The sequence below is a fragment of the Schistocerca gregaria genome, chromosome X (assembly GCF_023897955.1).
Source record: "Schistocerca gregaria isolate iqSchGreg1 chromosome X, iqSchGreg1.2, whole genome shotgun sequence".
NCBI classification, from domain to species: Eukaryota; Metazoa; Arthropoda; class Insecta; order Orthoptera; family Acrididae; genus Schistocerca; species Schistocerca gregaria.
The window spans coordinates 711,311,604-711,383,692 of record NC_064931.1 but is presented as its reverse complement, the minus strand read 5'-3'; positions in this window follow the sequence as shown (position 1 = coordinate 711,383,692).

Genomic DNA, 72,089 nt, shown 5'->3' with positions numbered 1-72,089 from the left:
GATCACCAGAGGTGTATGGCCAGTGTAGGAGATCGCTCCCCACACCATGATGCCGGGTGTTGGTCCTGTGTGCCTCGGTCGTATGCAGTCCGGATTGTGGCGCTCACCTGCACGGCGCATACGACCATCATTGGCACCAAGGCAGAAGCGACTGTCATCGCTGAAGACGACACGTCTCCATTCGTCCCTCCATTCACGCCTGTCGCGACACCACTGGAGGAGGGCTGCACGATGTTGGGGCGTGAGCGGAAGTCAGCCTAATGGTGTGCGGGACCGTAGCCCAGCTTCATGGAGACGGTTGCGAATGGTCCTCGCCGATACCCCAGGAGCAACAGTGTCCCTAATTTGCTGGGAAGTGGCGGTGCGGTCCCCTACGGCACTGCGTAGGATCCTACGGTCTTTGCGTGCATCCATGCGTCGCTGCGGTCCGGTCCCAGGTCGACGGGCACGTGCACCTTCCGCCGACCACTGACGACAACATCGATGTACTGTGGAGACCTCACGCCCCACGTGTTGAGCAATTCGGCGGTACGTCCACCCGGCCTCCCACATGCCCACTATACGCCCTCGCTCAAAGTCCGTCAACTGCACATACGGTTCACGTCCACGCTGTCGCGGCATGCTACCAGTGTTAAAGACTGCGATGGAGCTCCGTATGCTACGGCAAACTGGCTGACACTGACGGCGGCGGTGCACAAATGTTGCGCAGCTAGCGCCATTCGACTGCCAACACCGCGGTTCCTGGTGTGTCCGCTGTGCCGTGCGTGTGATCATTGCTTGTACAGCCTTCTCGCAGTGTCCGGAGCAAGTGTGGTGGGTCTGACACACCGGTGTCAATGTGTTCTTTTTTCCATTTCCAGGAGTGTATGTCTTATCTCGTCACAAAATTCACTTACAAATTCCGAAATTTCTACACGCCCATCGGAATAATTAGGCCGTCACTTTACCACTCTTTTGAAGTAAGAAATACTGCTAGATCCGGCAACTTATCACTTCCTTCGGAACTACTACTGCACACGTCCGATCTCTTTCATAGCTAGGCTTCGACTCTTCTCTAGAATACTCTGAAGTCTTCTCTACCAGCAGAAAAGGCGCGCGAAGAATATTGCTTTACCATTGGTTAGTTTACTTAACAGCCAATAGCAAAACAACATTCTCCCACGTCAGTCCGCGCTTTTCATCCATAACCAATCGCAAAATAGCGAACCTCACGACTGCACTTTTTACCGACGTAATTATCTAATATGCTGAAGTTTTGATAATGCATGAAGTTATTTACTATTGTTATTTATACCTGCATTAATTTTCCCTTTACCATAAACTTACTTTACAAATCTATTCTAAAAAAATTCCCATTGTCCTCATCCATACTTCTTCGAAATTTTCCCACACTAAATCCTACTACATAACCCGTTAAACAATTATCTTCATATTAATCTTAAACCACACTTACGCATCATTCATACTGCTAAAACACATTTATAACATTTTACATACACAAAAAGACATAATTACACTTCATGAAAATACCACAACAGTTTTTGAAAAACATTCCATTACTTTAGCGCACTCTAGTGGGTACAATCGAAACTAAAATGAAGATCCCCCTATCAAATATTGCCCTCTATCGGTTGATACATAAACTACGTGCGCGTCCAGTCTCGCGTCACCACCTCTCACTATCCAGCTCTGATACACATCTCCTACTTAACCGCTTCCAAGGAAGGATCGTTATACGGCGCTACGCCTCACTGCCAATTTCGATTTTTACCTAAGTACCTGTACCTTCTTTTGTGCGGATTCTACAACTGTTTACGAGTGCTTTCAATCCTTGCAGGTTGTTGCGAATTATTTAACAGCTTTTCAGGGTGAAGTGGACGGAAAGTCGCCAAGGCTATAAAAACACTCGTGATGATCACAAACACCATGTGACAAAGGATAGGATCTCAGACTTTTAATGAAACCCTACAGTTTTCGAAACTACAGCGCAAATCTATGATCTCCCAGCTCTGTCCAGCTTGTCACACAATCTTCGCAGTTTTTGGTTCATACGGCCCACTCGTCTGAGTACAAGAGGTAAGCGATCAGTTCTGCGAAGAACGTTGTATATTGTAAGTTTCGTTGAAATTGCGTGAGCAAGAGTTCTGCACCTCTTACTCATCAAAACTGTTTTTTAATTTCGTTTTCTAGTCTGTACAGCCCTCACTGTTCCATAAACGACATAGGGATTCTGCAAGATCCACCTCTATCACCCGTGTGTGTTGCTTACGCTGCCGCAGTGTATGCAAGTACCTAGATGAACCTGCTAAACTTTACTTTATGATGTAATGACAATTTAAAATGTCGTTTGTGGTACATGTCAATGGCGTCTCGATGACTGCCGCTAGTTAAACCACAGTAGAATACTATGTCATCAAATTCACGTGTGAAACTATAGGACTTCATTACGGAATTCAGTTGGTTGACACTCCTCAGCAATCACGAATGCTGTTATGATTCCATGACAAACTCAAAAATACAAATACGGATTGGCTTACGTAGGAGGCAGTAGTAATTGCTATGTATGAAAGTAGAAACATATTTTGAGGAGTAAACTCAAAGATAAGACGATAAAACGTGAACAATGAACGTCTACACCACTCACTACAAAGAGTTCACGACACAACGAAGTGGTGCATATCTGAAAAAAGTAATAATTTTAGTATGATGTTGGAATGCATAATAACGATAAAAACATTATTAATACCGGAACACGCGCAATAATACTACAGAACAACAGTTTAATAACAGTCAACACAGGTCACTGTCAATAAACCGGTACGAAATCCCACCACCAAACCTGCAACTGTTTTGCTGAAATAATTCAGACCTAAAAAAATATTTTCGCCTAATCTACATGTGGCTAGCGTCCCTTCTGCTCTTCAGTATGACAGATGACTTGATTTCACAGAAGATATAGAATCGTTATAATATGTATGTAGGTATTCACAACATAAACAATTTCTCTCCTTCGACACCTGAAATGCCGTGTCTCAGCATAGTTTGCTTAATTTTTCATAAGGAGAGCTAAGAATTTATAAATTAATACGAATTATTGAAATATATGGAGCAGTCTAATTTCAAATGACAGTCAGAATAGAACTAGCGACATGAAATGTTTACCGAATGTTTGTGGCTGCCGACTATGGAGTCACGTTAGTGAATTTCAGTTTTCATAATGTAATTTCATGTGACATGATAAAGTAAATGAAGTTTTCAAAGCAAACTAAAATTTCCAAACTTTTTACGGCAGCTGATGGAAACAGTAACGATTTCCTTTTACAGTTTACGCTCGAGGAAGTATGATTCCAATGCTGCAGCTAAATAGTATTAAAAAGCATCTGACTGCGAGAAAATATGGCGTCTTTGTGAAATATCGAATGGAATTCTATTTATTCCTTTTGTTATGAAAAAAACTTACTCAACGTGAGTCCATTGATTAATAGATCTGTAATGTTGCGGAATAGTAAAGAGTTGGAAACGTGGAATATTGTCAAAGTTTCATTGCCTGTGTTTCGTTCTGAAATAACAACCATACATCAAATACCTGTGGGATGGAACGGGAATAGTGGAACCTAACATAAATAGATAACCAGTGATAAGATTGGAATCAGTATTAAGTGTAAATAGATTATTAGCGGATAAGAAAAGTTAGACAGATTTGATTGAGTTGTTGTAAGATACGTGTAGAGTATAATGAAGTATGGTGCGCACAATGAGTAAGTCCAGAATCATAAAATTCGGGACGAATTTCCTTAAAGGAGGGGGATGTATAGTGTCGCGGAATAGTAAAGAGTTGGAAACGTGGAATATTGTCATAGTTTCATTCCCTATGCCGAGAGCCAGAGGCAGTAGGTTAAGCAAGAGCTAAGGGGATTGCACATATATCAGAATGTGTCGTCACGCACGGCAATGGCCTGGTTACACACAACAGACGACAGAGAATTGCTTAGCACACTGGTTTGTGTTAGACGGACACTTTCGTAGAGTGCAATACAGAGGTATAGAGTCAGCTGTATTGCATTTCACAACTTCGCGTAAGTGTGTCGTAACAACACGTAACTCTGTCGCAAGAGCACCTGATGGTTGAGTACGACAGATAAATCAGCAATATAAGTGGAACGAATGCGTTCATTACAAACGAGCATGACTGTAAACAGCAAGAAACGCCCACTGTGGCCCTGTTTACTTGTTTAAATCACTGTTTTCTAACTCGCTTTGTACACTGCCAAACATTTCTTTTTTCTGCCACGACTTCGACACATTCTAAACTGTCATTAAGACGCTCTGATCCACGACCTCTCAAAGAAAACTAGACTTCGCACTATGTAAATCATATTCTTACCTCGGATAACCTAACACTGAATTATTTTTAAATAAAACACACTTACTGCATAAGGAAACTAGAAGTGTTTGGCAGCGTTGTGGAGAGTTTCCGAACTACCGTGCGAAAGTCTTTCATGACCTCTACATTTATGTTCATATGTCGCCGTGACAGAACAGATGATCGCTCGGCGTTCCATTTATAGTTATTCGTAATTTTACACTCATTTACGCGCTCGCTGTTTAGCTGTTAGCAACACCCGGAAGTTGTCTCCCACCTACAAAACTTCTCCCCCAACTCAAACAGGATGTCTCACTCAATCATTATATGGTAACCGATGCGCGGATGTGATGGAAAAGACACCTTGGATGTACTGTAATATTAAGCAACAGACTTCATAGTTCGAAGAATTTTATACTAAGTTCAGCACCGGCCATAGATGTGACAGCATGGCCCCCAATTTCAGTATCACTTTGTGAGTGTGATTGCAAATATGGGTGGATTACTGTGCAGTACGTGCATTCGCTGTTAATTCTCAAACCCATACATGATCAAAGTACATCAGACAGCGCTCTACATATTTCTAACACTTCGAGCATAGTGATTAATTTACAATCCATCTCTGAGCGTATGGGAGTCACAGAGCATTCTCCCCATCTTCGGGTAAAAGACCAACTCCACACAGTCATTGACCAGCACACCCTGCAGCACCATTAGAGAATTAATCTCCAAGAGATTAGAAGAAAAGCGCTACACTCCATGTCTCGTGAATGAATATAGCTCTCCAAGTCCCAACCCATCCAAGTGAGCGACATTTCTCGGGATGTTACCATGTCGAGGACCTTAGCACTGCTTATCGATGTATAGTAACAGATTTCAAAGTGCCGTAATGCAGTAGCATACAGTTAAGAAGAACAAGAAAAGACTTATTTTTATATGTGATGGAGTTCGATACGAATTGAGTTAGATACATTTTTACGTGAATCAGCGAAGATATCAAGTCGAAATTATTGTTCTAGAGTCTAGGATCTGTACTTGGAAGGTATTGGTAAGGTAGAGAACATAAACACACACACACTCCTAAGACTATAACGTTCTGCAATTAAAACTGGCTATAATGTTAGATCGAAAGCCTTTCCCTCTTATCAAACATACAACTTTCTTCACAGTTTCTCTACGCTGAACTATGTTATCGAATGATGAAATATTTGCTGTGCGTCTTACGAGCGCAATATAGCTTTGCGGAGATGTATAGCGCCCACTGTTCACAGCCGATCATGGTTCAGAAATTATACGACGCGTGCATAAGGTCTAAATAAAATGAAAGTTACTAACGGGGGATACATCCTACAAGGAAAAAGATAAATACATACCAGCAGCGTCCGACATGTGAAAATTACAAGTCATTCCGTCACTAACTCTGTAAACAGCGCATCAGTCAGGCAATGCGTACACAGGGATTGCAGCGCATCAGAAGCTCTTACCGCTAAATTAGTTATGACCCTGAAGTCTCGATTTTACACCCAAGATGCGACAGGGGTGATTGCATAGATGAAAGCTCCTTTAGAGGAGTGTGTCAAGTTTCTTCACACATGAGGTGGAAGTCCTCTGATGACCAACAGGTTTACCGTTTACGATCGCAAGTAGACAGTGCTTTAAAACACATACGCAACACGTAGCTGTATATGAGTCGAACGCAGGCTATGTCACGTGACTGATGCATCCAGAATGACTCGGACCTCAATAGACATAGAGTATAATACAGCCACAATGGGAAAAAAAATTGACTCTCGCCCTTATTCCCTTCGTTTCGATGTCCACGTATTCCGGGATTCCTCCTGTTGCAGCATACTTGTTCCAACATACAAATTGTTCGGTGCGAACCAGAAGATCGCAACGTACTTCCTGAAGTTCACCACATTAGGCTCTATATTCGGTCGATATATACCTATTCCGTGGTCACTTTTCGCAATCCTATCTATTTGAGGTTAGATCTATACATGCGATCATGACAACATCTCGTTCTGTGTTCTAATATTGATTTTAAGTGCAGCGCAGATGCCACCACTTAGCCCATATGCATTGATCGGGACATCCCGACATCAGAGACATATGTAATTAAATACAGCAACCAAAGGGATATGAAAAAATTCGTTCCTATATAAAATAAACAGGATAATTTCAAAAATAGGTGTATTAAAGTGACTTAAATCTGTAAAAAAGGAGAAGAGGGAAAGATAACTGACAACCTGCACGTGTTACTTCATGCATGCTATTACGCTGATAATTTTCCCATGTGAATGAGAGAGCATCCAATGTATCGAATGAGAGCTCATGACTTCTCCTACTCTTCCAGTTATGAGTCAATTCAAAAGGTTGCCTTTTTGGAATAACTGAAACCAGGATTCTAACTTTCTAATTTATCTTTTATCACACCCACAATAAATCCTTTAAATTTCTTCTTTCGTTTACTCATTTGTCCCACAGTCTTCGCAGGGTCGGCGTGGTTACAATGGATTTGGCAAGGTTAATTCGAAGGGGTGGCCGATTGCCCTGCCTGCCACCACCCCATAGCCCCGGGATGTAACCATTGTACTCCAACTGTCTGCATCTAGTGTAAATCATAGAATAGTACCGAGCGAGGTGGCGCAGTGGTTAGCACACTGACCTCGCATTCGGGAGGACGACTGTTCAATCCCGTCTCGGGCCATCCTGATTTAGGTTTTCCATGATTTCCCTACATCGCTACAGGCAAATGCTGGGATGGTTCCTTTGAATGGGCACGGCCGATTTTCTTCCCCATCCTTTCCTCACCCGAGCTTGCGCTCCGTCTCTAATGACCTCTTTGTCGACGGGACTGTAAACACTAATCTCCTCCTCCTCATAGAATAGTGCTAGCTGTGTAACTGAGGCATAACGTGGGGACCAGCCCAATATTCACCTTGGGGGATATGGCAAACCGCCTAAACACCAAATCCAGTCTGTGCGGATTCTACCTGGGGCCGGTGCGCTTTCCAACTCCAGGAAGCAACGCATTACCGCTCTCAGCTAACCTGGCTGGTTAAAAATCTCTTACATTTGTAACTTCCTAATTCAGTATCATTTATTTTACTACATGTTGTTCAGAGCAATTGAACCAAATATCAACATATCTTTCTGTGGTTATTCTTCCAAAAATTGAGAATTGATGAGAATATGGTTTTAGTTCAAGTTTGTACACTGTTTCTCTGGAAGTACCGTTATTCTGAAGCAAGGTTCATAGCAACTTCAGAAACTCAGACCGTGCATAACAATTCCGATTTTTCAAAAAGTGGTTTGTGTGGGGACATTGCTGTTTTTGAGCTACGTCCTTATAATTAATTGGTTGCATCCAGATTTCCAGACGTGTTCTTCTGGAGCAACGTAGAGCGTACTCAGAGATACCCAAAGAAACAAAACAAAGTCAAAAATATTTAAAATTTTTGGTCTAATTTCCCTGAGGCATTCAGGAAGTTTTTTTTGTCCAGGCGACTTTCCATCTACATCACCCTGATCAGCTGCTAAATCATTTGCAACTACGTTCAAGGATTGGAAGTACTCGTAGAAAGATGTGGAGTTCACACAGTACAAGTACAGAAATTTACCTGAAAATCGAAATAGACGATGGAGAGAATTTTAGTCTTTAATGAACGTCTATATCGAAACCGAAGGCATAAGTGAAATGAAATTGGAGTATTTATCGCAAGAGACAACGTACTCGTATCCACTAACATACAAATTGAAGCCACATGCCAGATTGTTCTGGCAAGACTAAGTATCCAGTGTGGGCATAATATGATAACTGGATCTGTAGGCGCCCCTGTGGTCCCAGTCGCCTACGGTAGACCTCTCCAGTTGTCAGGATGGTAGGAAATGGCTGTAGAAGCGTCAGAAACGCCAAAGAAACACTATTAATTCATGACACCTTTATTCCTCCCGAGTACATTGTGGGTTGGTGATATCAACGACCTTCCCTGAGTCCTCGCTGACTCGTAGCGATGACACCAGGTCCGGAACGCACAGTCTTGCTAGCACAGCGCCGTGTGCTGTGACGTAACGGAAGAATGTCCTCTGGGCGGCGGACAGCAAGCTGCTGCGCGTAGGTGGCTCCGGGTTGGAGTCCCGGCGGTGTCAGCACGAGAAGGGTTCTCGTAGTGCGGAGTGTACCCTATCCCACCCCGTCTTCTTCTCTGCTCCTCCTGGTGGCTCGTACGTGGTGGACGGGTGGAACGGGCTGCAGTCCTCCAGCGTCGTCGGCTCACCCAGTTGTGACAGTGGATGCACAGGGCCTAGACCCCGCAAGATCTCGAGGATGGCTCACTGATGTGGTCAGCATTGGGGGCAGTGAGACTGCCGCGATGTCTGCTAATCCTGGGTTGATGATTGACAGCGGCAGCAGAGAGGACCAGAGCTGATACTGTCCCCTTAAGTCTGCTGCTGGATGGGCCGCCCTTACTGCAACACCTCCTTAATAAAGATTAACATGTCGATAACCGAGCTGAGCGCTACGCAGCGACACAGTTCACATCTAACTGCAAGTGTAACTGCGAGTGCCTTGTTGCTATCAAAGCTGGCGTATTTAAAGGAAGCACGAGCGACGTCCTGACGTCATGCTCGTTTGTAATGAACGCATTCGTTCCACTTATATTGCTGATTTATCTGTCGTACTCAACCATCAGGTGCTCTTGCGACAGAGTTACGTGTTGTTACGACACACTTACGCGAAGTTGTGAAATGCAATACAGCTGACTCTATACCTCTGTATTGCACTCTACGAAAGTGTCCGTCTAACACAAACCAGTGTGCTAAGCAATTCTCTGTCGTCTGTTGTGTGTAACCAGGCCATTGCCGTGCGTGACGACACATTCTGATATATGTGCAATCCCCTTAGCTCTTGCTTAACCTACTGCCTCTGGCTCTCGGCATAGGGAATGAAACTATGACAATATTCCACGTTTCCAACTCTTTACTATTCCGCGACACTATACATCCCCCTCCTTTAAGGAAATTCGTCCCGAATTTTATGATTCTGGACTTACTCATTGTGCGCACCATACTTCATTATACTCTACACGTATCTTACAACAACTCAATCAAATCTGTCTAACTTTTCTTATCCGCTAATAATCTATTTACACTTAATACTGATTCCAATCTTATCACTGGTTATCTATTTATGTTAGGTTCCACTATTCCCGTTCCATCCCACAGGTATTTGATGTATGGTTGTTATTTCAGAACGAAACACAGGCAATGAAACTTTGACAATATTCCACGTTTCCAACTCTTTACTATTCCGCAACATTACAGATCTATTAATCAATGGACTCACGTTGAGTAAGTTTTTTTCATAACAAAAGGAATAAATAGAATTCCATTCGATATTTCACAAAGACGCCATATTTTCTCGCAGTCAGATGCTTTTTAATACTATTTAGCTGCAGCATTGGAATCATACTTCCTCGAGCGTAAACTGTAAAAGGAAATCGTTACTGTTTCCATCAGCTGCCGTAAAAAGTTTGGAAATTTTAGTTTGCTTTGAAAACTTCATTTACTTTATCATGTCACATGAAATTACATTATGAAAACTGAAATTCACTAACGTGACTCCATAGTCGGCAGCCACAAACATTCGGTAAACATTTCATGTCGCTAGTTCTATTCTGACTGTCATTTGAAATTAGACTGCTCCATATATTTCAATAATTCGTATTAATTTATAAATTCTTAGCTCTCCTTATGAAAAATTAAGCAAACTATGCTGAGACACGGCATTTCAGGTGTCGAAGGAGAGAAATTGTTTATGTTGTGAATACCTACATACATATTATAACGATTCTATATCTTCTGTGAAATCAAGTCATCTGTCATACTGAAGAGCAGAAGGGACGCTAGCCACATGTAGATTAGGCGAAAATATTTTTTTAGGTCTGAATTATTTCAGCAAAACAGTTGCAGGTTTGGTGGTGGGATTTCGTACCGGTTTATTGACAGTGACCTGTGTTGACTGTTATTAAACTGTTGTTCTGTAGTATTATTGCGCGTGTTCCGGTATTAATAATGTTTTTATCGTTATTATGCATTCCAACATCATACTAAAATTATTACTTTTTTCAGATATGCACCACTTCGTTGTGTCGTGAACTCTTTGTAGTGAGTGGTGTAGACGTTCATTGTTCACGTTTTATCGTCTTATCTTTGAGTTTACTCCTCAAAATATGTTTCTACTTTCATACATAGCAATTACTACTGCCTCCTACGTAAGCCAATCCGTATTTGTATTTTTGAGTTTGTCATGGAATCATAACAGCATTCGTGATTGCTGAGGAGTGTCAACCAACTGAATTCCGTAATGAAGTCCTATAGTTTCACACGTGAATTTGATGACATAGTATTCTACTGTGGTTTAACTAGCGGCAGTCATCGAGACGCCATTGACATGTACCACAAACGACATTTTAAATTGTCATTACATCATAAAGTAAAGTTTAGCAGGTTCATCTAGGTACTTGCATACACTGCGGCAGCGTAAGCAACACACACGGGTGATAGAGGTGGATCTTGCAGAATCCCTATGTCGTTTATGGAACAGTGAGGGCTGTACAGACTAGAAAACGAAATTAAAAAACAGTTTTGATGAGTAAGAGGTGCAGAACTCTTGCTCACGCAATTTCAACGAAACTTACAATATACAACGTTCTTCGCAGAACTGATCGCTTACCTCTTGTACTCAGACGAGTGGGCCGTATGAACCAAAAACTGCGAAGATTGTGTGACAAGCTGGACAGAGCTGGGAGATCATAGATTTGCGCTGTAGTTTCGAAAACTGTAGGGTTTCATTAAAAGTCTGAGATCCTATCCTTTGTCACATGGTGTTTGTGATCATCACGAGTGTTTTTATAGCCTTGGCGACTTTCCGTCCACTTCACCCTGAAAAGCTGTTAAATAATTCGCAACAACCTGCAAGGATTGAAAGCACTCGTAAACAGTTGTAGAATCCGCACAAAAGAAGGTACAGGTACTTAGGTAAAAATCGAAATTGGCAGTGAGGCGTAGCGCCGTATAACGATCCTTCCTTGGAAGCGGTTAAGTAGGAGATGTGTATCAGAGCTGGATAGTGAGAGGTGGTGACGCGAGACTGGACGCGCACGTAGTTTATGTATCAACCGATAGAGGGCAATATTTGATAGGGGGATCTTCATTTTAGTTTCGATTGTACCCACTAGAGTGCGCTAAAGTAATGGAATGTTTTTCAAAAACTGTTGTGGTATTTTCATGAAGTGTAATTATGTCTTTTTGTGTATGTAAAATGTTATAAATGTGTTTTAGCAGTATGAATGATGCGTAAGTGTGGTTTAAGATTAATATGAAGATAATTGTTTAACGGGTTATGTAGTAGGATTTAGTGTGGGAAAATTTCGAAGAAGTATGGATGAGGACAATGGGAATTTTTTTAGAATAGATTTGTAAAGTAAGTTTATGGTAAAGGGAAAATTAATGCAGGTATAAATAACAATAGTAAATAACTTCATGCATTATCAAAACTTCAGCATATTAGATAATTACGTCGGTAAAAAGTGCAGTCGTGAGGTTCGCTATTTTGCGATTGGTTATGGATGAAAAGCGCGGACTGACGTGGGAGAATGTTGTTTTGCTATTGGCTGTTAAGTAAACTAACCAATGGTAAAGCAATATTCTTCGCGCGCCTTTTCTGCTGGTAGAGAAGACTTCAGAGTATTCTAGAGAAGAGTCGAAGCCTAGCTATGAAAGAGATCGGACGTGTGCAGTAGTAGTTCCGAAGGAAGTGATAAGTTGCCGGATCTAGCAGTATTTCTTACTTCAAAAGAGTGGTAAAGTGACGGCCTAATTATTCCGATGGGCGTGTAGAAATTTCGGAATTTGTAAGTGAATTTTGTGACGAGATAAGACATACACTCCTGGAAATGGAAAAAAGAACACATTGACACCGGTGTGTCAGACCCACCACACTTGCTCCGGACACTGCGAGAAGGCTGTACAAGCAATGATCACACGCACGGCACAGCGGACACACCAGGAACCGCGGTGTTGGCAGTCGAATGGCGCTAGCTGCGCAACATTTGTGCACCGCCGCCGTCAGTGTCAGCCAGTTTGCCGTAGCATACGGAGCTCCATCGCAGTCTTTAACACTGGTAGCATGCCGCGACAGCGTGGACGTGAACCGTATGTGCAGTTGACGGACTTTGAGCGAGGGCGTATAGTGGGCATGTGGGAGGCCGGGTGGACGTACCGCCGAATTGCTCAACACGTGGGGCGTGAGGTCTCCACAGTACATCGATGTTGTCGTCAGTGGTCGGCGGAAGGTGCACGTGCCCGTCGACCTGGGACCGGACCGCAGCGACGCATGGATGCACGCAAAGACCGTAGGATCCTACGCAGTGCCGTAGGGGACCGCACCGCCACTTCCCAGCAAATTAGGGACACTGTTGCTCCTGGGGTATCGGCGAGGACCATTCGCAACCGTCTCCATGAAGCTGGGCTACGGTCCCGCACACCATTAGGCTGACTTCCGCTCACGCCCCAACATCGTGCAGCCCTCCTCCAGTGGTGTCGCGACAGGCGTGAATGGAGGGACGAATGGAGACGTGTCGTCTTCAGCGATGACAGTCGCTTCTGCCTTGGTGCCAATGATGGTCGTATGCGCCGTGCAGGTGAGCGCCACAATCCGGACTGCATACGACCGAGGCACACAGGACCAACACCCGGCATCATGGTGTGGGGAGCGATCTCCTACACTGGCCATACACCTCTGGTGATCGTCGAGGGGACACTGAATAGTGCACGGTACATCCAAACCGTCATCGAACCCATCGTTCTACCATTCCTAGACCGGCAAGGTAATTTGCGGTTCCAACAGGACAATGCACGTCCGCATGTATCCTGTGCCACCCAACGTGCCCTAGAAGGTGTAAGTCAACTACCCTGGCCAGCAAGATCTCCGGATCTGTCCCCCATTGAGCATGTTTGGGATTGAATGGAGCGTCGTCTGACGCGGTCTGCACGTCCAGCACGAACGCTGGTCTAACTGAGACGCCAGGTGGAAATGGCATGGCAAGCCATTCCACAGGACTACGTCCAGCATCTCTACGATCGTCTCCATGGGAGAATAGCAGCCTGCATTGCTGCGAAATGTGGATATACACTGTACTAGTGCCGACATTGTGCATGCTCTGTTGCCTGTGTATGTGACTGTGGTTCTGTCAGTGTGATCATGTGATGTATCTGACCCCAGGAATGTGTCAATAAAGTTTCCTTTTCCTGGGACAATGAATTCACGGTGTTCTTATTTCAATTTCCAGGAGTGTATATTTCGCGTGGTCTACTGAGCAGGTCGGTGGCTAAAAACTGTGACTGCATTAGGTACCGACAGACTTAATATTTGGCGAGCATTATCAATCAAAAACAATCAGTATTTTTGTAGCTATTACTTTTGCCAACATGACTGAAAGGGATTATAAGAGACTGTGTTAAGAATAGCACGGGCTTGGCAGTGATACTTGTTCACCTAAGTTTCAGAATATAGTAACTGATGAAAACTTTCCAGCCTTTCATTTCGTGTTTCTCCCAAAACATAGATTAGTGACTTTAATTGCAGCCTGGTTCACCTGGAAGTACAGTAGGTTTCACTCGCCTCTCCTACTGATGATTTGCTGAGACAATGTTCACAAATAGGTGAAGGTCCGTCTTAAAGGGACGGAAAGAACTGCGTCGCCGCAACAGGGGTAAGAATTTTTATGAACAATGCAAGTGTATATCGCAAGCGCATGGGAAATGGAAGTACTGTATTAATCGCACGTGACAACAATCGCATCTGAGATAGAAACTGACGATGCATACCAGATTGTTTGCGCTGGACTCAGCGTCAAGTGTGCGCACAGTCTTATAACTGATCTATGTATTAACCACCAGACTCAGGCCCAGATGAAACCAAAAGCTTTTAATACAAACTCATCTGACTTAAATCTATGTTCCATATTCATACTGTCGACATTGGAGGAGATTTTAATCATTCGGATATCGACAGAAGTTATTAAACATTTGTAAGTGTTGGTCTTTGGTAAGGCAGCTCGCTAAACATTGCTAAATCTCTTTTCTAAATAATATCTATTTTTGATATTTCGGAATCCCACTCCTGATGGAAATGTATTCGATCTAATGGCATTAAATGGATCAGACCTATCTGAAAATGGTAGCAGTGATTATAAGGTGGTTGTATAAGAGCAGGCCGTGAAGAGAAGAGCTTTGGGGGTAACGTAACTAAATTGTTTATTATTTCAGGAGTAATCGCTATAACTGTTAAAACATTTATACTGTTATGAGACAAGACTTTCAGAGCGTTATCGAAAAATGATTGCGGTTGCCTATGGTACTATAATTGTACAAAGGTGTCTTCGTCCGAAGCAAATCGATGGCCGCGAGTGTTTTCTTCAGTCCTCCAAAAGCATGGAAATCTCGAATGGAGAGATCTGGATCGTATGGAGGGTGCGTAATTACTTCCAGTGAAACTCCTGCAGCGTATTCAGACCATGCTTAGGAATAAGTGGACGAGCATTTTGTTGCCAAGTTTATTTCGACTACGCTGCAGGAGTTTCTTGGTAATCTCGTGCACATCTCCCACACAGTTCCTAACTTTTCCTTGTGATTATCATATTTTTGGAGTCATGACGAAACATATTCTTCGGCGTTGTTCTGCTCTCGTCTGGGAACAAACTTCTTTCCTTATGCAGATTTGTGCACATGTTTATTACGAGGCAAGTGGTAAACGAAAAAGGCAGTTGATGATAGGAGATTGTAGGCGGGCAGACTGCCGTGCCAGGAAATATGAAGACCATGAAACACTTGAGAGTTTCGATGATAACGATGACAGCGACTGCGAATCTGGAATTGTTGCATTGGCCACGACGTTAGTTAATGAATCTCTAAGAGAAGCTGAATGTGGGCACTTAGCATACACGGGGGCGATATTAATTCTTGTTATCTATATGGCGTAGCATCAAAGTGATCTTGCCTTATTTTCCACTTTGTTCAGGTGTTATGATACACTTTTTTGGATTTCGGCGTTCACATGCCACCTCAGCGGCAGTAGAGAGGAATTTAGTGATTTCTGATATCCTTGTTACGAAACGAAATTCGTCCATAGCTAGTTGACAACTTCGTAACTAACCATTTGAAATCGACATTCCAAGCTAGCTTGAGAAAAAGGAGTCAACAATGATGCAACAAACGCTTGCCAGTCCGAAACTGGTTTTCATAAACAGCACGAAGTTGAAACGCCACACAGGATTTTACCGAATGTGCAGAACTGTCAAACGTTTAATGTCCAGAATCCGTGGGAAAAATGGGCAGACACTTTTTAAATGTCGTGTGACGAGGGCCTACCGTCGGGTAGACCGTTCGCCGGCTGCAAGTCTTTCGATTTGACGTCTCTTCGGCGACTTGCGCGTCAATGGGGATGAAATGATGATGATTAGGACAACACCTAGTCCCTGAGCGGAGAAAATGTTCGACCATCCGAGAATCGAACCCGGGCCCTTAGGAATGAGTTCTGTCGCGCTGACTACGCAGTTATCGTGGGGCGGACATGAGCAGAAACTGAAATGGAGAAATTGTATTTGATAGCACTCCAAGGAAAGGAATCTCGCATGAGTTATCACTTGAACACAACTGGTTCAGTAAACATGGTCGCAAAGAAATGAAGTGTACTTAATTACATCCGCATCACGTGTTACGGATGGCCGCGTCTTGTAAATCTAGAAAGATCAGTGCTAGTGTTATACTGGATTATAATATTTTGGAGTCTGTTAATGACAAAGACTGATGAATTTTTGTGACTAATACTTGTGGCTTTGACAGTGTTACGCAGTTATTGTTCATCGCATATACGTATGTTTGGTTTCAGAAGACAGTTCGAACCACATCGTCAGATACTATCACGCTTCTAAACCTTTTTCTGGGAATGGGATCATGTAAAAAAGTTTACACTGAACGAGCAAGAGTCTTGGCAAGCATATAAAACCTAGTTAAACAAGGAAAGATATCTAGAGTGACTAGCAACGACTCCTGTTCAGATATTTGTAATTTGTTCGAATGAATTTTTCAAGATAAGTGCATTGGGTATCTGAGAGAAAAATGTGTCAGATGTGAAAAAGAGAAAGAGAGATAGTATTAAGGACAAACTACTTGTCTCATTAGTCTTTGATACGATTACAAAACACGCATATGAAAAACTAGCAGAAGCTATCGAGCTCGATAATACTACAGAGGGGCAAAAAGTATGTTCCAGTTATAACTGACAGTTCAAAGTAAGCGTCAAATGTCGTGCCCATTTGTTTTGCGATTGCCTAGGGGACATCACAGTAAGCATCAATACCTTTCCGTACACTATGACTCTCAGCGTATCTACGTGACTTTTGGTTGGTATCTTTAATTGTTACGGAAGGTGTACTGTAAGGTCAATAGCGCATTAAAGCCCCATCGCTAAATTTGGTGATGAATCGCTTGAAATTAACGATAACAATGTGAAACCGACACGGATTATTGAAGACCACTTAATAAATCAGGATCTTTTGTCTCTACGTCAGGACGCAAATACAGCACTACAAATGGTTCAAATGGTTCTGAGCACTATGGGACTCAACTGCTGTGGTTATCAGTCCCCTAGAACTTAGAACTACTTAAACCTAACTAACCTAAGGACATCACACACATCCATGCCCGAGGCAGGATTCGAACCTGCGACCGTAGCAGTCGCACGGTTCCGGACTGCGCGCCTAGAACCGCGAGACCACCGCGGCCGGCTACAGCACTACACCAGCTGTATGCGGTAATTCTTGTTTTACTTAAACTGAAACAATAAGAAAATAAATGCGGCTTTCAGAAAACATTACCAGTAACAGAAAAATAAGGAAATTAGCAATTACGACTTAAGTAAATAGTTATAGAAACATTAAATGTAGGTGACAATAAATAACTGATATCAATAATTACATTTTTCTGAAACCCATTTGAATAACTCTTCAAAAGAATAAATGGTATCAACTGGAAACTCTTCACTTTTCGTTTAACATTAAAGATATGTTGATTGTTCCATTCCAGTCAAATATGTATCCATATAACATGAAAAGGTGAAAATTTTCAACACGTGAAAAAATGTAAAACAATTAAACGTAGGAAATAAAAATATATACTGAAGGAAGGGTAATTATTTCATAAACACCACACATATACGTAACTAATTAGAGCAAGGTAAGGAACATGAAAACATTGTTGACTTATACAAACTAAAACAAAAATAAAAATCTCAAAAATTAGTCTATTAACAATGGCATAAATGTACGAAAAACTAGGAAGTGGGAAAGATAATTGACAACCTGCACGAGGTCCTTCCTGCATGGTGTTTCACTCATAATTTTCCCATGTCACAGGAGGAGTAAGCAATGACAGTTGAATGAAAGCTCATGACATCTCCCACGTACTTTTCGGTTGCGATTTGATTCAGAAGTTTGCCTTTTTGGAATTATCGAAATCAGAATTGCAGCCTTCCAAAGTATTTTTTTTTCCTTTTAACTCCTACATTAATTCCCTTTCTTTGTTACCTCTCGATTCAGTATCATTAATTTGCTAACAGTGTTATTCAGAGCAGTTAAAACAAATATGAACACGTTTTATTACTGGCTTTTCCCCATAAATTTGGGTCTGGGGCAGAATATGGTTTTCGTACCCATTCGAACAGTATTTTTCGGGAAATATTGTTTTTCGGAAGCGAGGTTCCGAGCAACTACAGTAACTGAGAGCATGCATAAGTACGCTTGCAGGGTAATACGTTTTCTCTTCCCATTTGGAAACTGTTTGCTGAAGACATTGTTGCTCTGGAGCAACGTAGAGCAACTCCAGAGAAACCGAAAGAAAAGAAAGAACTTCAAAATTTTATCAAATTTGGAGACGAACTTCCCTGAAGCCTAGGTGATTTCCCATATACGTCACCATGATCAGCTGCCGAAGCATTCGCATCAACGTACAACGATTGGAAGCACTCGGAAAAAGATATCGAGTCCACACAGTACAAGGTACAGATATTTAGGTAAAAACAGAAATTGACTGCTGTGAGAATTTTTGTGGTACATTAATATATATATCGAAAGCACAGGCGCATGAGAAATGAAAGAGTATTTACTGCAAGAGATGACCAACTCGCATCTACTGACATAAAGATAGAAGCTGCATGCCACAATATTCAAAACGCAGTATCAAATGTGGGCACTATCTTATAACTGGATCTGTCTATTGCCCACCGGACTCACATCAAAATGTAACGGAAAACTTTAAAGAAAACTCGTCTCATCAAAATGTATGTTGCCCAATCCTGCTGTCATCATTGGAGAGGATTTTAAACACAGACGTCCATGGGAATAATTACACTTTTGTAAGTGTTCGTCATGGTATGACACACCGCTAAACATGGCTAAAAGACCTTTAATAATATGTAACTAATTTAGATAAATCAGAAGACCACTCGTGATAATACATGACTGGGTACAATTGTGACTCCTTAGACAATTGTGCAAAATTTTTTTTTTTACTAGGCACGTTGTAAAGGGAAAACGCATTTGAATTCGGAAACTATCAGTTTCAGGATGGGTACAGGGGCGTTTCAGCTTATTAGTGCAGAAAGTGATAGTTTAGCGGAAATGAGGTAGTAATAGTTGGAACGTAATAGTTGGAACGTGGACCGTGGAGAGGAGAATTACTGTGCGGAGAGAATGGAAGCAGTTTGAACGTATAGAGGTATGTAAAAAGAAGAACTTTCCAGCTAAGTACCATAGCAGCATCGTATCAGTGAAAAACCAAGTCTTACGAGGAAACACAAATTTCCAAATTCTCACCAGAGAAGAGAAGATTAAAGAGAAAAGAGGTGTAAGAGATATGTTTGAATAATTGAAGGTTCGGCAGAATATGGTCTCGCTAATCTTCTGTTTCCTGTGTCAAAGAGTCCTCAAAACAACAGTGTGAGACTGAAATAACCGTCGCCACAAAATAGGATATTGGCTGCACGGAGTCTGTGTACGAAACTAGAAGTTACGCTGTTTTAAATATAGGAATTGGAGGGTGACTCAACTACAATTCTTATCATCGAAATTTACAAATGAAGACAGTGTTCAAAGCAGGAGTGTGAATTAATAGCATTTTTCGGAATTAATTTACTTATTTTCGATACTACCCATCGTCCACTTATTGTCCTCCCTTGGGAATCTCAATTAGTATGGCTCCTACGACACTCAGCTGCTGCAGAGGATACATCTCAGGTGAGAGAGTAACTACATTCCTCTACTGAAAACCATCATTTCCGGAACATCATTGATTATTTGCATTCGAATAAAACATTGTGCAGAAGACTTCAGGTAGAGACAATTGAAAATGAACAATAATGAAACTGAATGAGTTATTTCAGAACAAGAGTAAGTCACTCAAATACATTCCATTCTGCACAAAGGCGCATAATTTTCTAGCAGTCGATCGCTTTATGCCACTATTTAAGTGAAGCAGTGAAATTGTGAGTACTTACGAACAAAGTGTAAAATCAATCATTACGGTTTCCATCAGCTGTTCGGAATCTGAAGTTTTTGTGAAATTCGATTATTTCATCACTTCAAATCAAATTGTATGACTAAAACAGAACTTAACTCTCATGATTCCTTACTCTACAGCCATAAACTTTATGTGGCATGTTTCTCTCTGATGGTCATTTTAAATCAGATCGTTGAATAATTTTGAATAATTCGAATTGATTTCTAAATTCTTACCTGTCCTTAGGAAATATGAAGCAAATTGTGATGACACACAGCACTTCAGTGGTCAAAACAGAGAAATTATTTATCTACCCACCAGCTACGTAAATACTACTACGATTCTGTATTTGAACATTGCATCGTGTGAATATGTCTGTATACTCGCGTGTTGAATCAATTCAAATGTCATATACAGGAGCATAAGTGAGGCTAGCCCCTTGTAGGTAATGCGAAAGTATTTGTGTAGTATTGAATTATTTTGGCTGTTGTATGAGACGCCAAATGTGGCGTATTGACACCAGATGTAGTGGATTGGTGACAGGAGGTGCCATATTAAAACTTGGCCGATACTTTTGAAATTATTTATTTGTTTCCACTACAGTGCTCCGTTCACCTCGGTCACAGGCCCTCCGATACTGAGGCCACCGCCCCATTGACCAAGTGCAACGTGCTGCTGTGTCTCGGCCTTGTAGGACCACGTCGTCAGGGCTGTCCGACAGCCGGCTCAGCGCTCGTCTTCCCAGTTGACTCAGCGCTGCTCCTCTGGGAGCCGTCGAGCGGCCCACAGCGTCCTTCCTCGCTGGCGTAGCTGGCGGTAGCGCGCCATGGAATGGCCCGCCGCTGGCTGCCTCGTTGCAGACCCCGCGTCGGCCTCAGGGTGTCGAACCAACGACCCGCTGTGGACTAGAATGCTGACGCTCCATCTGCTCTGCGTGTAGCAGGGGTGTGACACGCCCCGGTCCGCAGCTCGTGGTCGTGGGGTAGCGTTCTCGCTTCCTGCACCCGGGTACCCGGATTCGATTCCCGGCGGGGTCAGGGATTTTGTCTGTCTCGTGATGACTGGGTGTTGTGTTTAAGTAGTTCTAAATTCTAAGGGAATGATGACCACAGATATCAAGTCCCACAGTGCTCAGAGCCATTTCAACCATTTGACACGCCCCGCCGCCCAGGAGAGCTGCCACACTTGAATGAATCTCGTTAGAGAGCGGCATTTATTTATACTCGGCTGTGCGCATCTGTTTTGATAACGCATCGCTCCGAGTCATGTACGCACAACACGCTAGGCTGGCCAATGCCCCCCTTCTGCCACTCAAATATTTGCGTGTTACCAAAATTAGGAACAATTCTGTGCAGCCTTGGAACGTGTCAGTATATTAAATTACAACATAAAAATTGTAACAAATGAAACAAAATGTTTTATAACACAAAAATAAACTCCTGGAAATTGAGATAAGAACACCGTGAATTCATTGTCCCAGGAAGGGGAAACTTTATTGACACATTCCTGGGGTCAGATACATCACATGATCACACTGACAGAACCACAGACACAGGCAACAGAGCATGCACAATGTCGGCACTAGTACAGTGTATATCCACCTTTCGCAGCAATGCAGGCTGCTATTCTCCCATGGAGACGATCGTAGAGATGCTGGATGTAGTCCTGTGGAACGGCTTGCCATGCCATTTCCACCTGGCACCTCAGTTAGACCAGCGTTCGTGCTGGACGTGCAGACCGCGTCAGACGACGCTTCATTCAATCCCAAATATGCTCAATGGGGGACAGATCCGGAGATCTTGCTGGCCAGGGTAGTTGACTTACACTTTCTAGAGCACGTTGGGTGGCACGGGATACATGCCGACATGCATTGTCCTGTTGGAACAGCAAGTTCCCTTGCCGGTCTAGGAATAGTAGAACGATGGGTTCGATGACGGTTTGGATGTACCGTGCACTATTCAGTGTCCCCTCGACGATCACCAGAGGTGTACGGCCAGTGTAGGAGATCGCTCCCCACACCATGATGCCGGGTGTTGGCCCTGTGTGCCTCGGTCGTATGCAGTCCTGATTGTGGCGCTCACGTGCACGGCGCCAAACACGCATACGATCATCATAGGCACCAAGGCAGAAGCGACTGTCATCGCTGAAGACGACACGTCTCCATTCGTCCCTCCATTCACGCCTGTCGCGACACCACTGGAGGCGGGCTGCACGATGTTGGGTCGTGAGCGGAAGACGGCCTAACGGTGTGCGGGACCGTAGCCCAGCTTCATGGAGACGGTTGCGAATGGTCCTCGCCGATACCCCAGGAGCAACAGTGTCCCTAATTTGCTGGGAAGTGGCGGTGCGGTCCCCTACGGCACTGCGTAGGATCCTACGGTCTTGGCGTGCATCCATGCGTCGCTGCGGTCCGGTCCCAGGTCGATGGGCACGTGCACCTTCCGCCGACCACTGGCGACAACATCGATGTACTTGGAGACCTCACGCCCCACGTGTTGAGCAATTCGGCGGTACGTCCACCCGGCCTCCCGCATGCCCACTATACGCCCTCGCTCAAAGTCCGTCAACTGCACATACGGTTCACGTCCACGCTGTCGCGGCATGCTACCAGTGTTAAAGACTGCGATGGAGCTCCGTATGTCACGGCAAACTGGCTGACACTGACGGCGGCGGTGCACAAATGCTGCGCAGCTAGCGCCATTCGACGGCCAACACCGCGGTTCCTGGTGTGTCCGCTGTGCCTTGCGTGTGATCATTGCTTGTACAGCCCTCTCGCAGTGTCCGGAGCAAGTATGGTGGGTCTGACACACCGGTGTCAATGTGTTCTTTTTTTTCATTTCCAGGAGTGTATTATATATGATTATGCCCAAATATTCTGGCATGCAGTTTCCATTTGGTACCTCAGCTGATCCGAGTTTCTTGTCTCTTATGGTAAATACACAACTTTCATTTCCTATATGCTTATGCTTTCGGGATACACTTTCATTTACCACAAAAATTCTCAGATCTGTCAATTTCGAGTTTATCTAAATTTCTCTAACTTCTATTGCCAATGATTCGGCAGCTCATCAGGGTTAAGTGGATGGAAAGCCGCGCACGCTAAAAAAAAAACCTCATGAGTATGCCACATACCATCAGCTAGATGGATATGATCTCGGTTTGTAGTGCGCCTCTGTCCCAATTACAGAGACCACACATTTTTCGAACCTACAGTTCTAATCTAGGAACTCCCAGCCGTCTCCAGCTTGTCACACAATCTTCGAAATCCCTATGTCACGCCGCCCACTCATATTAGAACAAGGGGTCAGCGATCAGTTCTGAGGAGATTGCTGCGTATTGTAAGCTTCCTTGAAGTTCCCTGTGCGAGAACAAGATTAAGACTTACACAGTGCCTATTCATCAAATATGTTTTTCCATTTCGTCGTCTGCTCGGCACAACAGTCACTGCTCCATAATAGACATGCACATTCTGCAAAGTAAGTCACTATCATTTGTGTTTGTTACTTATGATTCCTTCAGTATCTGTAAGTCGCTGGATGAACCTGCTGTCAGTTGGCACGCGGGGTTGAAACGTCGTTCGTCCTGCATTAAAAGTGCTAGTCGAAAACTGCCATTGGCTAAACCATAGTCGAATAATGTATCATCAAATTCCCGTGCGAATTTATGGGACCTAAATTCACCGTTCACTTGGGTCACACTCCACAGTACACACGAATCCTTTTATGATTCCATCACAAACTCAAAACGAAAAATACGTAATGACTTTCGTAGGAGGCAGTAGTAACTGCTACGTATGAAGACAGAAACATGTTCACAGGAATAAACCCATAGGCAAGCCGATAAAAAGTGAGAAATGAATGTAAGCCCGACTGAGTATAGGCCATTCTCGAGACATCTGAAGTGGTGCGTATTTTGTAACAGTAATAATGTAATATGCTGTCTGACTAAATAACACTGACAAAATTATTAATACTGGAATACTTGCTGCATACAAATAAATGTTATTAAAGAGTGTGTGTACACAAATAGAATAGCTAATTCACAGGCTAAAATGAAATCCATATGGTCAGTCTTGAAGGCAGCACTAAGTCGACCACATAATGTCAGCTCGTAATAATCATTCTTCTTTTGCTGGTAAGTCAGACATGTGAACAGTATTTAGTTACCGAACTAGACGAAATAAAATTCTCATAACTCCTGAACGGTTTGCATTACGACGTTCAAACTGCATCGTTGGCCGTGGGCCATGATGGGAATTAGTATGCGCTTGCGGTTTGGTTTAGCGACGAAGACCACTATCGTTTGTATGGGCACGTCGATAATCAAAACTGGCTCATTTGTGGGCCTGAGAATCGGCATTTCGCGATCGAGAAATCTCAACACCCTCAAAGGGTGATTGTGTGGTGTACAATGTCCAGTCACGGAATAGTCGGTGCGATATTTCTTCATGGAACGGTGACTGCGGAAGATTCTGGAAGATGATTTCAGTCAGAGCTTGAACCCATCAAAGCAGGAGAGTTTTTGATGTACTGGAGGAGCACTTTGTCGACGGCATTCTGGCTTTGGTGTGCATAGATTACACTGTCAAAGGCCTCGAGAAGCCGCCATATCTCCGGATCTGAACACATGTGACTAATTTTTGTGGTGTTATATTAAAGACAAGGCATACAGCCATTACCCCAAAACTATTGCGGTGCTGAAAACAGTCATTCAGGAGGTCATCGACGGTATCGTTTTTCCGGAACTTCAGCAGGTCATGCAGAATTTCGCTATTCGCCTACGCCACATCATCGCAATTGATGGTAGACATATCGAACGTGTCACAACCAAAATCTGAATATCTGTAGTAGCGTTTACATGTTGAATAAAGTGTTTGCTCGCCGTAGTTTTTTCGTATAGTTCAATAATTTCCACCCTGTAACAAGCACTTTCTGAACTTTGCTAGTGAATTAAATAAAAATATATAACTCTCTTGGAAAATGTCTTTCCGAGACTGTTGTCTGAAATTATTGTGTCCTGACTACTCGTTATGGGGAGCCTAGGAAACCTGCTTTCTCGGATCGCTAGACAAGAATTCAAGCAAATCGTGTTAATTAAGCTCATTACAAAAGAAAAGATTGCAATACTTAACTTTTTTGAAATGCGGAAGTGTCTCAGGCAAAAGGCTACAGACTAAATATGCAATCTCTTCAGTATAGAGGATGCCTATTACAAGGGAAATGATACAGTTCCTATGTCGCTGCTATAGTGCTAGTAGAACTGCTGATCTTCAACTGCGGCGAGGCGGCCCGGCGCTTATGTTCCCTTCGCCTAGAGGCCGCTGCAGTTTCGGTGTCGTTCTAGGGAGGGGTCGGTCGGTGTACTATTGCCTGACGTTGTCTTAACAGCCCTCTCTGCTGTAACGTTCCTTGCCGACGTGCCGGCACTGGACTTTACGACGGAACAGAAATACTCCTCTGCGATACCTTGAGAAGGGGGAGATTGGCTCAATGATTAAATAACTGAAGGTAAGGACTCTTATGGTTGTGATGGAGTACCTAGCAGAACCGTCAAGTACTGTGCAGCACATGTTAGACCTGTTATTATCCAAATTTGTAATTTTTCCTTTAAGAAAGTTCAGTTTCCTGAAAGATTAAAGTTCTCAGTACTAAAGCCGTTTAATAAAATCTCATAACTGTATCTATCAATTAATTATTGGACTTACGCCCAGATGTAAAAGTAAACTTTAACGACAAACTCATCTCGCTAAAGTGTATGTGCCCCAATCATACCGTCATCTATAGAGAAGATTTTAATCATACAGATACGGAAAGGAATAATTAAACATTAGTAAGTGTTGGTCATAATATGACACCTCGCTTATCATTGCTACATGCCTACTCTAAAAACTACCTAGATTAGTTAGTATGGACTCCCGTTCGTGATGGAAAAATGTTGGATCCAATGGAAATACGGTCTGGACCTGTCTGAGGATGTTCGTCCTCAAAATAAATTCAGTGACTTTGAGGCGTTTGTGTCGGCGTCAGCCCGTGTGAAAGTAAGTGAACTGTATTTGTTCAACATTAATCGTCATTTATCCTGTTGTAAGACAAGACTGTCAATGCCCTTAAGGAAAGAGCGTTGTGGTCGCCTATTGTACCATGATTGTACTAAGGCGTGCCCTCTTCATCCGAAGCAAATCCATGGGTAAGAATGTCTTTCATCAGTCCTCCTAAAACATTGGAATCACATGGAGATAGACCGGGATCGTATGGAAGTCTCTCGGTAAGCCCTCACATAGTCTCCATCCCCTTGCGATTTCCATATGCATCAGTTGTGTGACATAACCTGCGTTCGACTTGCATACAACTACGTGTTCTGTGCGTGACTTGAGCTCTTTCTACTTGCTATCGTTAACAGCAATCCTCTCGGTCATCAGAGACTCCCATCCTGTTTCGACACATTCCTCTAGACGAACGAAGATTTATGCGACATAATCTATTCCCATGCCGCATCTTGGGCATAAAATTGAGTCTTCAGTTTCACAACAACGGTGATTTGAAGTTAGCGAGAGGTATTTGTGTGGTACTACAACCCCATTGTATACATCTGCTTGACAGACGACCTGTTTACGGAGTTAGTGGTGGCATGAAGTGTAATTTCACATGTCAAACACGGCTTCTATACGTTTGTCTCTTTCCTCGTTGGATGCATTCTCCGTTACTAACGATCATTTTATATAGGACTGATGCGAACATTGTATAATTTCTGACCCGTCTTCGGATGTGAATAGTTGGGGACTATAATCCTCTGGAAAGCTATATTGTATATGTACCACAAGGAATCGATGTTTTAAGGAAGTAGTTTTTCATTGTATGTCATGCGCTGGAAATATATTCCTTCAGTGGGATTGTAGCAGCGTTGCATTCCATACGACTAATAGGTCGGAAACCGCAATTATCTAACATTATAGCTAGTTTTAAGTGCAGAACATTGTAGTCTTAGGAGTCCATGTGTTTGTGTTCTCTCTTACCAGTGCCTTCTTGATAATGACCCCAGACTTGGAACAATACTTTAGACTTGATAGCGCAGTTGATTTACGTAAAACGCAACAAATCCCGTCCGTCTGCAGCTCCATCAAGCAAAAAAACCACCAGCTACTTGTTCTTAACCGTCTGCTATTATATCACAACAATTTCATGTCTAATGTACGCCGATTAGGGGTGCTAAACTCCTCGACATTCGCGCGTCTGGAGAAATCTTATGCTCTCGCATGGGTGCGGGACAGCAGTTACAGCCTCGGTTCGCACTGTTCCTACACGGAACGTGGAATGTAGTGGCCCACTTCTGGGAGCGTTGGACAAAGATGAATGCGAGGAGATAGTAAGTTACGCACTATGATCAAGGTGACAGAGATATGTAGGTCGCTTTCTAGTATACTTTGGTGTATATGTTCAAGAATTAACAATGAATGAACGTACTGCACAGTCATATACTTAATTCGGGGTGGTACTCGCATACACTCTGCTACTTCGATGAGTTCGAGCTCGTAGGAACCACATGTTGTCGGAATCGACGTCATTTTGGATAATGGGGATGAAATCATCTTCCAAAACTTTCAAATACTGTTCGGTGGTCACCGTGCCATCAAGAAATATCACACCGATTATTCCGCAACTGGACGTTGCAGACCACACAGTCCAAACTAGCTTGCAAAGCACTGAAAAAGATTTCAAATCATTAGTTACGAAATAATGAATTAGCTTTGGATGAATCTCATTTCGTAACAAGCGATGTCTCAGATCGCTAAATTCCCCTTACTGCGGCGGAGGTGGCATTTGAAAGCCCAAGTCCAAATAAGTGTATCATAACACCTAAATAAATGGGAAAATAAGGCGACACTGCTTTGATGCTTCGCCCTATAATAAGAATTATTGAAATCGTCCCCAGTCTATGCTAAGTGCCCATATTCAGTTTCTCTTGGGGACTCATTAACTAACGTCGTTGCCCATGTAACAATTCCCGATTCGCAAGCACACTTTTTCAAGGTTTTCATTTTACATGGCACGTTCTTAGGTTTCCACCATTCTGGAGACGCTCGGTTCTCCTCTCGTTTTGCGGTGCAGCATCTTAAAAGCTTCCTCAGCCAAACAAGAATGATCGTCTTTGTACTTACCATACTTTTGGATCTTAGAAATTATAACGGCACATTTCACTATTTCTTGAAAGTCACTGAAATTCCTCACCTTAGTGACGAAAGCCGTTACCATTATCATAAATTTGCGTGAAAGAGGATGGAGAGTTTTCAGCTCCTTCCACCTACAAATCGCCGGCCGCGGTGATCTCGCGGTTCTGGGCGCGCAGTCCGGAACCGTGCGACTGCTACGGTCGCAGGTTCGAATTCTGCCTCGGGCATGTATGTGTGTGATGTCCTTAGGTTAGTTAGGTTTAAGTAGTTCTAAGTTCTAGGGGACTAATGACCACAGCAGTTGAGTCCCATAGTGCTCAGACCCATTTTTTTGAACCTACAAATCATATGCGCGTAATGAGACACATTCAGGCGTAGAAAACATGACGGCAGTGCATTCGACGAGCTGACCAAGGAACTAAAACACAGTGATTCAAACCTAGACAGTCTCCAGACGCAATTAGAATGGCGTCCGTGAGTGCTTTGTGGAAATCGCAGACAACTTGTTTTAGTACTGGAAATTTTGTAATGAGTTTGCAACCCACGCGAATAACTTCATTAATCGAGTATTGTATCGACTTTTTGGTTTGAGACTCGCTCAACATTTGAAAAACCGGCAGTTTGGAAACTAGGGATTATGAGACGATTTGATAGAGGTTGATGTGCGAACTCAGTTCTCCCGTTAATTTGTTCAATTTTTTATCATTATTTCCGTTCCATTTATACAAATGTATTGTGCATATTGTATGAACACAGCAATTTTTTCTTGCGCCCAGAAATAGACGTGAAACGGATCTAGTTCAGTTCGGTGAATTTCACCGGCGTGGCTTTCATACATCACGACTGTGAGATTTTAAGTTGCATTACATCCAGTCAACTCAAAAATTGCATATTGGCCCTCTTGTTTTGCCTTAATTGAAAATTGAATTTGTTGGTAATTTATGAAGCTCAGGCCAACAAATTTCGTTAGTGTATTTGCCTCGTCTCTGCGCTAGATGGGAGATAAAATATTGTGGTCTAAAATTTTTGTAGAAATGTAAATTCTCCATTTTCCGCTTAGTTGACGTTTCTAACTGCGCATACAAGGGCCAAGGAAATTATCCAGCACACACTGCATTATAACGTCACGGCCGGGTTCCGGATTGTTCACATCGATTCTTGAAAAATTGCTTCCGCATTCTTTGCATCTACTCGTGATTTTATTGTACATTCCAGGCTCCGACGTTTAATACCTCTTAAATGAGATAGCACATGATATCGACGTTTGGTTCCATAGTTTCTCGTACAGGGTATTTCTCCTAACTCTTTGCAATGTAACATTGGACGGACTTTCTGATCGCTCTTTCTTCCGAACACGCTGCCTCTGGTCACGTGATGATCCAGGTTTTATGTGGTAGAGTCAGCTGAAACGAAATTTGATCTTTTGATTTGAAATATTCCGAAGTTACATGACTCTCGGATTCATCGAATGTTTCCCTGTTAATTTGTTGACGTGGAATTCAAGAAATTTTGACTAGCAATTACTGGTGTTTATCCTGAATCGAGTAAATATTTTTAATGGTAACATTTACATTGTAATAAATATTACTCATTACAGTACTGATTATCAGGTAAATATCTCAGCTTGGCACCGCTGGTCTATCAGATGGAAGCCCGAGAGCCGTGTAATTGGATGACAGTACTACCCATAAAGTTGTGGAACATAATGCGGCATTTTCCTTCTCGCCTATTATGTTAATATAGTAATAATTTGCATAGATCAATTGTGGTAGAAAGACGCATAACTCACGGTCTATCAACAATTTTCTAATTTATACATCAACAGACTATCTGCTACGTACCCGCACAATAACATGCAGGATAAGTTGGATGATGGGCATTTAGTACTGATTAGCAGTAAAAAAAGTTGCGAGAAATAATTAATAAATAAGAAAACCGAGTTTTTTGTACCGAAGTCTTGTAGTAGCGGTAATAACTCATAGAATTGTCGAGTTTCTGTTAAGGGATACTTTAATCCTGAATAGGTGCCCCCGTCTCTTTGTCACCATTGTCTGTACAGAGAAATGGTTACTGCGGCTCGTGAGATGTTCGATCACATAGTTTTGGTTCACTTATAAGCCACAAAGAAGCTTTCTAAATCTTGGGGGCGAGCTGTAATCAGTACAAACTCGCAGTAAAATCAAAGCGAACGAACTAGACATACCAGTAAGCTCAGATAAATCTGCTCAGCACTTCCTTATAAGAATTTCCTTTTCGAAAGTGATAAGTTGAAAGAAATTCCGTAACTCATTTCCAACCATTGTTATTCCTTAAAATACTATTTTGGAGCAATACAGAATAGGACTGAAATTTCCTAACGAACGCAAACCTATTATTATTTATTGGTGAGGGTCTAAATTACAAAGCAAACTTCGACCTCGTTTCCAGATAATAGTAATTATTATTGTCATGAATTTTTCAAAAGTTTTGAGAACTTGAGAAAGTCAAAACAATGTTAGAAACTACATTTTTTCATAAAAATTGCGGCTAATAAGAAAATAGTATTGTTCCCAGTTGAGTACTATTTACTTGTCACCAGTGTTTGACATTATGTTCAGAACATTTACAGAGACACACGTCAAGGAAGAAAATGACAAATGTATGAAGAGGGAGTTTAATTTCTAATTGACTAATATTTGTTTGTCGGTATAGTAGCTCTGGAGCAATGTTCGGAATACGTAGAGCAATTACAAACACACTGTAAAACATCAGCTTTTCAGTAAGAGAGATCTAGAGCAAAAACAACTCTCTTGGTTACCATTTCTAGACTACTAGCATGTTTAGCGGAGTGACATTCAGCGTAACTAGAGTGACTCGTATAAAAAAACGAATTTTCAAATGTTTGAGCTGGTGGAGAATCTGTGTTTGCTTCCCATCATAAAACTGTCTGTCTGAGGACGTTGTACTGGAGTAACATTCATAGCAACTACACTAAATCAAAGCGAGCGTAAAAAGATCAGACTTTGTAAATGTGGGTGCTGGGAGAAAACGTGTTTTCACTTTCCTTTGGAAAACTGATTATCTGAATGCATTGTAGTTCTGGAGAAATATTGTGGGCAAACCAAGCTCAGGTTTGTGAGCATCACACACACCATAAGCTGTAGGGATATGACTTCGGATTGCAGATTCCATCACAGACTCAAGACGACATCTATGGCATGACATACGTAGAAGACAGCAGTAATCGCTATGTATGGAAACAGCAATATGTTGAGAGCACTAAACGCATAGATAAGTCGATAAGGTGTGAGCAGTGAACGTCAACACCATTGAGTACAGCCGGCCGGAGTGGCCGAGCGGTTCTAGGCGCTACAGTCTGGATCCGCACGCCCGCTACGGTTGCAGGTTCGAATCCTGCCTCGGGCATGGATGTGTGTGATGTCCGTAGGTTAGTTAGATTTAAGTAGTTCTAAGTTCTAGGGGACTGATGACCTCAGAAGTTAAGTCCCATAGTGCTCAGAGCCATTTTGAACCAGTGAGTACAGATCGCACTGGAAACAACAAAACTTGTTCATATCTTAAAACTTTAATAACAACGTATACCTCAGAGGCTATATAACGCTAATAAAATTATTAATACTGGAAAGCTCCCTGTAGTACCAAAATATCTAAAACTGTTTCTCCTAACTAATTCAGTACTACACAAATACATGTGCGTAACCTACGAGTTCATGCTATCGACTACGACGTATGATTTGATTAGTCTCCCGGTTCTGAGAGGCGACAGGAATTCGAGGAACTGATGGGGGCGACAACTGTTCTCGTAGAGACGGCGTATGAGGTGATAATGCACATGCACATATCAACTCATAAAAGCAGTTACAGATATACAGTCGTAAAAATATTTATGCTGCCGGTGAATGACGTAACCAGTTCTCGTTGCATCATCCACCACTCGTAATTAACGGCCGCGGATGTGTTCGTTACACCCACCTCCGTACACTTTAACTGGTTCCATCCTCACCATAATGCAATTCTCTTATCCACGTTGCATGGTTCCAACTGTTACTACACAGTATACTGCGTAACTTCTTCAAAATTAACACGTTCTTTATCATTAAGCCGACACGTCACCCTGCCCGTATACAGTCAGCCACTTCCCATCTTCAGCTGCCTTTTTCATTTATCACTTGCCTCATAGTAGAAATGTGGACGCATTTACCTAAGGATATACATTTGTACCCAGATCTGGGCAGATCTATGCCCATGAATAAATTTCGTCAGGGCCCCAATCATATGGAAATCATTAGGAAAGAGTTAGGGACTGTGTGGAGGATGTGCAAGTGATTACCAAGAAACTCCTGGCCCGTAGTTAAATAAACTTGGCAACAAAACGCCCATCCACATATCGCTAATCTTGTTTTGAACACGCTGTAGACGCTTCACTGGAAGCGATTACACATCCTCCATACGATCCCGATCTCTCCACATGTGATTTCCATGCTTTTGGAGGATTGAAGAGAGCAGTCGTGGTCATCGATTTGCTACGGTCGACGACGAGAGCACCTAGGTACAATTATAGTACCATTGGCAACCACAAACAATTTTGGGTAAGGCACTGACAGTCTCGTATCACAACAGGATAAATGTTTTACAAGTTATGACGATTACTCTCGAAATAATAAACAGTTTACTTACGTTTTCCCCAAAGGTCTTCTCTTCACGGGCTGCTCTTCGAGGACCACTCCCAAATAAATTCACACTATAGTTTTATAAATCCATCTTTTATTCATCATGTTTGAAAGTTTTACAGTGTCTAAGTACATACTTTAGGAACAATGTTTTCGTTTCTCCATATAATTTCCATCCCTCCCAACTTAGTTACGCAATCTTGGAACCAGCGCCTGTATACCAGCACGGTAAAAGTCTGGACCAACTTGTTGGAGCCACTGTTTGGTAGCGTGGACAAGGGAGTCATCATCTTCAAACCTTGTTCCACAAAGAGAGTCTTTTGGTTTCCCAAAGAGATGATAGTCACATCGAGCAAGGTCAGTTCTGTATGGTGGTTGTTTCAGTGTCGTCCATCCAAGTTAAGTAATCGCTTCCATGGTTTTTTTTACTGACATGTGGTCGTGCATTGTGCAACAGCAAAGCGTCCTGCTTTTGCCGCTGTGGTCGAACACGACTCGGTCGAGCTTGAAGTATCTTTAGTGTCGCCACATATGCATCAGAATTTATGATGGTCCCACTTGGCATGATGTCCACAGGCAAGAGTCCTTCAGAATCGAAACACACCGTAGCCATAACTTTTCCAGCAGAAGGTGTGGTTTTGAATTTCTTTTCTTGGGTGAATTTCCATGATGCCACTATGGTTTGCCTCTTCGTTCAGGTGAAAAATGATGGAGCCACGTTTCATCACCTGTTACAATTGTCCCAAGAAATTCATCTCCACCATTCTCGTACTGTTCTAAAAGTTTCGCTGCATACCGTTTTTCTTGTTTCTTCGTGAGCCACTGTTAATGTCCTGGGAACCCACCTGGCACATACCTTTCTTAACGCCAACAGTTTCAGTACTCTACCAACACTTCCTTCCCCTATCCCAACGTAGCGTGACAATTCGTTCACTGTGTTGCATCTGTCAGCAGTCACCAATTCGTTAACTCTCTGCACAGTGCAGTACGAAGCCTGTCGCAGCGAGGACAATCCTCAATATTGTCGTGCCCGCTTTTATCACGCAACCTGCTTACCCACCGACTAACTGTACTGCGATCGACAGCAGCATCTCCATACACCTTTTTCAACCTGTTGTGAATGTTTTCCTCTGTCTCGTTATCACAGCACAGGAATTCTATGACAGCACGTTGCTTATGACGAACGTCAAGTGTAGCATCCAACTTGAAAACATGCTGTGACGGCGACACTCACGGGAAGAGGTTGAACCAAGTTTCAAAACATGCGGGAAAGACGTATCTAAACACCGTAAAACTTTCACACATGCAGAATTAAAACTGCATTTTTACAAAAATAGTGTGCATTTCTTTTGGAGTGACCCTCGTATATAGCGCCTTATGGTCACTGATACCATTTTCAGTATGAACATTTTGTGAGTGGTTTGATCCATTCACTACCACGAGATTCAATATATTTCCATCATGTGTGGGCTTCCGAAATATAAAAAAAATTGATACTTTATAGAAAACGCATTCAGCAACATTAAACGAGGTATCTTTCCATGAACAGCACTTACACATATTTAGTAACTCCTGTCGACATTTGTACGATTAAAATCTTCTCCAATGATATCAGTATGAAAATAGAACATACGTTTAAGCGTGATGAGCCTGTCTCTAAAATTTCCAGGTACATCTGGGTGTGAGTTTGGTGTTTAATAGATAGATCCAGTTAAAACAATTTGCTCACACTTGATAGTGACTATTGCCCAAATAATCTTTCATCCAGAATCAATTTGTATCTCAGCTGATCCGAGTTTGTTGTCTTTTGCGATAAAAATCCTGCATAAATTTCTCATATGCTTATGCTTTCCATGCACACTTGCATTCACCACAAGAATTATCACAACTATAAATTTCGATGTACTTAAATTTCTGTACGTTGTATTGTGTGAACTCCATACATTTTTACGAGTGCTCCCAATCCTCGCCAGCGGTTTCGAATGTTTTGGGCAGGTGATCAGAGTGAAGTGGATGGAAAGTCTGCTAAGCTAAAATCCCTCGTGAGTATCCCATACACATTTCGCTAGATGACTCCGATCTCTGTTTCTGGAGCGCCACAGACCCTGTTACGGAGTCCGTACAGTTGCCGTACCTACATCACCAATATGAGATTTCCCAGCCCTGCCGAGCTTACCACACAATCGTGGAAGTCACTGTTTCACGCAGCCCACTCGTCTCAGAGCAAGCAGTATCAGATCAGTTCTTTGGAGAATGCTGCGTATTGTAAGCTTCGTCGAAAATCCATTAACAAGGGCTCCTATTCATGAACTATGTTTCTTTTCAGTTTCGTCTTCTACTTTGCACAACACTCACTGCTCCATAAGCGATATGCGCATTCTGCGAGGTAACCCGTTATCACTCGTGTTTGTGCTTATGACGTCATCTGCGTCTGCAAATAGCTGGATGAACTTCCTGAACTGTATTTTGAGATGGAATGCGGGGTTAAAATGTCGTATGGAGTACATTACAGGTGCTTGTCGATAGCACTGCTGTTGGATAAATCACAGTAGAATACTATGTCATCAAATTCCCATGCGAAATAATAGGACTTCATTTCATCTTTCACTTGGTTCACAGTTGATAGGAATCAGAATCATGTTCTGATCTCGTTACAAACTCAAAACGACAAATACAGAATGGCTAAGGTAGAACCCAGCAGAGAGTTCTATGTGTGAAAGCAGGAACATATTCAGAGGCAAAAACTCCTAGATAAGACACTAAGATGTTATCAGTGATCATCAACATCAAAGAGCAAAGTACGTCTCGACACAACAAAGTTGGTGACTATCTTAAAGCAGAAATGATTTAATATGCTGTCGGCATACATTACACTGACAAAAATATTAATACTGGAACACTGGCAGTAGTACTAATGAATCACAATTTAATATTACTCGATAGAGGACACCGCCACTGAACGCTTACGGAATTCCACCGCAAAACCGTTTAGTGTTTCGCCATAACAATTCAGTACTACACAAATATTTCCGCCTAACGTACACATGGCTAGCCCCTCTTCTGCTCTTGACTATGACATATTATTTGATTCAACACACACATATACAGGGTGGTTCATTGATCGTGACCGGGCCAAATATCTCACGAAATAAACGTCAAACGTAAAAACTACCAAGTACGAAACTTGTCTAGCTTGAAGGGAGAAACGAGATGGCGTTATGGTTCGCCCGCTAGATGGCGCTGCCATAGGTCAAACGAATGTCAACTAAGTATTATGAACCTCCATTTTTATTACATATTCGTGTAGTACGTAAAGAAATATGAATGTTTTATTTGGACCACTTTTTTCGCTTTGTGACAGATGGCGCTGCAATAGTCACAAACGTATAAGTACGTGGTATCCCGTAACATCCGCCAGTGCGGACGGTATTTGGTTCGTGATACATTACCCGTGTTACAATGGCCCGTGTACTAATTGCGGGCCGGCCAGTGTGGCCGAGCGGTTCTAGGCGCTACAGTCTGGAGCCGCGCGACCGCTACGGTCGCAGGTTTGAATCCTGCCTCGGGCATGGATGTGTGCGATGTCCTTAGGTTAGTTAGGTTTAAGTAGTTCTAAGTTCTAGGGGACTGATGACATTAGATTTTAAGTCCCATAGTGCTCAGAGCCATTTGAACCATTTACTAATTGCGGAAAAGGTCGATATCGTGTTGATGTATGGCTATTGTGATCAAAATGTCCAGCGGTCGAGTGCTATGTATGCTGGTCGGTATCCTGGACTACATCATCCAACAGTCCGGACCGTTCACCGGATAGTTACGTTACCAATGGACCACCCTGTACACACGTAATCACATAATGGAGGTACAAATATAGAATCACCGTAGTATTTATATGGCTATATAAATACAAACATAATTTCTATGTTTCGACGTCTGAAGTCTTATTTGTCAACACAGTTTGCTACTTTTTCAATAAGGTAAGATACAAATTTATAAAGTAGCACGAACCACCGAAAAGTAACACGCAATTTGTTTTAAAATGACAAAGTGGTCAGCGTCTGTTCACTAGTGCTGCCGCAGATAAATGTATTCTGGAATTACCTCATCCAATCGTAACATTCTGAGTTCGCTCAGTGAGTCTACTCAACTCACCTGATTCCAGGTAAATCATCATCTTAATCATCTTCTTAATCTAAATATTACCTCAGATGTTCAATCTATCACTAGTATTACTAGCGCAGCTGTTCTTTCGGATTCTTGGGTGACCAGTCAAAAATGCAATGTGATTCAGAAAAGGAAGTCAGTGTCTGCTGACCAACTTTAAACCAAAACAAATACGTTTTTGCAAACACTAAACATACAAATAAGTATGCAATTAAGTTTTTTTTTTAAATTTGGAGATAACTTAAAAGAACAGAAGGTTAAAATTTTAGCACTTCAAAAAACACGAATTACGGACAATAACTCCATAGATTTCAACAATTATCATCCTTTTGAAAGTTGCACTAATAAAAGAGTGCTTAATAGTAGAGAACATCCGGGAGTTGCTTCTGCTGTCTACAAAAATTCGTTTAATTCAGTAACGGAGAATAAACCCATTAATTATCGACCTATGACAATTTCTGCTAAATTCGCAAATGAAGCATACTTTTTAATTAATGCCCATATGTCACTCAATGAGGAAAACCGTCAAAAAAAACAAATATTTAACAAATCTTGGGACAGTTAGAAATCATCACCTTGAATAACCCCTAAAAACATGTTAAAATTTTCATGGGAGACTTTAATGCTCAATTAGCTAAAGCAAAAAAGTATAATTATACAATCAGCGCATTTATTGAGCATAAGCGGACTACCCAAGATGGCCAAGACTTGCTGAAACGTGCAAAGATTTTAACCCCAAAATCATGTCAACATATTTAAGAAAGGACTATTCTTTAAAAAGAAAAAAAAAGACAGACTTGGTGGTCACCCAATACATGTATTGAGGATTTTAAATCCAACAAGTAGCGATTTCATACCCTGACTACATAGAAATTTGAAATGCCCGTGTTAGGAAAGAGGCTAATATTGATTCTGACCACTATTTAACCTGAAAATGCGAAAAGTGTCATCCAGGTCGGTGCCACGAATGCTGACGGACGACCACATGGCTGCCGGTGTGGCATGTTGCCAAGCAATGTTGACGCGCAACGACAGCATGAATGGGACTTACTTTTCGTCGGTTGTGACAATTAATGAGACGTGGATGGAATTTTTCAATATAGAAATAAAGCGCCATTCAGCCCAATGGAAGCACACAGATTCACCGCCACCAAAAAAATTTAGGGTAACCGCCAGTGCTGAAAAAATGATGGTGTCCATGTTCTGGGACAGCGAGGGCGTAATCCTTACCCATTGCGTTCCAAAGGTCACTATGGTAACAGGTGCATCCTACGAAAATGTTTTGAAGAACAAATTCCTTCCTGCACTGCAACAAAAACGTCGGGTAAGGGCTGCGCTTGTGCTGTTTCACCAAGACAACGCACCCGCACATCGAGCTAACGTTACGCAACAGTTTCTTCGTGATAACAACTTTGAAGTGATTGCTCATGCTCCCTACTCACCTGACCTGGCTCCTAGTGGCTGTTGGCTTTTTCCAACAATGAAAGACACTCTCCGTGGCCGCACATTCAGCAGCCGTGCTGCTATTGCCTCAGCGAGTTTCCAGTGGTCAAAACAGACTCCTAAAGAAGCCTGCGCCGCTGCCATCGAATCATGGCGTCAGCGTTGTGAAAAATGTGTACGTCTGCATGGCGATTACGTGGAGAAGTAACCCCAGTTTCATCGATTTCGGGCGAGTAGTTAATTAGAAAAAAAATCGGTGGCCTTAGAACTTGAATGCACCTCGTAGAAAGTTCCATGACTCATTTGACTGTGAACCTGTTAGCCAAATTTTAAAGGAACACGGGCTAGATAATATAACTCTAACACTGGTTAAGGGAACGATAACCGACACTAACTCTAAAGTTACATTCATGGGAGAGAAAGGCTGGTATTGGATAGGGAGGTGGACTAATCACGGACCACTTGTTCTGAGACCAGTGGGGGGCGTTAAATAGAAACTTCGAAGATAGTGTGACAAGCTGCGTAGGCCTGGGAGTTCCTAGATGGCGGTGTAGGTACGACAACTGGTGGGTCTCCGTGAAAGGGTCAGAGGTGCACTAAAATCCGAAATCAGAGCCATCTAGTTGAATGTGTGTGTGGGATACTCACAACGGATTTTAGCTTTGGCGATTTTCCATCCACTTCACCCTGATCACCTGCCGAAACATTCGCAACCACTGGCAAGGGTTGGAGGCACTCGTAAAAATGTATCATGGAAATCACTTGTGGGAGCGTAGTGAGGATTTGTAAGGGCTTCTAGGAAAACGTCTACAGTGTATTCAAAACATGCTTAGCAGTATGTGGACGGGTCATTTCTTTGCAATTTTTACTGAGAATACTCTGCATGACCCCCTCATGAACCACGAACCTTGCCGTTGGTGGGGAGGCTTGCGTGCCTCAGCGATACAGATAGCCGTACCGTAGGTGCTACCACAATGGAGGGGTATCTCTTGAGAGGCCAGACAAACATGTGGTTCCTGAAGTGGGGCAGCAGCCTTTTCAGTAGTTGCAAGGGCAACAGTCTGGATGATTGACTGATCTGGCCTTGTAACAATAACCAAAACGGCTTTGTTGTGCTGGTACTGCGAACGGCTGAAAGCAAGGGGAAACTACGGGCGTAATTTTTCCCGAGGACATGCAGCTTTACTGTATGATTAAATGATGATGGCGTCCTCTTGGGTAAAATATTCCTGAGGTAAAATAGTCCCCCATTCGGATCTCCGGGCGGGGACTACTCAAGAGGATGTCGTTATCAGGAGAAAGAAAACTGGCGTTCTACGGATCGGAGCGTGGAATGTCAGATCCCTTAATCGGGCAGGTAGGTAGGAGGAACAAGACTTCTGTTCAGGTGACTACAGGGTTATAAACACAAAATCAAATAGGGGTAATGCAGGAGTAGGTTTAATAATGAATAGGAAAATAGGAATGCGGGTAAGCTACTACAAACAGCATAGTGAACGCATTATTGTGGCCAAGATAGATACGAAGCACACACCTACTTCAGTAGTACAAGTTTATATGCCAACTAGCTCTGCAGATGACGAAGAAATTGAAGAAATGTATGATGAAGTAAAATAAATTATTCAGATAGTGAAGGGAGAGAAAATTTAATAATCATGGGTGACTGGAATTCGACTGTAGGAAAAGGGAGAGAAGGAAACATAGTAGGTGAATATGGATTGGGGCTAAGAAATGAAAGAGGATGCCGCCTGGTATAATTTTGCACAGAGCACAACTTAATCATAGCTAACACTTGGTTTAAGAATCATGAAAGAAGGTTGTATACATGGAAGAACCCTGGAGATACTAAAAGGTATCAGATAGATTATATAATGGTAAGACAGAGATTTAGGAACCAGGATTTAAATTGTAGGACATTTCCAGGGCAGATGTGGACTCTGACCACAATCTATTGGTTATGACCTGTACATTAAAACTGAAGAAACTGCAAAAATGCGGGAAATTAAAGAGATGGGACCTGGATAAACTGAAAGAACCAGAGATTGTACAGAGTTTCAGGGAGAGCATAAGATAACAATTGACAGGAATGGCGGGAAAGAAATACAGTAGAGGAACAATCGGTAACTTTGAGGGATGAAGTAGTGAAGGCAGCAGAGGATCAAGTAGGTAAGAAGACGAGGGCTAGTAGAAATCCTTGGGTAAAAAAAGAAATACTGAATTTAATTTATGAAAGGAGAAAATATAAAAATGCAGTAAATGAAGGAGTCAAAAAGGAATACAAACGTCTCAAAATTGAGATCGACAGGAAGTGCAAAATGGCTAAGCAGGGATGGCTAGAGGACAAATGTAAGGCTGTAGAGGCTTATCTCACTAGGGGTAAGATAGATACTGCCTACAGGAAAGTTAAAGAGACCTTTGGAGATAAGAGAACCACTTGCATGAATATCAAGAGCTCAGATGGAAACCCAGTTCTAAGCAAAGAAGGGAAAGCAGAAAGGTGGAAGGAGTATATAGAGGGTCTATACAAGGGCGATGCACTTGAGGAAAATATTATGGAAATGGAGAGGATGTAGATGAAGACGAAATGGGAGATACGATGCTGCGTGAAGAGTTTGACAGAGCACTGAAAGACCTGAGTTGAAACAAAGCCCCCGGAGTAGACAACATTCCATTGGAACTACTGACGGCCTTGGAAGAGCCAGTCCTGACAAAACTCTACCATCTGGTGAGAAAGATGTATGAAACAGGCGAAATACCCTAAGACTTCAAGAAGGATATAATAATTTGAATCCCAAAGAAAGCAGGTGTTGACAGATGTGAAAATTACCGAACTATCAGTTTAATAAGTCACACCTGCAAAATACACTCCTGGAAATGGAAAAAAGAACACATTGACACCCACCATACTTGCTCAGGACACTGCGAGAGGACTGTACAAGCAATGATCACACGCACGGCACAGCCGACACACCAGGAACCGCGGTGTTGGCCGTCAAATGGCGCTAGCTGCGCAGCATTTGTGCACCGCCGCCGTCAGTGTCGGCCAGTTTGCCGTGGCACACGGAGCTCCATCGCAGTCTTTAACATTGGTGGCATGCCGCGGCAGCGTGGACGTGAACCGTATGTGCAGTTGACGGACTTTGAGCGAGGGCGTATAGTGGGCATGCGGGAGGCCGGGTGGACGTACCGCCGAATTGCTCAACACGTGGGGCGTGAGGTCTCCACAGTACATCGATGTTGTCGCCAGTGGTCGGCGGAAGGTGCACGTGCCCGTCGACCTGGGACCGGACCGCAGTGACGCACGGATGCACGCCAAGACTGTAGGATCCTACGCAGTGCCGTAGGGGACCGCACCGCCACTTCCCAGCAAATTAGGGACACTGTTGCTCCTGGGGTATCGGCGAGGACCATTCGCAACTGTCTCCATGAAGATGGGCTACAGTCCCGCACACCGTTAAGTCGTCTTCTGCTCACTCCCCAACATCGTGCAGCCCGCCACCAGTGGTGTCGCGACAGGCGTGAATGGAGGGACGAATGGAGACGTGTCGTCTTCAGCGATGAGAGTCGCTTCTGCCTTGGTGCCAATTATGGTCGTATGCGTGTTTGGCGCCGTGCAGGTGAGCGCCACAATCAGGACTGCATACGACCAAGGCACACAGGGCCAACACCCGGCATCATGGTGGGGGGAGCGATCTCCTACACTGGCCGTACACCTCTGGTGATCGTCGAGGGGACACTGAATAGTGCACGGTACATCCAAACCGTCATCGAACCCATCGTTCTACCATTCCTAGACCGGCAAGGGAACTTGCTACTCCAACAGGACAATGCACGTCTGCATGTATCCCGTGCCACCCAACGTGCTCTAGAAGGTGTAAGTCAACTACCCTGGCCAGCAAGATATCCGGATCTGTCCCCCATTGAGCATGTTTGGGACTGGATGAAGTGTCGTCTCACGCGGTCTGCACGTCCAGCACGAACGCTGGTCCAACTGAGGCGGTAGGTGGAAATGGCATGGCAAGCCGTTCCACAGGACTACATCCAGCATCTCTACGATCGTCTCCATGGGAGAATAGCAGCCTGCACTGCTGCGAAAGGTGGATATACACTGTACTAGTGCCGACATTGTGCATGCTCTGTTGCCTGTGTCTAAGTGCCTGTGGTTCTGTCAGTGTGATCATGTGATGTATCTGACCCCAGGAATGTGTCAATAAAGTTTCCCCTTCCTGGGACAATGAATTCACGGTGTTCTTATCTCAATTTCCAGGAGTTTATTTTTGTGTTATAAAACATTTTGTTTCATTTGTTACAATTTTTATGTTGTAATTTAATATACTGACACGTTCCAAGGCTGCACAGAATTGTTCCTAATTTTGGTAACACGCAAATATTTGAGTGGCAGAAGGGGGGCATTGGCCAGCCTAGCGTGTTGTGCGTACATGACTCGGAGCGATGCGTTATCAAAACAGATGCGCACAGCCGAGTATAAATAAATGCCGCTCTCTAACGAGATTCATTCAAGTGTGGCAGCTCTCCTGGGCGGCGGGGCGTGTCAAATGGTTGAAATGGCTCTGAGCACTGTGGGACTTGATATCTGTGGTCATCAGTCCCCTAGAATTTAGAACTACTTAAACACAACACCCAGTCATCACGAGACAGACAAAATCCCTGACCCCGCCGGGAATCGAATCCGGGTACCCGGGTGCAGGAAGCGAGAACGCTACCCCACGACCACGAGCTGCGGACCGGGGCGTGTCACACCCCTGCTACACGCAGAGCAGATGGAGCGTCAGCATTCTAGTCCACGGCGGGTCGTTGGTTCGACACCCTGAGGCCGACGCGGGGTCTGCAACGAGGCAGCCAGCGGCGGGCCATTCCATGGCGCGCTACCGCCAGCTACGCCAGCGAGGAAGGACGCTGTGGGCCGCTCGACGGCTCCCAGAGGTGTTCGTATTTCAATTTCCAGGAGTGTACTAACACGAATTCTTTACAGACGAATGGAAAAACCAGTAGAAGCCGACTTCGGGGAAGATCAGTTTGGAATCCGTAGAAACACTGGAACACGTGAGGCAATACTGACCTTACGACTTATCTTAGAAGAAAGGTTAAGGAAAGGCCAACCTACATTTCTAGCATTTGTAGACTTGGAGAAAGCTTTTGACAATGTTGACTGGAATACTCTCTTTCAAATTCTAAAGGTGGCAGGGGTAAAATACAGGGAACGAAAGGCTATTTACAATTTGTACAGAAACCAGATGGCAGTTATAAGAGTAGAGGGACATGAAAGGGAAGCAGTGGTCGGGAAGGGAGTAAGACAGGTTTGTAGCCTCTCCCCAATGTTATTCAATCTGTATATTGAGCAAGCAGTAAAGGAAACAAAAGAAAAATTCGGAGTAGGTATTAAAATCCATGGAGAACAAATAAAAACATTGAGGTTTGCCGATGACATTGTAATTCTGTCAGAGACAGCAAAGGACTGGGATGATCAGTTGAATGGAATGGACAGTGTCTTGAATGGAGGATATAAGATGAACATCAACAAAAGCAAAACGAGGATAATGGAATGTAGTCGAATTAAGTCGGGTGATGCTGAGGAAATTAGATTAGGAAATGACACTTAAAGTAGTAAAGGAGTTTTGCTATTTGGGGAGCAAAGTAACTGATGATGGTCGAAGTACAGAGGATATAAAATGTAGACTGGCAATGGCAAGGAAAGCGTTTCTGAAGAAGAGAAATTTGTTAACATCGAGTATAGATTTAAGTGTCAGGAAGTCATTTCTGAAAGTATTTGTACGGAGTGTAGCCATGTATGGAAGTGAAAAATGGACGATAAATAGTTTGGACAAGAAGAGAATAGAAGCTTTCGAAATGTGGTGCTACAGAAGAATGTTGAAGATTAGATGGGTAGATCACATAACTAATGAGGAAGTATTGAATATGACTGGGGAGAAGAGAAGTTTGTGGCACAACTTGACTAAAAGAAGGGATCGGTTGGTAGGACATGTTCTGAGGCATCAAGGGATCACCAATTTGGTATTGGAGGGCAGCGTGGAGGGTAAAAATCGTAGAGGGAGACCGAGAGATGAGTACACTAAGCAGATTCAGAAGGATGTAGGTTGCAGTAGGTACTGGGAGATGAAGAAGCTTGCACAGAATAGAGTAGCTTGGAGAGCTGCATCAAACCAGTCTCAGGACTGAAGACCACAACAACAACAACGCGGCATGAGTCTCATGGTAATCCACTGAACATCCCCCACACAGTCCGTAACTCTTCCCTTGTGATTTCCACATGATGGGAGTCCTGACGAAAGATATTCGTGGGCATCGATCTCCCCATGCATGGGTACAAACGTGTATCCTTAGGCAAATGCGTGCACACTTTTATTATGAGGAAAGTGGTAAATGAAAAAGGAAGCTCAAGATGGGAAGTAGCAGATTGTAGGAGGGGCGGGTGTCCTGTCGGTTTAATGATGAAGAAAGTGTTAATTTGGCGGAAGTGACACAGTATACTGTGTAGTAATGGTTGGAACTTGTAACGTGAAGAAGAGAATTGCAGTATGGTGACGAGGGAACCACTTATAGCATACTCCGTGGCCGTTAATTATACTTTGTGAAAGACTCAAAGAGAGCTGACTGCGTCATTCACCAGTTACATAAAAATTATAGCGGTTGTATATCTGTACCTGCTATGTTATGATATGTGCATGTGCTTGTGTTTGGTCAAGGCGTCTGTCGTAGTCGAAAGCAGTAACTCCTAGGTTATGCGATTGTATTTGTGATGTGATGAATTATTTTGGTGAAACAGTGGTAGGTATTTTGGTACTTTTTCGTAAGTATTCGATGACAGTGATATCTGTTCAGTGATACTGAAGTGTGATTCAGTGGTACTACAGCGAGTATTCCAGTGTTAATAATCTTATCAGCGTTATTTAGTCTCTCAGGCATACGTCGTTATTAACGTTTTAAGATATGGACAAGTTTTGTTGTACTGTACTCAGTGGTGTTGACGTTCCCAGGTCTTGCCTTATCGACTTATGTCTGCGTATAGGGTCTCAACACGTTGCTGTTTTCATACATAGCGATCACTGCTGTCTCCTACATAAGTCATTCTATATTTGTCGTATCGAGTCTTTGATGAATTCTATAGTCATAGTTCCTATCCATCTAGCTTATTGTGCGTGGGATGCTCAGGAGCCTGAGCTAGGTTACCCACATTTTGCAAAAAATTTGGTGCTTTTATGGTCGCTCTGAGTTTCTCTAGTTACTTTGAAGGTTACTTCAGTACAACAAAGTCCTCAGACAGACAGTTTTATAATCGGAAGCAAAAACAGATTCTCCACCAGCCCAAACTTTTTGAAAATCGGTTTTTTATGAGTCACTGTAATCACGCTGAATTATAGATGTTCAAATGTGTGTGTATTCCTAAGGGACCCAACTGCCCGTTCATCGGTCCCTAGACTTACACACAAATTAAACTAACTTATTCCAAGAACAGCGCACAAACCCATACCCAAGGGAGGAGTCGAGCCTCAGGCGGGAGGCGCTACGCAATCCGTGACATGGCGCATTGGACTACGTGGCAATCAGCGCGGCACGCTGAATGCTACTCCGGTCAACATGCTAGAAGCGTAGAATTGTTAATCAAGAGAATAGTTTTTGCCTAGATCTCTCATTTTGTAAACCTGATGTAATTGCTCTACGTATTCCGAACATTGCTCCAGAACTACTATGCGGACAATTAGAAATTAAGCTCTTCTTCCATCAGCCGCCCTGTTACACTTTCGTCTTTTTTTTCATGCCCTGCGTCTCTGCAGATGATCTGAACTTAATATCTTCAGATCGAACACTGCTGACATATAAATAGTATTCAATTGGGAACCGTAACTATTTTCTTATTAGCCTAAATTTTTACGAATAAATGTAGTTTCCAAGGTTGTTCTGACTTGCTCAAGCTGTCAACAATTTAGAAAAATTAATAATAGTAATAAGGATTATTATTATTATATGGAAACTAGGTCAATGTTTAAATCGGAAATTAGAACCACACCAGTTAAAAATAAAAGTTTAGCGTTCGTTACAAAGGTTCAATCTTATTCTGTATTGCTCCAAAATAGTATTTTAAAGAATAATAAACTCTGGAAATGAGTTACGGCATTTCTTTCAACTTGTCACTTTCGAAAAGGAAATTCTTGTAAAGAAGTGCTGAGCAGATTTATCTGAGGTTAGATATATGTCTAGTTTGTTCCCTTTGGATTTCCTCGTCCAAAGATTTCGAAAACTTTCTTGTAGCTTATAAGTGCACCCAACATCTCGAACACCGTTCATTTGTTTCACACTCCAAACCAATCATGAATCCTGTTCTGATCTAACACGAACGGAAAACGACAAATACAGAATAGCTAACTTAGGATGCAGCAGTAATTGCCATGTGTGAAACCAGAATCATTCTCAGAGGCATCAACTCAGAGATAAGATGATATGATGTGACAAGTGAACATCAACATCCGGATACAATAAAAGTGGTGCTTATCTTAAAACAGTAATAATGTAATATGCTATTGGCCTACATTACACTGATAAAAATATGAATACAGGAAAACTGGCAGTAGTTCTAATGATTCACAATTTAATATTACTTGATAGAGGGCACAGTCAATGAACACTCACGGAATTCCAGCACTAAACCGGCTACTGTTTCACCAAAATAATTCAGTACTACACAGATACTTTCACCGGCTAGCCTCCCTTCTGCTCTTGACTATGACATATGACTTGATTCGAATCAAGCATATACACATACAATCATATAAAGCAGGTACAGATATAGAATCGTAGTAGTATTTACGTGGCTATCAATACATGTAAATAACTGCTCTTTCTCGACGGCTGATGTGCTGTGTCAGCACAGTTTGCTTAAACTAAGGTAAACTAAGAACTTATAAATTAATAACAATTACCGAAAAATAACTAGCATTCTGACTTAAAATGACGATCATAATGAAACTTCTGACACGACATATTTATCGACAATTTATGGCTGCAGAGTACTGAATCAAGGTAGTTAATTTCAGGTTTGATAAAGCTATATGATGTGAAGTGATAAAATAAACGAATTTTGCAAAAGAAACATAACTTTCGAAATTGCTTGTAGGAGATGATGGAAATAGTAATGACTTCATTTTACATTTTGCTCTCGGGGAAGTATGATTCCATTGCTTCACGTAAATAGTATAATAAAGCATTCGACCAAGAGAAAATTTACATATATTGCTTTTGTTCTGTAATTACTTATTGAGTTTCATTATTCTTCATTGTCATTTATCTGTACGTGATGGCTGGTACATAGTGTTCCCTCGAATGTAAATATCTACCGATGTGTCGAAGACAAGGGCTTCCAGTAGGAAGTAGCAGTTGGTCCCTCACCTTCTGCAATAGCTGAATATTGTGGGAGCCATAACAAATTAGATGTCCACGGTAGGCGAAAAGTTAACGATGGTTCGTATCGAAAGTGAACAAATTAATTCAGAAAATCGGCTAATGGGGAAATTACCTGCTTACGGAATATCGTATGAGTAACTTTGTAACTAAAAGTCTAAGAAGCCGAAATTGCATAGGGCATTGGTCGGGTCACAGGTGCGGGATAGTGAACTTTCCGTCAGATATAGTGGGCAGTTGCGAATACTGAATAAGCAGTCCCGGGCCGCGCTAGCTTAGCCGAGCGGTCTAAGGCGCTGCAGTCATGGACTGTGCGCCTGGTCCCGGCGGAGGTTCGAGTCCTCTTTCGGGCATAGGTGTGTGTGTTTGTCCTTAGGATAATTTAGATTAAGTAGTGTGTCAGCTTAGGGATTGATGACCTTAGCAGCTAAATCCTATACGATTTCACACACAAGCAGTCCCGGACCAAAGCAAAATAAAACCAAATCCACTGTGCGTCTGTCTTGTAGCAAAGTGGTCAGGGAGTGTTCAGCAGTTGTGCGACTGAAATTTGTATTGTGGAACTAATCCTTCCACTCGTAACAGTATGAGTTCACTAAATCAGTCTACTCAGCTCCACCTGATTCCAGGTACAATCATCACGGAGCATTTTAATAATAACAGTATTACCCCATGTGGTCAATCCACCGCTAATATTACTAGCTCAACAGGTCTTTCGGATTCTGGGGCGGCCAGGTTAAGACGCAGTGTTATCCAGCAGAGGAAGGCGGAGTCCTCTGACCAACTTAAAATCAAAACATACACGTTTTTTGCACAACTTAACATGCAAACACATTTGCAATCAAGTATACTTCATATATACGGGGAAACATTAAAAGAAACAAAGATTCAAATCTTGACATTTCAGGAAACACGAGTGACGGATAATAACTTCAAGAATTTCGACAGTTATTGTTTTTTTAAGGTAAAACTGAGAAAGGAAAACATAATAATACACCACATGTGGGAAATGCGTTTACAGTCTTCAAAAATATTTTGTACTGAATGTTGTTGTTGTTGTTGTCGTCTTCAGTCCTGAGACTGGTTTGATGCAGCTCTCCATGCTACTCTATCCTGTGCAAGCTTCTTCATCTCCCAGTACCTACTGCAACCTACATCCTTCTGAATCTGCTTAGTGTACTCATCTCTCGGTCTCCCTCTACGATTTTTACCCTCCACGCTGCCCTCCAATGCTAAATTTGTGATCCCTTGATGCCTCAAAACATGTCCTACCAACCGATCCCTTCTTCTAGTCAAGTTGTGCCACAAACTTCTCTTCTCCCCAATCCTATTCAATACCTCCTCATTAGTTACGTGCTCTATCCACCTTATCTTCAGTATTCTTCTGTAGCACCACATTTCGAAAGCTTCTATTCTCTTCTTGTCCAAACTAGTTATCGTCCATGTTTCACTTCCATACATGGCTACACTCCAAACAAATACTTTCAGAAATGACTTCCTGACACTTAAATCTATATTCGATGTTAACAAATTCTCTTCTTCAGAAACGCTTTCCTTCCCATTGCCAGTCTACATTTTATATCCTCTGTACTTCGACCATCATCAGTTATTTTACTTCCTAAATAGCAAAACTCCTTTACTACTTTAAGTGTCTCATTTCCTAATCTAATTCCCTCAGCACCACCCGATTTAATTGGACTACATTCCATTATCCTCGTTTTGCTTTTGTTGATGTTCATCTTATATCCTCCTTTCAAGACACTGTCCATTCCGTTCAACTGCTCTTCCAAGTCCTTTGCTGTCTCTGACAGAATTACAATGTCATCGGCGAACCTCAAAGTTTTTACTTCGTCTCCATGAATTTTAATACCTACTCCAAATTTTTCTTTTGTTTCCTTTACTGCTTGCTCAATATACAGATGTCTAACATCGGGGAGAGGCTACAACCCTGTCTCACTCCTTTCCCAACCACTGCTTCCCTTTCATGCCCCTCGACTCTTATGACTGCCATCTGGTTTCTGTACAAATTGTAAATAGCCTTTCGCTCCCTGTATTTTACCCCTGCCACCTTTAGAATCTGAAAAAGAGTATTCCAGTCAACATTGTCAAAAGCTTTCTCTAAGTCTACAAATGCTAGAAACGTAGGTTTGCCTTTTCTTAATCTTTCTTCTAACATAAGTCGTAAGGTCAGTATTGCCTCACGTGTTCCAACATTTAGACGGAATCCAAACTGATCCTCCCCGAGGTCCGCATCTACCAGTTTTTCCATTCGTCTGTAAAGAATTCGCGTTAGTATTTTGCAGCTGTGACTTATTAAACTGATAGTTCGGTAATTTTCACATCTGTCAGCACCTGCTTTCTTTGGGATTGGAATTATTATATTCTTCTTGAAGTCTGAGGGTATTTCGCCTGTCTCATACATCTTGCTCACCAGCTGGTACAGTTTTGTCATGACTGGCTCTCCCAAGGCCGTCAGTAGTTCTAATGGAATGTTGTCTACTCCGGGGGCCTTGTTTCGACTCAGGTCTTTCAGTGCTCTGTCAAAGTCTTCACGCAGTATCGTATCTCCCATTCCGTCTTCATCTACATCCTCTTCCATTTCCATTATATTGTCCTCAAGTACATCACCCTTGTATAAACCTTCTATATACTCCTTCCACCTTTCTGCCTTCCCTTCTTTGCTTAGAACTGGGTTGCCATCTGAGCTCTTGATATTCATACACGTGGTTCTCTTCTCTCCAAAGGTCTCTTTAATTTTCCTGTAGGCAGTATCTATCTTACCCCTAGTGAGATAAGCTTCTACATCCTTACATTTGTCCTCTAGCCATCCCTGTTTAGCCATTTTGCACTTCCTGTCGATCTCATTTTTGAGACGTTTGTATTCCTTTTTGCCTGCTTCATTTACTGCATTTTTATATTTTCTCCGTTCATCAGTTAAATTCAATATTTCTTCTGTTACACAAGGATTTCTAGCAGCCCTCGTCTTTTTACCTACTTTATCCTCTGCTACCTTCACTACTTCATCCCTCAGAGCTACCCATCCTTTTTCTACTGTATTTCTTTCCCCTATTCCTGTCAATTGTTCCCTTATGCTCTCCCTGAAACTCTGTACAACGTCTGGTTCTTTCAGTTTATCCAGGTCCCATCTCCTTAATTTCCCACATTTTTGCAGTTTCTTCAGTTTTAATCTACAGGTCATAACCAATAGATTGTGGTCAGAGTCCACATCTGCCCCTGGAAATGTCTTACAACTTAAAACCTGGTTCCTAAATCTCTGTCTTACCATTATGTAATCTATCTGATACCTTTTAGTATCTCCAGGGTTCTTCCACGTATACAACCTTCTTTCTTGATTCTTAAACCAAGTGTTACCTATGACTAAGTTGTGCTCTGTACAAAATTCTACTAGGCGGCTTCCTCTTTCATTTCCCGACAATGTTAGATGTAGTGACTTGGCTTCCCTGTATTCCAGGAACCACCGTAACCATTGACAAGAAACTTATACAGGACATTAAACTATATGTTCTGAGCCTACTGAACTACAATAATTGCTTTTCAGCAACTGCTTTCGGAAATACAACTTCGTAATTACGTGGTTAAAATTTTTTGTACTTTTTGTACATTTTCATAAATAATTTTAATTACACATAAAATTACGTTCTTCTTTTAGTTCAGTGGACTCAGATTATATATTTTTTACCCCCTGAAAATTGGAATTCTCTACTCGAAGTGATTTCTGAGACTTAAGGAAAAATGCAACAGAAAATGTAAATTTCCAGGCACTTCTGAAGTTTCAAAAGACTAACTTACTTAATATATGCTTATTTTTTATTTTTAGACACTCAGAAGTTCCCTGTACCATTCTGTATATCATCCTCTTGATGTTTCTCCAAGTTTTATTTTCCTTTATTCTTTCTGGACTCTAGTGGCCAACTGTGCTGCATACTCTGCTTTATCAATGCGAACCTTGTCCATCCGTTCAAGTTCTCTGATGCAGCATTACTTCCCATATACTGTAGAACTTTTACCCTACCAATGATGCCATCATTAAAAGCAATAACAGCATCACTTACCTCCCACTTTAGTGTCTTCATTCCAACAAAAACATTTTTTGGTAAGAGAGCCCATATACTGTTATTGGACGACTCATTGCAATTATGAGTCTGACCATGCAGACACTACTTCAGTATTTCCGGATTTGTCAGGTCACTGTAAATAGGCTTTATGATTCCATGGCTGCTGCTGGGATGGATTGATTGTGGTTGTATGAACTGTTTGAATACTGGGAATTGAGGTAATTGCACCATGAATCAGGTCCAGTTGTACTGGTTTATCATCAGTTGACAGTCTGTGGAAGACTGCCTGCTTCATTTTCAGAAAATCCTTAATAGTACTTCTAATGGACATCCCACAATGCTGCTGTAGTTCATCAATCATTTTGTCTGTCAGCCTGCCAATTATGGTTTTACCATAAGACAGTTTCTTGTCTCTCAGACTTTGTTTCAACTTCCTCAACCTGGTGTACATCCTCTTCTGGAGTGACCAACACATTACAGTTTTGTGATAATCTTCTCGCCGTGAGGCTGAGCGGCTACTAATCTGTTATATGTTTTTGAGTCTCCATCACATAAGTGTAACACACTCCCCTTTCGTTCACAGATCGACTAAAAATTTCAATAGCTTCAGAGGCCTCCATACCACCACTTACTCGTTGATAGTATGCACTTCTTCATTCCCAGATTTACACTTATAACAATGCTTGGTTAAAATGTAGAAATCTATTACCTCTCCAGTATCCACACTAGTCACTGTCCCAAAAGAATTCTTAGAACTGTAGCTGTGCTTATGCCAAGTGCCATCAAAAGCTACTGATATGCCAGTCATACCAACATTTATTTCAACAACTTCGTTTGCAGCACCCTTCACTGACTCACATGCAACCTATTCCAGGGCAGCTCCAATAAATCCTGCATCCTTGGTGATTTTACAAGGTGGACTTGGCATATACGTCATGGTAGACATTGTTTCTGCTGCAGTGAGTCCTTTGCCTATAGCTCTTAATCCATAGACCACCTAATATTTATTTCAAAATAATTATCTTTACACTCACCAGAATTCCAAAATGAAGGAGTATATTTACAACTGGCACAGTTAATAATACGTTTCTGGCTAGTCCATTTGATTCCTCACTGTCTTCATGTAAACTAACTAGCCCTCCACATATTTTACAATACACACTTTCACGTAACACCCTTGTTAGGATGTGTAAATCTATCAGAATATAACCTAACTTTCGTACTGGTAGAACTGTGTATCACAACGTTTTATTTTAACCTTCAAAGCACTAATGAGTGTTTCTCTAGATACTAACGAGTTTGTCTGTATCTCACTGTCTGTAACTTCACACGCCACATATTGAGCCCAGTGCTTCCCTTTATTCGAAAATATATTACCATGAAACGCACGTTCCTAAAAAACACTTCGTTCTGGCGTCATAATTACCTTTTTGAGAGATTTACCCATCAGTTCGTCACTTTTCCTAGGGAAAACGTTAGCACTTCGACATACAACGCATCTTTATACTATGAAACGATACGACACTACTTTTGACAGTGCTGCCAATACAAACATGCAATGTAACCTTTAAAACACAGCAGTCCAGAGTCTTCTATAAAAAAATTCCAAATGGTCCAAATGGCTCTGAGCATTATGGGACTTAAATTCTGAGGTCGTTAGTCACCTAGAACTTAGAACTACTTAAACCTAACTAAACTAAGGACATTTCACACATCCATGCCCGAGGCGGGATTCAAACCTACGAACGTAGCAGTGCGAGGCTCCAGAGTATAGCGCCTAGAACCGCTCGCCCACCCTGGCCGGCATAAAAAAAACACCAATTTTATTAGATCTTGAAGTAATGCACGTAAAAATTGTTCAACCGATGTAGATTATATTAAAAATAAAATACTTCCACTGTGAGTATATATGTATATATTTTCATCTCATAAAATTTGCAGTTTTCCGGGTAAAGTCATCGGAAAATTGCAAATTTTATAATGAGATGTAAATCTGAAGATGAAAAACATTTCTTTTTTCTGTTCTGCTTCCCCTTAATGAAGCTTGGGAAACATTAGAAAGCACCACCTCGAATATTCCCTCAAACCATGCTAAACTGTGACGTGTGATTTTCGTAGTCGATTAGGTAAAGAGAAAAAATATCAGAAAATGGTGAGTGGATTTCCTGTGCAGAAACTGACAGACCAATGTGGCCAAAGACCCTTTCTAAACAAAATATCTAGGCAGGTATCTAATACATTTATTGGGGAATTTCAAATCGATCATGTAGCAATTTCATACTATAAATACAAAGAAATTTGAAGTTCTCAAATTAGGAAAGAGGCTAATATTGATTCCAACCATTATTTAACGGGAATAAAAGTAAAACTTCAACCTAAAACACTATTTAGAACAAAAAATCTCACCCCGAATTTGACACTGCTAAAATATCCCAACTCCAAGAAGCAAACATGACAAAAAATAATCCAACAGTTGGCTAAGCCTACAAGATAAATTCATCAAAATAGCTCGAAATATAATTCCACTTCGAAACAACCAAAACACCTTTGGCGGAACGCGGATTGTAAAACAGCATTTAAGTTTAGGCATGAGGCATTCAAAAGTTAGAATAGTAACAAAACTAAAAGTATGTACATCTTTTTAACTGTAAAAAAGAAATATCTAGATTAATAAGACAGACTAAAAGAAACTATGAAAATGCCCAAGTTATAGAAATAGAAAAATTCATCAAAAAGAAACAATACAAGAAACATTTATGAACATTCAATACCAAGCTATCCAAATACCAACATTGAATTTTTTGCTTCAAAAATGAAAACAGCAGTTTTGCTTTTGACAAACATGAAAATTGTAAGGTACTTGCTAATTATTTTGAAGAACTATTAAACTGTCCAGAATCAGCGACTAAATCGAAATAACTAAACTTAGACTTGAGAACAATAAAGTATCGAGAGATGAGCGTCTAATTGCAGAACTAGCACTATAAAAGACAATACTGAACTACTAGTTCATACCTGGCAAACTGATAAAATACCTGAGGATTGGAAAATGGCCCAAATACATCCACTGCATAAAAAAGGGGATAGGACCGATGTTAATAATTTCCGAGGAACCTCTCTTCTTCCATTACATTCTCCCGCAGTGTTTACGTGATCAATTCCAAGAATAGTTAGAACCTAAAATTGATGGATACCAAGCAGGCTTTAGATCAAACAGATCCTATTCAGAACAAATTCTTAATTTAAAATTCATTCTTAGGAACCAAAGGATTACTAGTAACAATATTGTGTGCACATTTGTCGATTTTAAAAGGCCTACTAAATTGTTCATGAATCTGTTTTCCAAATTTTAAAAGAACAACTGCTAGATATTAATATTCTAATTCTGATTAAGAAAATGTTAACCGTAACTAGCTCTAAAGTTCAGTTAATGGCCAAAATTTCTGAACCATTTTATATAAAAACAGATATTGGGAAGGGTGATGGACTCTCACCATTATTGTTTATCTATGTTTTTGAAACAGTTACCGAATGGCGGCAGTTAAAGTAGAGTCAAAATACAGATCAATCAATCACGTTAGCCAGAAGTAATGTTAGAGTTGATTGCCTAGCATTTGAGATGACGTGGAAATTTTAACAGGGGATATTATTACAGCCCAAAAAGGAAATGAAATTCTTAAAGAAGTAACTGGACCTGATTCATGGTGCAATTACCTCAATTCCCAGTATTCAAACAGTTCATACAGCCACAATCAATCCATCCCAGCAGCAGCCATGGATATCATAAAGCCTATTTACAGTGACCTAACAAATCCGGAATTACTGAAGTAGTGTCTGCACGGTCAGACTCATAATTGCAATGAGTCGTCCAATAACAGTATATGGGCTCTCTTACCAAAAAATGTTTTTGTTGGAATGAAGACACTAAAGTGGGAGGTAAGTGATGCTGATATTCCTTTTAATGATGGCAGCATTGGTAGGGTAAAAGTGCTACAGCATATGGGAAGAAATGCTGCATCAGAGAACTTGAACGGATGGACAAGGTTCGCATTGATAAAGCAGAGTATGCAGCACAGTTGGCCACTAGAGTCCAGAAAGAATAAAGGAAAATAAAACTTGGAGAAACATCAAGAGGATGATATACAGAATGGTACATGGAACTTCTGAGTGTCTAAAAATAAAAAAATAAGCATATATTAACTGAGTTACAGTCTTTTGAAACTTCAGAAGTGCCTGGAAATTTACATTTTCTGTTGCATTTTTCCTTAAGTCTCAGAAATCACTTCGAGTAAAGAATTCCAATTTTCAGGGGGTAAAAAATATATAATCTGAGTCCACTGAACTAAAAGAAGAACGTAATTTTATGTGTAATTAAAATTATTTATGAAAATGTACAAAAAGTACAAAAAATTTTAACCACGTAATTACGAAGTTGTATTTCCGAAAGCAGTTGCTGAAAAGCAATTACTGTAGTTCAGTAGGCTCAGAACATATAGTTTAATGTCCTGTAAAATGAAATTCTTAAAGAAGTAACGGAAACCGTAGGACTACAAATATCATTCGAAAAAAACGGAAACTATGACATGCAACAAACAAGCACCCAAGTAATTCAACACGAAATATGGAATAATAAAAAGCATATAAGAATTTAAATACATGGTGGAAATCAGACAAGAAGACGTTCTGGAAAAAGCTGCAAATGAAGTTTGCTGTCAAAAAATGGTAACTGCATTCAGAGGAACACCAAATGCTTATAATAATAATAAGTTACTTTCTGAATTGAGTTATCTTTGGCATTAGAGCACTGTAGTCAAACCTAAATTAATGTATGGAGCAGAAATTTGAATTTTAAATAAGAAGAGGGATATTCAAGAAATTAAAAACAAAGAATGAAACAATATCAGGAAAGTATGAGGCAACAAAATTACTGATGGAGAAACTTATAGACTGAGAAGTAATGAGGAAATAGTACAACACACATACATGGTGACGTGAGAAATCGAAGACTTAAATTTTGAGGTCACATTAAAACAATGCACCCACTAAGTTGAGAAAATAAACAGTAAAACTTTACGTAAACAAAAGTAACGCCAAAACTGACTCAATGAAATTGCTCGCTGCGATTAAGATGTAACTCAAGCAGACGTTACGGACAGAAAAGTATCCAGACAAAAGACTTGATTGGACAGCTGGTCAGCGGGATATCACAAAACGAAGAACACAGTGGTCTAATGAAGGAAGGAGACTTCATTTTGAAAGAATGAAAAAATTTAGAAAGAGAAGAAGGTGAACTACCAAAATCGACTTTGATTGATCGTAACTCGTGTGGTCCTGTTGCACCCATACTGGAAAAATAAGATAATGTGACTGGATTCTTGCTTTCTTATCAGAAAATGACGGAATTCATTGAGTAGAACGGAAGTGATTTCTGCTGTTCCATATCTATATAAACGATTTACGAGAGAATCTCAGCAGCCGAAATATTTTGTTTGAAGATGCTGCTGTCGCTTATCGTCTATCAGAAGATCAAGACTTATTGCAAATCGATTTAGAAGACACATCCGAATGGTGCAGAAATTGGCAGTTGACCCTAAAAAATGAAGAGTGTGAAGTCATACAGATGAGTGCATTTGACCGCTACAAAATTATACGTCTGTTGGTGAAGCGAATATTCTGGTTTTGTGATTAAGAATGGTCCCTTATCACGCTGCAGATTTCTGGAATCATCGACGCAGGAAACAGACGAGACGACGTTCTTCTGTATCTTCAGTTCTTGGATCTTCTCTCTTTACGTCTACATACTCTGTTGCCTTCTATTCTCTGCTGACAATTTCGAATAATCAAAACACCTGTTAATATTTGCTATTTCACTGCCTCGATGCTGCTATGATGATCAGCTGGAGACTTCTACGTGTCAACCGTCTCTGTATTATTAAACTGCTTTCCTTCTTACCGTACTGCTATTCCCTTCTCCACGTTACACATTTAAACTGTTTACTACACACAATATTGTCTGACTCCCGCAAAAATTATCACTTTCCTAATAAACCGTCATGTCCCTCTGTCCATCTCCAAAACGTCACTTCCCGGTTACACATTTGCTTCAGAAACACGTTTGTACCCATACCTGTAACTCTACGACTGCTGCAGATCCTGCGCTTTCCTTTTGTAACTTGTCTCGTAATAAAAATTTATGCAGATTTGTCTAAGGAAATACGATTGTACCCAGGCGTTTCTTCACGCCTCCGATAATATGGAAATCTCAAGGGATGTATACTGGGATGCATGGAGGATGTGTAAAGGCTTACCAAGGAACTTTTTCTGTATAATCGAAATAAATTGGCAACAATATGGCGAAACATATATTGCTAAGGTTGTTTTGAGTAGGCTGCAGAAGTTTCGTTAGAAGCCCTTACACATCTTCCATACGATTCCGATCTCTCCCCACGTGATTTCCATATCTTTGGTGGACTGGAGAAAAGGCATTCGGGGCCATCGATCTGCTTCGGACGAAGAGAGGCACGACTAGGTACAAATATACTACCACAGGCACCCGCAAAACATTTTTCCATAAGATCTATGACAACCTTGTCCAACAGCAGGACAAATGTTTTAACAGTTGCGGCTATTACTCTCGACATAATAACAGTTTACTCACGTTTTTCCCAACTGACTTATTTTCACGGGCTGCCTCTTATACAACTTCCTCAAAGTCACTGATACCATTTTGAGTATGAACATAATCAGACAGTGCAAGTCCATTTATTGCTATTAGATACAATACATTTATATTTCAGTCACGCCGGCTGCGGTGGTCTCGCGGTTCTAGGCGCCCAGTCCGGAGCCGTGTGACTGCTATGGTCGCAGGTTCGAATCCTGCCTCGGGCATGGATGTGTGTGATGTCGTTAGGTTGGTTAGGTTTAAGTAGTTCTAAGTTCTAGGGGACTGATGACCACAGCAGTTGAGTCCCATAGTGCTCAGAGCCATTTGAACCATTATTTATTTCAGTCACGAGTGGGCTTCAGAACTACCTAAACTGGGTACTTTTCAGAAAAGGCGTTTAGCAATGTTTAGCGCGGTGTCATACCATGACCAATACTTACAAAAACTTAATTACTCTTAACAATAATGGCATGGTTAACATCTTCTCCACCGATGAGTTTATGAGTGTGTAACATACAATTTAACGAGACGAGTTTGTGTTTAAAGTTTTCGGCTACATCTGGGAGTGAATCGTGTAGTTAATAGATGGATCCACACAATAGATTATGTCCACGCTTGATGCTGAGTCTTGCCTAATTAATTTGGCATGCAGAATCTATTTGGATCTCTGCTGATACGACTATGTTGTCTCCTACGATGTGACGGAAAACTTTAAAGGCCATCTCATTTCGCCAAAATGTATGTTCCCCATTGATACTGTCGTCAATGGAGAAGATATGAGCATACAGCTATCGATAAGCGTAATTAAACTCTTGGAAGTGTTGGTCATGGTGAAGCACCACGCTGAACATTGCTGAATGCCTTTTCTATAAAGTGCCTGCTTTAGATAATTCGGAAGCTCACTGGCGATGGATTCATATACATATTGGATGTAATGGCAATAAATGGACTAGACCTGTCTGAGTATGTTCATACTCAAAATGGTATCAGTGAGTTTGAGGCGGTTGTATAGGAAGAAGCCCGTAAAAACAAGACAGTTGGGGAAAACGAAGTAAACACTTTACTATTTCAAGAGTACTCGCCATCGCTGTTATAACATTCAGCCTGTTGGAGCACAAGTCTGTCACTGCCCTGATGGAAAAAGGTTAGTGGTGGCCTGTGGCACCATCATTGTACCAAGTGATATCCCTCATGGCCCGAAGCAATGCAATCGCCACGAATGTGTTCCTTTAGTCCACCAAACACACGGATATCTATTGGAGAGCGATCTGGATCATATGGAGGATGCGTAAGGGCCTTATGCAGCGTACATAAAACAAGCTTAGCAATAAATGGACGGGTATTTTTTGTGCCAGGGCTATTTCGACAACGCTGAAAAAGAGTCTTGGTAAGTCTTTACACATCCCCCATGTAGCTCCTAACTCTCCCCTTGCTTCCATTTTTTCGCAGAACTGAAGAAAGCTATTTTAGACAGTAGATTGGCACCAGATCTAGAGTTACAGGCCTGGGTATAAAAGTGATTCTGAGACAAATATGGGCAAATATTTATTTTGAAACAAATGATAAATAAAACAGGAGAAACTCTGAGAAGTGGCAGTTTAAAGACGGGCAGCGGGACGTGTCAGTTTGATAATGAAGAAAGTGATAGTTTTGCAGACAAGAGGTAATATTGTGTGTAGTAAGTAGTTGGAATGTGACAATGGAAGCGGTTTGAGAGGACAGAGACGTTTGAAATACACATGTTTCCAGCTGATTATCGTAAAAGCATCGTTACAGTAAAAAAGCGAATTTTGAAAGGAGAGGCGATTTTGTCTAAATTATCAACACAGAAGAGGCGAAAAAAGATAAAGCAGAAGTAAGAGACAAGATTCAAGAATTGAAGATTCAACAGAAGATATATGCTGCACCAACAGAGACCGTGTTCGAAACAAATGAACACGTTATTTCAACAATGAACCCGAAGGTTGACTGTACTACAAATCTTATCAGCAAACTTTACAAACCAAGACGATACACAAGAGCAACAGTGGGAATTAATAGCATATTTCCACATCTGCATCTTCACGGACACACTGCAAATCTCGTCTAAGTGCCTGGCAGAGGGTTCATCGAACTGCTTTCTCTATAATTCTCTATTATTCCACTCTCGAACTGCGCACGGGAAAACGAACACATAACTTTCCCTGCCAGTTCTGATTTCCCTTATTTTATTTTGATGGCCAATTTCCACTATGATGATCGGCATCAAAACAATATTTTCGCATTTGGGGGAGAAACTTGTTAACTAAAATTTTGTGAGAATATTCCGTCGCAACGAAAATCGCCTCTGCTTTTAGTGGTATCCATCCGATATTCTGTATCATCTCTGTGGCACTCTCTCCCCTATTTCTCGATAATGCAAAACGAATTCCACTTGTTTAAACTTTCTCGGTGTGCCCTGTTAACACTATCTGGTAAGGATCCCAGCCGCGCAGCGGAACTCCGAAAGCGGATGGACATTCGTAGTGAGGGCAATGTCTTTAGTTAAATTGTTACATTTTCTAAACGTTCTGCCAATGAAACGTAGTATTTTGTTTGCCTTCTCCACGACATTATCTGTGTGTTCTTCTGAACTGAAATTGTCCGTAATTGTAGTTCATAGGTGTATAGTTGTATTTACGGCCCTTATATCAAGCTGATATCGTGTAACCGTGTAGATTCCTTTTTGCACTCATGTGGAGGACGTTACACTTTTTATTATTTAGGATCAATGTCCAGTTTTCTCCCCATTCATTGAATCGTTTTGCCACATGTTTTGATATTATGATAGACGATGTACAACAACATCGTCTGCAAACAACTTACGACGGCGCCTCAGATTGTTTCCTAAATAGTTTATATAGATGAGAAACAGCATAGGCCCTATAACACTTTACTGGATGACTTTCCGTCAGTTACTACGAGCTGCGACCTCTCTGACAGGAAATCACGAATACAGTCACATAATAATATTGGTAATATTCAGGTACGGACCCAGTAGGGTCACTCGAGATGCAATCAATGAATGCCGCTTTTGATGGCTTGCTTCCTTTGTGTCCAGAATTGTTTGATCCTTTCAGAATGAAGTCTTTTTCTTTCATCACACCATTGTGTACCTGTCCGTTTTCTAATTTCATTCTGATCAACTTTCCAATCAAATATCTTTGGTCTGAATGTTTTTTTTTATCTGCAACGTCTGCTAGAGCTATACTTTAAGATCCTCCTTAACCACAGCGATCCATTTAATTGGCTCAGTTTTGGCCTCACTTCTGTTTTCATAGAATTCTGCTGTTTATTTTGTCAACCTAGTGGAGGCCATTCTTTTAACGTGCCTATAAAATTTAAGTATTCGTTTTCTCGTGTCACCATGTATGTCTGTATATTCTTCTATTTCCTTCTCAGCCTAGGAGTTTCTCCAAGAGTAATTTTGGGGCCTCTGATTTTCCTAATAATTTTTCACTTTTCATTTCGAATTTCTACAATATTCCTCTTTCTATTTAAAATTAAAGATTATGCTCCTTAAAGACATTCAGGTTCACTGTGCTGTGATGCCTAAGTTTACTAAATTTAGAAAGTGACTTTTTATTGTAAACACTTTGTGTCAATCTCAACGCTGTTGCTATTTTTTAACAGTGTACTTCGTTTGCAGCTTTTTACAGACCGTTTTCTTGATTGATGTATTGATGTATTGATTCATCTTTTTTTCACGCTATTCTATAATTATCTTCTCCGAAACACAGTTAAACGGTAGTGGGAGAGTCCACATCCCTGTCCAACACCAGTATTTTTATGAAATGGTTCAGAAATTTCTTCCATGAATTTAACTTTAGAGCCAGTGTTGGCTAACGTTTCCTTAATCAGTGTTAGAGTATTATTGCCTACCACTGGTTACTTTAAATTTGAAAAAAAAAAACACGATAAACTGAGTCGTAGGCCTTTTTAAAGTCGACAAAAGTACACACAATATGGTTAATAGAAACGCTTTGGTGCCCAAGTATTAGTTTTACACTAAGAATTTGTTCTGTACAGGATCTGTTTGGTCTAAAGCCTGGTAGATAATCACCAATTTTAGGTTCTAACTGTTCTTGCGTTCGATCAAGTTAACACTGATAGAGAATTTTGCATGTAATCGAAAGAAAGAGATTCCTCGGAAATTATTAACATCAGTTTCTTATGCGATGGATGAATTAGGGCAGTTTTCCAGTCCTCAGATATTTTCTCAGTTTGTCAGATACGTCCTATTAGCTGAGTGCTATTTCTTACAATATTAGGGCCAGCTGAGTTTAGTACGTTTGCAAGTATACAATCCTCTCCGGACACTATGTGTTTTTAAGTCTCTTAATTTGTTTAGTTTAAATTTCGTCAGGTTCTTTAGAGCTAGGGTTGGTGTTTTTACTTTGCTATGTTTGGAATTTGTTCGCTGTTACTGGACAGTTTAATAGTTTTTCGGAGTAAGTAGCAAGTATCTTCCAATTTTCTTGGTTGTTAAGAGCCAGATAGCCATTTTCATTTTAGAAGCAAATACTTTGAGGTTGGTAACCGGTGAGTTTTCTTTTGAATGTTTTATGGAAGTTTCTTGTATTGTTTGTTAGGACGATTATTTCGATTTCTATAAGTCATGACATTTTAGTAGATTCTTTTAGCCGGTCGGATTAACTTAGATATTTCTTTTGTTACAGTCAGAAAGTTGTGGAACATATTTTTTATTTTCTTACAGTTCCAATTTTCGAATGCCTGGACTGAACTTGCTTCGCAATCCGCGTTCTACCTAGGGTGCTTTTGTTTTTTTTTTTTTCGGAGCGGAATTAGATGTTGCACTGTTTTGATGAATTTTTCTTTTAGGCTTTGTCAATTGTTGGATGTTTTTTCTCAAGTTCCCTTGTTAGAGTTGGAGTTATTTTGGCAGAATCAAGTTTCGGAATGTCATTTTTAATTGGGAGAGTTTGTTAGGTTGAAGTTGCACTTTTAATGGCGTTGAATAATCGTTAAAGTCAATATTAGCTCCTTTCTTAACATGGACATTTAAAATTCCATTATAGTTATATGAAATCGCTGCCTAATAGATTGGGAAATCCTCAATAAATGTATTGGTTGCACGCCAAGTTTTTCTGTTTAGAAAGGTACTTTCTGAATTGTGTTACCATGATTTTAAGGTTTAAATGCTTTCACGTTTCAACAAGTGTTTGGTCATTTGGTATGTCCATTTATGCTTAGGAAATCCGCTCATTGTTTTCTCATATTTTTTCTCTTTACCTAATTGAGCATTATAATCACCCACTAACATTTTAACATCGTATGAGGACATATTTGAGGTGATGCTTTCTAACGATTCCCAAGATTCATTTACTTCTTGAGGTTTCTTTACGGTTATCCTCATTGACTGGCACATGGGTATTAGTTAAAAGTCTATGCTTTATTTGTACGTTGTCGTTAGTCCATTATTAATGGATTTTACCTCAGTTGCTGAATTTAAAACATTGTTGAATACAGCAAAAGCAACTACCAGATGTGGTCTATTATTACGTTTCCTTCTATGAGTTTTACTTTTAAAAACACGATGATTGCCGACATCCATGTAGTTATTGCCCGTCAATCGGGTTTCCTGAAGTGCCAATATTTTAACCTTCTGCTCTCTTAATTTATCTACTAATTTATGAAGTACGCTTGATTACAAATGGGTTTCAGTGTTAAGTGTTGCAGAAAACGTATTTGTTTTCGTTTGAAGTTGGTCAGCCGACTCCGACTTCCTGTGCTGAATCACATTGCATGTTAATCTGGCTGCCCCAGAATTCAGAAGACCAGTTGCGCCAGTAATACTGGGGGTAGACTGACCACCTAGGGTAATATTGTGGTTATCAAAATGCTCCTTGATCATCGTACCTGGACTCAGGTCGGGTTGGGTAGAGTCACTGAAGGAGCTCATAGTGTTACGAGTGGAAGAGTTAGTTGCAGAATATAAATTTGAGCCGCGAAGTTGGTGAACTTTGCCGCTTGCTACAAGACAGACGCAAGGTGGATTTTGTTTTGTTTTGCCTTGGTCCGGGACTGCTATTTTAGTATTCGCAGCTATCCACTATATCTGATGGAACCGTTCACTATCCGCCACTTGTGACCCCTACGCCTGTGCAAGTTCGGCTTGTTAAACTTTTAGTTATTGAGACGATATTCTATAAGTACGCTATTTACCCATAAGCCGATTTCCTGAATTAATTCATTCGGTTTCGATCAGAACCATCGTCAACGTCTGATTTATTATGTCTCCTAAGATATTCAGCTTCTGCAGAAGATACACTTAAGGTGAGGGAACAACTACGTTTCCCTACTGGAAGCCAATATCATCGATAAATCAAAGGTTATTCACGTTCGAAGAAACTATTATGTAGCACACTTTCGGAAGAGATAAATGACAATGAAGAATAATGTAACTGAATAAGTTATTTTAGAAAGTAAGAAATGGAAATAAAATCGATTTTTCACAAAGACGCATAATTTTCTCGCAGTCAAATACCTTGTGGTACTATTTAAATCAAACAGTGGAATCGTACTTCCTTGAGAGCAAAATGTAAAATGAAATCGTTACTATTTCCATCATATGCCTCAAGCAATTTGGAAATTTAAGTTTGTTTTGTAAAATTCGTTTATTTTATCACTTGCCATCAAAGTGCAACATCAAAACTGAAATTAACTAACTTGATCCATTACTCTGCGCCCTTAAACATTGGATAAATATTTCATGTCGGAAGTTTCATTATGATCGTCCTTTTAAATAAGATTACCTGTTATTTTTCAGTAATTGGTATTAATTTATAATCTCTTACCTTACCTTACCTTACGCCTATGCAGACGACATCTGTTTACTCTCTAGGTCGGAAGAAGAGTTGGAGCAAATGACCAAAGCACTAAAGGAGGCTGCCAGCAAATCAGGGCTAAACATAAACGAAACCAAGACAGAGTACCTCGTTATGACGCGTGGTCATTGTCAGACTGCTGATCACCTACAATCACTCCTACAAAAGAGTGCAAGAATTCAAATACCTAGGGGCACTTTTCACGGAGAACTCGTCATGCGAAGCAAAGATCAATGCCAGAATACAAGCAGGAAACGGATCTTACCACAGCCTAGCACAACTGCTTCGGTCCAAATATCTCTCCAGACAGTTCAAGATTCGACTGTACAAAACCCTCATCCAGCCTGTTGTTCTATATGGCTGTGAGACATGGAGTATTCGGAAGCAGGACTTCCATAAGCTCCTTGTCTTTGAGAGAAAAGTGCTTCTGAAGATCTTCGCTCCGGTTCTGGCTGCAGATGCAAGGGAATGGAGGATTAGATATAACCAAGAGCTTGAGGAGCTATACCAGCAGCCCAACACAGCAGGAAATGTCAAAGCCGAACGATGGAGGATCACAGATTGTCTCGGAAGCTCCTGGATTTTACACCTACAGGAAAGAGACCGCCAGGGAGACCCAAGAAGCGTTGGAGGGATGGACTCCATGAAGATTTAAACCACGTGTCAATAGATGTGCACAGATGGAGGATAGCGGCAGTGGACAGAATACAGTGGGGGAGGAAACTTGTAGATGCGTGCGGTCCACTGGGCCTGATCACGTAGTAGTAGTAGTAGTAGTAGTAGTAGCAGTAGTAGTTACCTTATGGAAAATGAAGCAAACCGTGTTGACACACAGCACTTCAGTCGTCGAAGGAGAGAAATTACCTATCTATCTACATAGCCACGTAAGAGCTACTGCAATTCTGTATCTGTATCTGCCTTATGTGTTTATGTTTGTATATGCGTGCGTCGAGTCAAGTCATATGTCATAGTCAAGAGCAGAAGGGAGGCTGACCGCGTGTAGGTTAGGCGAAATTATTTGCATAGTACTGAATTATTTTGGCAAAACAGTAGTCTATTTGGTGGTGTAATTCTGTGAGTGTTTATTGTCAGCGTTCGTGATTCCTGTGGAGTGTGAACCAAGTGAACAGTGAAATGAAGTCCTGTTGTATTGTATTGTATAGTATGGAACTGGGGACCTAGAAACGACGGAGAGGCTGCGTCCTCACCGTAGCCCCCTGTGGTACACAACCCCACAACAGGCTATAGCAGTCCACTTACCCCACCGCCGCCCCACACCGAACCCAGGGTTATTGCGCGGTTTGGCCCCCAGTGGACCCCCTCGGGAATGTCTCCTGCCAGACGAGTGTAACCCCGATGTTTGCGTGGTAAGTACGGTGTACGCGCATGTGCAGAAAGTGTTTGAGCAGCAATCGCAAACATACTATAACTGAAATGATAATTAAATCAAGACCTTAAGCTGTCGACAGACGTTGGTATACATCAACGGGGAAAGTTGAAAATGTGTGCCCCTACCGCGACTCGAACCCTGAATCTTTTGATTACATGGCAGACGCTCTATCCATCTGAGCCACCGAGGGAACCTTGCACGCCCCTGTGAGACCCACAATCGCTACTGAATATCCACACACTACATTCGTTGTGCCCCACCCATTACACTCATTACTCGCGGCAGACAATCTTACCGAATGCCGCAAGAGTTCGGGCAATGCGTGTGCATCCAGCACAGAAGAAGAAGGTCAATGGCCGGTTAGCCTTAACTATATGAAGATGGCATCTGCTCTTTCGGACGCTTTGGATAATGGTAACGGCTTTTCTGAGTAAGGTCAGGAATTTCAGTGAGTTTCAAGAAATAGTGAAATCCGCCGTCCGAGTTTCTAACAGCCAAACGTATGGTAGGCACAAAGACGACTAACTCTGTTTGGCTGAGGAAGTATTTAAGATACTACGCCGCATAATGAGAGGAGAACCGGATGTATTTGGAGTGGTGGAAACCAAAGAAAGTGCCAGGAAAAATAAAGAATTGAAACACCTGAGTGTTTCGATGATGACGACGACAGCGATTGGGAATCTGAAATCGTTGCATGGGCAACTACTTTAGTTAATGAGTCGTTAAGAGAAGGTGAAGTTGGGCACCTAGCATAGACAGGGGTTGATATCGATCGTTATTATGCACCCTCTATACGGCGAAGCATCAAAGCATTCTTACCTTATTTTCCCATTTATTCATGTGTTACGATACACTTATTTGGATTTGGGCCTTCAAATATCACCTCAGCTGCAGTAGGGTTTTATTTAGCGATTTCAAACATCTCTTACTACGAAATGAGATTCGTCCAAAGCTAGTTGACTACTTCTTAACTAGTCATTTGAAACCTCTTTCATGGCGTTCCAGGCTAGCAGGGGTAAGGGAGTCGACAATGATTCAACAAAAGCTGACCAGGGCGCTACTTGTCTCCACCAACAGTACGATGTGGAAACGTCACGCAGTATTTTATCGAATGTACAGAACTGTCAAATGTTTAATGTTGCAGAATCCGAGGAAGAAATGAGCCGACACTGAAATGAAAAATTTCAGTTGATAGCAGAACACCAAAAAGCTGCGTTAGTAAAGATACAGTAAAATCATCGATAGGAATCTCGAATGAATTAAGACAAACACACAACTAGCTCCATGGAAATGGCTCCCCAAAAATTATCTATCGACCACCGAACTCACGCCCAGATATAACCAAAAACTTTGAATATAAACTCGGCTCGCCATTATGTACGTTCCCAAATTTTAGTGTCATTGTTGGAAAAGATTTTTATCACAGATATTTACAAGGATAATTACAGTTTTATAAGTGTTGGTCATGGTAAGACACCACGCTAAACATGGCTAAATGCCTTTTCTAAAAGGTATCTAGTTTCGATATTTCGGAAGCCCACTCGTGATGGTAATATATTTGATCTAAAGGCAGTAAGAGGCCAAGACCTCTCTGCGGATGACCATACCGAAAATTATACTGTGTGTCGGTTGTATAAGAGAAACGTTCAAATGGTTCAAATGGCTCTGAGCACTATGGGACTTAACATCTGAGGTCATCAGTCCCCTAGACTTAGAACTACTTACACCTAACTAACCTAAGGACCACACACACATCCATCCCCGAGGCAGGATTCGAACCTACTACCATAGCAGCAGCGCGGTTCCGGACTGAAGCGCCTAGAACCCCTCGGCCACAACGACCGGGAAATCACATTGGGAGAGATCGGGATCGTATGGAGTACGTGTCAGAGCTTCCACCGAAACTTCAACAAGTTTGGCAATATATGGAAGGTAATTTTGTTCCAAGCGTATTTCGACTACACAGAAGAAATTTCATGGTAAGCCCTTCCACTCCTCCATACAGTCGCAATCATTTCCGTTGCAACTTCCATATTTTCGGAACCCTAAAGAAAGATATTCGGGGGCCGTCCCCTATGCTCCAGCCATAGAGCTGCAGGCCTGGGTACAATCGTAATTCCTTAGACAAAAATGTACAAACTTTTATTACGAGGCAAGTTAGAAAGGGATAACACAGTAAATCTGGGAAGTCTCAATTTAAAGACAGGATAGGCGTGTCGGTTTATTAAGTAATAAAGACATAAAAAAGCACTCCGTCGTCAGACCACGAGTGGCCTACCGGGACCATCCGACCGCCGTGTCATCCTCCGTGGAGGAAGCGGATAGGAGGGGCGTGGGGTCAGCACACCGCTCTCCCGGTCCTTACGATTGTATTCTTGACCGAAGCCGCTACTATTCGGTCGAGTAGCTCCTCACTTGGCATCACGAGGCTGAGGGCATCCCGAAAAATGGCAACAGCGCATGGCGGCCTGGGTGGTCACCCATCCAAGTGCCAACCACGCCCGAAAGCGCTTAACTTCAGTGATCCCACAGGAACCGGTGTAACCACTGCGGCAAGGCCGTTTCCCAAATAAAGACATAAGTTTTCGGAAATGATGTAGCCTTACGAGTAGTAGTGTTACATAAACATCGATATTTGATTCGTCCTGTATTATCGAGAGTATTATTAAAAACTGTCGATATATCGAAAACTATTTATTTCGTTGTGCTGGTAGTTCAAGTTAAAACTAACTTTTTGAGAATTTTTATCGTTTAAAATACAAAAATAACAAAAATATGCAAATTTGGTTTTGTAAAATGTATGGTACTTAAATTTTATCCTTTAGTCTGTTGTTTAAAATACAACAATGTAAAATACACAAATTTAGTTTTTCAAACAGTAACATTTTTAAATATTTTTCCTTTAGTCTGTTGCGTTTTTCATAAATTATTTCTCCGGCCTTCGAGAGAACGCTCACTGCAGGAACTAAAGATAGCAGACATATTTAGTGGTCATTACACGCAACGTATCATTTGATTTTACCTAATATTCTGATACACATGGAAGCCTGTCTCTTACAGATTATTCAAAATACTGATGAAGGTCAATTATGGAATTACTTACTGCTGTAACAACCTTGACGTTAAGCTGTTGCTGACTGGGCAGGAAATGTAGATCATCCGATAAGAAAGTGGTAGAAGTCCAAGTAAACGTATTAGCACTGTTCATGGATGCTTCTGTTTCAGGTATTATTCTTGGTGATGATGCGATGATAATAGCATACTCTCTCTGAAGTAATTGTGCAGAGTTTAATGCCTCTTGAAATGTCCTAAAACCACATTTTTCAAACCTATTATCTAATATATGTCCCGAACATATTAAAAATCCGCGTGTTACATGGTTTCAGTTTTATTTATTATGTTTAAACGGAAAGTTCCATAGGACCAACTCGAGGGGCAAATCTCTAAGCTCATGGAACGTGTTGGAACATGAAAATACAACATAAAAGTAGTAACAGATAAAAATTAAATGTTTCTGAACCCAAAAAAAAGCCAAGCCATAAGTTTCAGTAAACGCTGTCAACAATATAAAAAATGAATCTGCTTCAGTTTTTAAGAAACTCCTCAACAGAAAAGAAGGAGTGAGCCTGAGGAAACTCTTCAGTTTCGATTTGAGAGCGCGTGGATTACTGCTAAGATTTTTGAATTCTTGTGGTAGCTTATTGAAAATGGATGCAGCATTGTACTGTAGACTTTTCTATACAAGATTTAAGAAAGTCCGATCCAAATGCAAGTAGTTTATCTGCCGAGTATTAACTAAGTGAAAGCTGAAACTTCCTGGCAGATTAAAACTGTTTGCCAGACCGAACTAGGGACCTTTGCTTGTCGCGGGTAAGTGTTCTACCATCTGAGCTACCGAAACACGACTCCCACCCCGTCATCACAGCTTCAATTCTGCCAGTACCTTGTCTCCTACCTTCCAAACTTTACAGAAGCTCATCTGCGAACCAGCAGAACTAGCACTCCTGGAAGAAGGGATATTGCGGAGACGTGGCTTAGACACAGCCTAGGGGATGTTTCCAGAGTGAGATTTTCATTCTGCAGCGGAGTATGTGCTGATATGAATCTTCCTGGCAGATTAAAAGTGTGTGTGCCGGACTGAGACTCGAAATCGGGACCTTGCCATTTCACGGGCAAGTGCTCTACCATCTAAGAACCCCAAGCGCGACTCAAGACCCGTCATCAAAGCTTCAGTTCTGCCGGTACCTCGTCTCCTAACTTCCAAACTTCACAGAATTTCTTCTGCGAACCTGCAGGACTAGCATTCCTAGAAGAAAATTTATTGCGGAGACATGGCTTAGCCACAGCCCTGGGGATGTTTCCGGGGTGAGATTTTCACTCTGCAGCGGAGGCAATGGTCCCGAGTTCGAGTCTCGGTCCGGCACACAGACTTTTAATCTGCCAGGAAGATTTATATCGGCGCACATTCGGCTGCAGAGTGAAAATCTCGCTCTAAGTAAAAGCTGCTTCTTCTTGGGAATAATCTGATATTGTTAACAAGAAACGACAGTAAATAATATATATATATTGAGAGGCCAATGTTGAAATACCCAGACTAGTGAACAGGGGTAGACAAGAGGTTGGCGAACTTAAACCAAGGTGAGGGTGCCAACAAAAACTTTACAATGTATACAGACTTTACTTATATCGATATGCACAGTACACATGTAAGAACGGAAACTCAGCGTGACATTGACGAGTTAAAGCAGGAAAAAGAAATGGTTCAAATGGCTCTGAGCGCTATGGGACTTAACTGCTGCGATCATCAGTCCCTTATAACTTAGAACTACTTAAACCTAACTAACCTAAGGACATCACACAAATCCATGCCCGAGGCAGGATTCGAACCTGCGACCTTACCGGTTTTCGGTTCCAGACTGTAGAGCTTAGAACCGCTCGGTCACTCTCGCCGGCAAAGAAGGAAACATTTTAAAAAACTTTACTTACTTGTGCCATAGATTGTGCGTTTGGTGATCTGCAATGTTTGTCACTTTTAATTCGGGCGAAACTAACTTTTCGTCCTTTATAAAATGACAAATAAATGCTAGTACTCCTTCATTTGAGTTGCAAGCCTGTATGTTCGTTGGAGCACTAAAAAAGTTACATTTTGTAAGGAGTTTTTCTCATTTATTTTTATCTCTTCTTATAGTTGGAAGAGCAATGAACGTTTAAGTGTGGTTTTATCTGGCAA